The following is a 72,089-nucleotide window of genomic DNA, read 5'->3' on the forward strand; positions in this document are numbered from 1 at the left end:
AGCATACAAGAGGTAATACTTGAAAATAAGTTACTTATCAAAATGAATATATAGGGTTTTAAAGAAAATTTTAAAGTAGCTTTAAAAATTTGAACTTGACACCTTAAAATTTAGATTGCTTCTTGATAATGAAATATAAATATTTTAAAAATAAAAACATACTATTGTCACTAAAGTTAGAAAAATACTAAAACCCTCCCTTGTGAAAATTGAATTGAAGGAATTCATAAATAATGTAATTGAGGAGTTTCATCATCTCCTTTTTTAATGAGATGAAATCTTATTTTTGCTAAATGTTGACTTTCAAAACTAGAGTACAGTTGTCCTCCCTTATCAAAAGTTTCATTTTCTGCAATTTCAGTTACCCCCAGTCAACTGTGATCAGAAAAAACAACACTATATTGCACCTTGGGCCATTACTAAGTAAATAAGAGTTATTTGAACACAAGCACTGCAATACTGTGACAGCAGAATAGCAATGCGGGGGGGCACAGAACAGGACAGCATGAGATTGCGTCATGCTACTCAGAATGGTGTGGAATTTAACACTTATGAGTTGTTTATTTCTGGAATTTTCTACTTATATCACAATGCCTACATTATTCACCTCATTTCATCTCATTACTTGGGCATTTTATCTTCTGATATCATCACAAGATGGGCGAGTACAGTACAATAAGATATTTTGAGAGGGAGAGAGAGACCACGTTTATACAACTTTTATTGTAGTATGCTGCTATAAAAATTATTCAATTTTATTATTACTTATCATTGCTAATCTCTTCCTGTGTGTCTTACTGATAAATTAACTTGACGATAGGCATGTATGTGTAGGAAAAAACATGGTGTATAAATAGAGTTTTTACTATCCACGATTTTAGACATCCACTGGGGGTCTTGGAATGTATCACCTGAGAATAAGGGAGGATTACTGTAGTTTTCTAGCTCCATTACATAAAAAATAACTGTAAGAAAATAATGATTCAAATCACTTATTCTGAGCATGACACCGATGACATTACTACAACTGTGAGATTTTAAAAGAGTATAAAACCTATGTATCACTTGAAAAGAGACCCTTTCGTGACCTCAGATATCCTTTATCTTATCTAAACCTTCTGTGAAGATTGATAGCTCATATATAATATCCTCTTTCCTGGCAATTATCAGAGATGCAATTTAAATTTCCCCCAAGAGAGTAACAATGCCATCTCCAAAATCATCTTGGGAGAAATATGGCAGCAATGCCAGCTTTCTTATCTCTAGGACCATTTAAAGCCTAAATGAGAAAATTTGTAACTTAAAATAGCTTGTTTCTAACACACAAACTCGCTGACAACAGCTAAACTCCTTAATTAAGTTATGTTATAATCTTGGCACAATATGTGAAGAAAGCCATTCCTAAGAAAGAACGATTAATATAATTCTCCACATATTTAATTTCGGATAATAACCAGGTGGTTCAGAACTTCTTTGTAGAATTGATTTGTAGGAGATGCATTAAAACTATTCTGATCATTAAAACTCCACCCACATGCGATCTTGCCCAGCTCATTTATTTAATCATGCAAGTAAAGGAAAAATTGTACAGGATTATCCTCAACAAGATCATTAGTGTAGAGGTGGCAAATCCTCATAGAAATGTCCATCTTCACAAAAGCAAAAACAACAACAACAACAACAACAAAAACCAATGACTTGCTTGCCTGATAGGTTGTTCACTGTAATTCTTTTATCCCTCACACTCACTCCCAGTATCATTTTTGGTGTCTTTCTTTGTTGCGTTATTCTTGCAGACTATTTTCCTTCTTCTCTCCCTAAAATCATTTATTTCTGAATTATAGGCAATGAATACTTGTAGTCATTCTGCATACAGGTGACTCCTTCCATTCTTTGAAGATTTAAGTTTTTTTATTAGTTCTTCCAACACTACGTCTTAGTAATTTTGTTACCTACAGTGTATATTATCCTCCTATTACCCGTAACTCCCAGTTCTCTCCGCTCTGCTCACTTCCTCTTCCCATGATCTTGTTCTCCACCCTACTTTATCCTTTCACGTCTATGCTCATGCCCTGGATCTTGTTATTATAAACAAAAATAACCTCTTCATAATCTCAATTTCATGCATACTTCTCTTTAATGCTTACATCTATCTTCAGCTCCTTCCCTTTAGTATTGCAACTCCATCAATTCTTCATACTTACTAGTATCTAGAATCCATTAATCTAACTACAATTTACCATATCTCAACACACTCACATTATTATTTTCTTCTGCTCCAGCTTCGCGGCTATATTTTATCAATAAAATTATTCCCTTGCATACACTCTCAACTCTCTTGCTACTCTTTTATATTTTGTACTCACTCGGCAAAATCCCTTCCCTGGTTAAATTCAACTCTCTGCCTGCTCTGATACTATAGACATATAGCTAAATATGGCTACACAGAGAATAATACACATCCATGCTCTTTGCATTTGAAATTATTGACTGCTAACATCGAATACACAAACTGTAGATTTGCATGGCAATCAGAGTACATTTCCCACATCTGCTAATGTTCTTTATTCATGCTTGGTAACGCTGCTACTGTTTTACTAAGAAAAATCCATTAGAATAGAACATCTACAAGTTTCCACGATCACTACTTATGTATATTCAATCATCTTTCGTTTTACAATGCATGAAACACCTATGTCTCTAGGTAAAACCATGTGCATTAAATCTCTTCCTTTCTTGTGTTTTAAAAAAGATGACCTTCAGCATTTCCTATCACTTCTATTAACTGGCACTCCAACTCAGGCCACAAGCATTTCTCACCAAAATTTATCAAAATTATTAATAAATTATTTAATAAGTTATTAAAATTTATTAAAGTGACCTTTAAATTTGTCCCTCTTCGCCCATGCTTGTTCCTTACGATTTAAGTCAGATCATGTTACCCTTATTCTTCAAACCCTCCCATGGCCCACGGTGTAGGAGAACAGACAGATTCTTATGAGGGTATTCAGAGTTTACTTGATTTTGCCTTCCTTATTTTCTCTGACCATATCTCCCCAGTATTTCCTCCCAGCACACTGAACTCCTTGCTATTTCTTGAACACTCTGGACAAGTTTTGGCCTCAGGGTTTAGCACTTGCTTCTCATCTTGCCTTGAAATAATAATAAATTTGTCCAACTTTTGATCTTTGGTCAGTGTCCATTTATAATGGACATATAATAAGGAGGCTTTTTATTACTTCACTTTTCTCCATAGAATTTATCAGAAATTATCAACATCTGATATGTTATTTTATTATGCCCCTTTGTTTTGTTTATTTTCTGTCTCCATCCACTAGAATACAAGTGTCAGTGGAAATATTTTTGCTGTTTATTTCACCAATGAATGCTTCTAAAATAATGCCTGACACATGGTCAGCATTCAGTAAATAGACACAGAATCAATGAATGAGTGACCTTCACTGAAAATCAAGGCTTGATTAAAATTTTCATAGCTCTCCAACAACAAGAAAAGTGTGACATATTCATATGCCACACATTTTCATTGTTCCTAAGGGCATATCAGAACACATTAAAATTTCCCTTAAAAACTACTCTTTTTGATTTTATCTATAATGACATTCCAAACCAGATGTTTAATCAGAATATTATAATGACTTCAGTATTCTTGTCATAAGTTATTTTGAAGGAATATCAACTTGAAGAAATTACAGTTTTAATCAAAGATCACACTTAAAAAAAGTTTCCACGTATTTTAAAGTAAAATCTTGGTCCCTAAGTTTTCTCCATCAATATTTCTGTCTTTACATTTAACTGTATGCTATGTAGGACACAAGAAAGTGGGAATCTAGGATTAAGATGGAGAGACATTATCACTAAGTGTGTGTTATATTTTGATTTATAAGAAATGTGCCTCCGTTTCATATCTCCTTTTGAAAAAGATCACTTTTTAAACAAATATCTATTTACATATTGTATACATACTCAAACTGGATTTGAACATTTGGTTTATCAACAGTTAATGGCCTGGCTATCCTATCTTTTGGTTCAAGAATAGAGCAGTTTTTACATTACTTGACAGTTCAATATTCTCAGGGTCTGGCTTCTTCTTTTAAGTCTTCTTTCTTTTATAGTACAAATAATCCTCACTTCCACCAGGATATTTTCATCTCACACTCAGACTAACACATGTAACCTGGATTGACTTCTTTACCATGGATCATGAATGAAATTGTGGTTGCCTGCTATTGGCATACAGTTACGTACTAAAATCATTTGGAATAGGTAATGAAATTCAACCTTCTTTCAATGCCAAGTGATTTGTATGTAGGCTCAGCAACAGGACACATCTTTTTCAAAGTGAAAGATAAAAATAATAGATAAACAAAATTATAATAAATAATTTTTTGCAAATATGTCCTCTTGTTCTAAGCAAGATACGACATAATCAGATTTAAAATTTTTTAAAACCAGACGGGGACGATTTTGTAAATGATGACTCTGTTACTCTGACCATAGTAACAAAGGGAAACAAAAAGAAGCAAAGTCCTTTATTTTAATTGGAAGTGGACATAACGGGTTGGAGAACAACAGTCATTAAAACATATTTCTGTTGTGTTTTTCTTTATTGCAGCGGCTTGAATTCTATATTTTCAAGGAAGTCTTGCAGGTATAGCTCTGAATGTAATTTTGGTTCTGCCAGTCAGTCACACTCCCATGACATTTGCATAGTTAATGCAGTATCGTGGCTTGCTTTTGCCATTTCTTTTGTGTCTGGTACAAGAGACCATCATGAGGGAGTCTGGTTTTCTGTGGCAGCATCAGCCGATATGTCAATGTACAGTCACTTGCTCCATGAATATTAGTAAGAATTGTGTAGGGCATCCATTTATTCAGTTTATAAACATAGATAATTGGTACTTCCTGGAAATAGAACAGAATAAGTGGAAAAACGCTTTAATGTCATCTTAGGAAAACATAGTTCAAAAATTTTATTTTTTTAAATTTTGTGGGTACATAGTATGTAAATTTCTCAATCTGTAGGTGGCAAGAGCTCATGGCATATCAGAATTCATTACTAAAAAGTTAGTAACATTTTAGTGGATACTTGAAGTTATCCTCTCTATACTCATTACTCCCTTTCCCCTTACTCCTACTCTGTTTTCTGAGTCATATAGTTTGAGTGAGATTGCCCCTATTCTCAGTTCATCCTCTAGTTCTAGTATAAACATGACGGCTGCTTAGTTCTGGACCTCCTTTCTCTGCTTCTGAAAGTAATATAAAGAAACAAGGAGAATAGGGGAGAAGCACAAACTCCAAGGAAATATCCAATCTTCAAATTACTTCTAAGTATGGAGCAAGAGAAAAATCCACAAACTTCACATTATTCTAGGTATGGCCTAGAGTCCTCGAAAGTAAAAAACTGTCAGGTTTTTTTTTTCTTGCATGTTCTACCCTTTTGACCCCTCTACAGCTCTAATTGAACATATAATCGATGGCTTAATATTATTTTACAGGTTTCTGAAGCCTCATTATTTTTTCCTTAATGTTTCTATTTGTTCTTTAAATTGTTTCCTATATACAAATATATATGTGTGTATATGTATTGTTTTCCTTTTTTATAGGCTACTTACTATATTTTAAATCATCTCTAATCTTTGGCGAAGCCCATAACACAAGCCTTTCATTTCAATTATTATTTTCATCTCTAAAATTTTTATTCGGTACATTTTATAATCTGCTGAGTTTCTCTGTTTAATCATTATGAGTGAACTTTTTAAATCATAAAACATATTTATGATAGCTACTTGAAAGTCTGTGTCCAATAATTAAAACATTTAGTACATCTCAGTTCTATTTCTTGCCATTTTTCTTGAATATGGGTTTTATTTTTCTGTTTCTTTCCATATTTAATGATATTTGACAGTTTACCAAACTTCATCAATCTTATCTTGTGCAAGCTCAGGATTATGTTATATTCCTGTGAAGAGGTTTGTTTTAGCACAGTAATTTGACTAGACACAGATTCCAAACTGCCTCCTTGGCTGTGGCAACAGCTGAAATCTTTATTTATTTCAACTTAATTCACTGCCTCTAAAGTCCCTTTCAATTTGGCATATTCCCTCTACATTTCTGACTATTCTTCAAGCCCCCAAAACTCTCCTCTGTCACCTAAGACACTAATACTGTAACTTCTGTACTGGGCTGCATGAGAATTTTGAACAGTCCTTGGGGAAAAGAAATAAATTAGAAATCTCACCTTTCAAAGATAGACAGTTTCTGTCGTGATCTTTTTAAAATTACCTTCAAATGTATTTTAATAGTTTATATGGCTTCTATAATTGTTATCTGTAAGAAGGGTTATCCCTGCTTCCCAATAGCTTATCTGTCATTACAGGAAGCCAAAATCTGAGCAATAATATTTTTAAGACTAGGGAAAATTATCTCCTAATGAAAATCTTTTTAAAATTACTGATATATACACACAAAAATTATAACAAAATATTTGAGAACAAAGAGCAAGTATGTCTGTCACATCATTACATATAAATAAGCTTATTTCCTTTATAAAATAAATTTTTTTTTTTGAGATGGAGTCTCACTCTGTCGACCAGGCTGGAGTGCAGTGGCATAATCTCAGCTCACTGCAAGCTCCGCCTCCCGGGTTCATGCCATTCTCCTGCCTCAGCCTCTCCGAGTAGCTGGGACTACAGGCGCCCGCCACCACGCCCAGCTAATTTTTTGTATTTTTTAGTAGAGACGGGGTTTCACCGTGGTCTCGATCTCCTGACCTCTGATCCGCCCCCCTCGGCCTCCCAAAGTGCTGGGATTACAAGCGTGAGCCACCACGCCCGGCCAAAATGAAAATTTTAAGGCACTATAATAAACTAAAACCCAGTCAGATGCTATATTTATGAGACATAGGTAAAATAAAGATTTCAAATGACTAAAATGAAATGGGCAAGTGAAAAATTTTACTAGGCAAATGCAAACAAAAGATATCAAAGATCTATGATTTTAATATTACATAAGGTAGAATTCATACCAACAACGTTAAATGAGGTGAAGAGCCCATATTTTAGTGCAAACCATATCCAACAGCATATGAAAAAGATTATATATCATGATCAAGTGGGATGTATCCAAGAGATGCAAGGACTGGTCAGCATATACAAATTAAAAGTGATACATGGTATCAGCAGAATGAAGGGCAAGTACCATGTGATCATCTCAATAGATAAAATGCAGAACAGCATTTGATAAAATCCAACATTCATCAAGACAAAAACTCTCAATAAATTAGGTATAGAAGGAATATACCTATATATTGCATTCATGAATTAGAATTAATATAGTCCATACTACCCCAAACAATCTAAAGATTCAATACAATCCTTATCAAAATACCAATGACATTCTTCACAAAAATGGAAAAAAGAAGTCTAAAATTTGTACGGAACTACAAAAGACCCCAAATAGCAAAAGCAATCTGAAGCAAAAGAACAAAGCTGTATTCCTGACACTACCTGATTTCAAAATATACTACCAAGATTTAACCAAAAAGATTTAACCAAAGTAACATGGTAACTGGTATAAAAATAGACACATAGACCAATGAAACTGAATGGAGAACCTAGAAACAAATCTACATATTTGCAGCCAACTGATTTTCAACAAATGTGCCAAGAACATACATCAGGAAAAGGAAAGTGTTTTCAATAAATGATGCTGGTAAAATGAGATATCTGTATGCAAATCAGGATAAAAGCTTAACTGTAAGACCCCAAACTTTAAAACTTCTAGTAGAAAACATAAAGGAAATGCTTTAAGACATTAGTCTGGGTAAAGATTTTATGATTAAGACTTTAAAAACACAGGCAATCGAAATAAAAGTAGACAGATGAAATTGTATCAAATTAAGAAGCTTCTGAACATCAAATGAAACAACCAACAGAATGAATAAACAACCTGCAGAATGAGATAAAATAATTGCAAGCTATTCATTCTACAAGGGTTTAATATTCAGAATATACAAGGAACTCAAACAACTCAACAGGAAAACAAACAAAAAACCTCCAATTAATAAATGGGAAAATGTTCTGAACAGACACTTCTCAAAAGAAGACATACAAATGGCCAACACATGCATAAAAATATGCTCAACATCACTAATCATCATGGAAATCCAAAAAAAAAGACAGCAAGATATTCTCTCATTCCAGTTAGAATGGCTTCTATCAAAAAGACATAATAAAAAATGTTGGGAGGATGTGAAGAAGAGGAAATCCTTATGGACTGTTGTTAGGAATTTACATTAGTTCAGCCATTATGGAAAACAATATGGAAGTTCCTCAAAAAACAAAAATAGAACTACTATATGATTCAGCAACTTCACTACTGGGTATATATTGAAAGGAATGGAAATCAGTATCTCAAAGAAATATCTACACTCTCATGTTTATTGCAGCACTACTCATAAGAGTCAAAATGTGGAGTCTAAGTATCCATCAATGAATAAATGAAGGAAATGTGGCATATATACACAATGGAATATTATTCAGCCATAAAAAAGAATAAAATCCAGTTGTTTGTGGAAATACAGATGAATCTGAAGACTATCATGTTAAGTGAAATGATCCAGGTATGGAAATACAAATACCAAATGTTCTCATTCACATGTAGATGCTAAAACAGTGGATCTCATAGAAGTAGAAAGTAAAAAGATAATTATTTGAGGCAGGGAAGAATGTGGAAGAGGAGAAGATAGGGAGATTCTGGTTCACAAACACAAAAATCACAACTACAGAGGAGGACTAATCTCTAATGTCCTATAGCACCAGAGTATGACTATAATTAATGATAATTTATTGTATATTTTCAAATAGCTAGAAGACAGGACTTTGAGTGTTCCCAACACAAAGAAATAATAAATGCTTGAGGTGATGCATGGGCTTATTTCACTGATTATTACACATGGCATACGTGTATTGAAATATCACACTGTACTCCACAAATATATATAATTTTATGTAAATTAAAATTGTAAATCATATATCATGTCAGCTTCAAGCATCTAAAAATTTAAACATTCAGAAATCAAAGAGGTAACTTTCACTTGTATGTTAAAAAACTTAAATCATGAAAATAAAAATTAAAGTTGCTGAATTTTATAAAAGTAGCAGTTAAAAAATTACATTTAAATTTTGGGTAGAGCAGAACTAGGTTCAGAAGAAAATATATATTTTAGTTAAGTCATCATATGAATGAAAAAGCACAAAAGACAAATTAAACATCATCTGACTCAGTTAAAAAAACATAGATGAATCATAGAATAATTTGATTAGTAAAGGAAAAGCATATATCTGAATTAGAAAAAAAAACTTTCAGAAATAATAAATAGATTAACAAGTTGATTTTTAGGAATAAAAAAATCAACAAAAAAGACCAGCTAGGCATTTAAAAAGGACAAGAACAACTATTCAAAATAATAAATGAAAATAGACTAATAACAGAAACAAAAGAGTTTAATCAAGTAAGAAAATTTAGCCTAAATGGAATAATATCAACAAAAAAAGTAGTAATAACTACAGAAAAAACACAATGTTAGGCAGGCTTATCACAAAAAAATGCAAATTGCAAAGATCAGAAATTAAGAGATAGTATTACTATAGAACTATAGACATTAAAAAGATAATAGGAAAATTTATAAACAACTTGATGTCATACACTTAATCATTTCAGTGAAATTGAGAAATTTCTTAAAAGTCACAAATTATCAAAGCTCAATCAAGAGTAAATAGAAATCTGATTATTTCCATACTTGCAAATTATGAAAGCTCAAGCAAGAATAAATAGAAACTTGACTAGATCCATATGTATTAAAGAAATTGAAGATGCCAGTTTAAACCTTCCAACAAAGAAAATTCCAGGGCCAAATTTCTTCACCATGGAATTTTAGCCATCACTAAAGGAAGAAACACTACCAAGTCTAAACAAACTCTTCCAGAAAACAGAAAAGGAAAAAATACTCCCCAGTTAATTTTATGGGGCCAGCATTACCATGTTCCTTGCTTAATTACACTTCTTTACAATTTTCTGGTTATGAGTTGAACAATCAATATTTTCTTGCAGTTTTCTACATGATGTTAATGTGCTACCAGATTGGGAACCACTGGCGTGGAACAAGCAGGCCCATATCAGGATGTAACACAGTATGGCTTTCATGGACAGAATCTTGTAATATGTATTTAAAAAAAAGGTTCTTATTTCTCAACCCAATTTTAGGAATTTAACAAAAGAAATTGAAAAAAAAAACACAAAACATTGAAATGTAAGTAAAGAGGATTCCTCATATTCTTTATAATCATAGCAATTTGATAAAAACCAAAGTTTTCTTTAATTTTACATTGTTCCAGTAATCTGTGGTACATTCAGGGAGTTAAGTACTAGTTGTCCTTTAAAATGATTATTTGAATTCTTATGTAGTAATAAAGAAAAGTTCTTATAACATACTTCTCAATTAAAAAAACAAGTAACTGACCAGAACAGAAAATTGGATTTTATATTTTAGAAAGTGGTAGGGACATAATTGATTTATGTTGATTTAAATTTAACTTAATAATTTTTAATTTTCTCTATTTAATATCTTTTTCATAAAATAATCATGTGTTTCGTGCCATTAGACTAATTACATAAAATCAAGAAGGATCATAATGGCTACAGTGTGTGGAAACCAATTATCATGAAATTTAGGTGATCTAGGCAAGGGCTGTGGATAGCAGTGTGGTAGAGAGAAATGACAATATTCAAAAGACATTAAGAAGGTATACTAAAAGAGATCTGACTATCTCAAAGTGAATATAGATTAAATTTTATTATCTCTTAGATTGTCTTTAAGAGCTAAAGAGCTATAAATATATTTGCCTCATCTAATTCCAGACGCTTAAAAAGGAGAGGCAGAAATTATCATTTTCTAGCAATTTAAACCTAAGAAGTTAAAGGTGTATTATGTCTGAATTATTTGTGTCAGTTTTTTAATTAAAAAGAAATTAAATTCTACATTTAAGTTTCATTTTATTAATTCAGTCTCATTCAATTCACAACTTTTAGATATTTTATACTTCACACAATTTAAGGGAGACAAAAATAAACAAGATATAATCTTTGTGTTTGAGCCAAATTCTTCAGTAGAGCAGTAAAGTCAGATCATTCTGGCATCAAATGATCTGACTTTTTAATCGGAAGGGAAATTTTAATGCAACAATTGAGATAATTAATCTATTTTTCTCCCCAAAAGTCTAAACCAGCACGTTGTAGCATAAAATAGCAGTGTTGTGGGTCCTCAAATATTCAATTGGCAGCTGCATTGCTATAGGAAAGCAAAGCTTGTAATAGAAATATTCATGTTTCCAGGTTATTTTAAGTTGTGTACATGGTTAGACCTCCAGGTGAGTTCACAGGAAACCAGGGGTGGATAGGGTCTCATTATTATGACTTTAGTAAATGACTAGAGACTCAATTAAGAGCTGCTTTTTCATCCACTGATATCCACTGTGTGTATATAGCATTCTCCGGCATCAGCTATTCAGTCTTATCCCAGTACTTTTTCTTCAAATGTAAACTATTCCAGTATGCTAATGTTTGAGAGAATATTATATATTTTGAATACGTTGAAATTCAAATATAGAACTCAAATGTGATATAATCAAAATATAGAATTCAGTATGCATAGAAATATCTTGAAATATGAAGTTGGAAATGATTTAAGCTTCTTTTGAGTATGTGTATATATGTTTTAAGTCCATAAATATTGGGAATCAAGTTGCAGAGAAATCTCGTTCTAACTTAAGAAGAGTATCAATTCAATAAAGTTGTATTATTTTACCTAATCATTCTGAATATTTCTGGAAAATGGTTTTTAGAAGATGTTGCTTCTACATTGTCTTCTAAAGTCATAACTAACACAATTTTAGTTCCATTTCCACACTGATAATCTATAAGATTGTTTTTTTCCTAACTGCCATGATTTTGTATTAATTGTAATTTTCAGCTGAGTTTCAATAAACAGTGATATTACAGCAAAAGGAAATAAAACCTGGGAACGAATTATTGCTATTGCCTTTAATTTTCATATATAAATATTTTAGTTGTTTGAACAGATTTTGCTTAAAAGTGTGCACATTTGTGTTAGATGAAATATTGAGAAGGAACTTGAATAAACATAATACATGTTTGAGAAGCCTCAATTGTGGTTAGTAGCCTATAGATAATAAAAAATATGGAATGAAAACGTATTAGGAACAATGTAAGAAGTCATACTTCTATTCTTGTTTTTGAATGAGTCATTTTTTAATGAATGTCATAGATGTAGTCATTGACAAGTATGTAGATTATATCATGTCACACAAAGAAATTTCAAAGCTGCACTAAGTTCATTGTCAGGAGGTGCTTTAAATTCTTGCCTGAATCTAATTTATAGATACATCCTTGTGGCTTTCACTCCACTAGAAAAGGTCACTCATGCAAATGAGACCAGAAAATATATAAACTCAGATTCTATGAAAGGTTGAAGAGATTTATAAATTTTAATTCACTCTCCTGTGTTCTATTTCTGTCAGCAGCTAGAAACATTTTAAAGATACATAAAATAATCCCTTAAATTCTAAACTGTACCAGGTATCCCATGTAACAAATCACCTTCAAATTTTAATCTTTTGTCTTTTACATAGACAGAAATCAGAATTTATTGATCTGCTAGTCTTTTTCAAAGGGAAGAATGACTGTATCATGTTTTCTTTCTTTCTTTACATAGTTAAATACAATAACTTTTCTATAGAAGCATATCAACTTTAAAAAGTAAAGATAATACATTAAAATGTTTTTCTAGACAAATGACAAGATTAAAGTCACCTTAGTACATATTTTAGGCATCGAATTCATTCTCATTGTAATCCTGGTTATCAAATCCAATGAACTCAAATACTTCATTCCATTGACAACATATACGTTGATCAGAATGAGGGTGAAAACATTTCACTTACTGTTCAAAGACTTATTTGTTGTGTAATATGGTAGTACAGATAATTAATCCACAGAATCTCAAAATACGTATTAGAATATTAGAGACACATTCCTATCATTTTTAAAAAGACAAATGCAAGAGAGACTGAGGGATCCATCAGAACCAATACCATGTACCACATTCATCAACCCAGTGTTTCCAAAGTAATCCATTATCATCTGGATCCAAAAAAATCACAGTGTGCTCTCCACACAGTAAAATTTTAATCAGGCTGGTGTTCATATATTTTTAATAAAATTGAGACCATCTAAGATTTACTTTTCTTATATTGTATACATTTACTGCCACAGGAATGCAAGTTTTATTTTACAAAACTGGATAAAATTTCATTAAAATTTTGGTTTAAAAAAAGATATGCATTCTTGTTGAAATTTCTTTATGTAATTCCTCTTTTGAGCTCCAAACATCAAACAGAATATGAGTCACCATTTGAACGTGGACCAGTCACACATTCAGTCTATGTATTGTATTTTCATCTGACATACACAACTTATTAATGTACACAGAAGCATTTTGGCCTTCATTAAAAGCTTGAGTGTGCTTTAGGAAATATGTCCCAGGGTATGGATGAAGTGTTATCATTCAAACAGCAGTAAATGTATTCACTCAACAAGTATTTATTGTTGTGAGTCCTACTTTAGGTCTCCATTTTTCCCCATTCTTAAAGCAGAATGTATTAGATTGATTCAGGGAAAAATGAAACAAAGCACTCATTGATATGTATAGTGTCTACTTAATTGTGAAGCACTAGTGACTTTGTAAACTTTTCTGTGGATTTACCTATGAGTACCCATTGGTCTTTGTTTGTTTAATTGTCAAGTTGGGCAGATAAATTTTTAAAAATTGGCCTTATATAAGGACTTGCAACAGATTTAGCCTTCCCAAAAGGAAAAAGGGAATAAGGCTCAAGGTGGAAGTGTCCAAATCAGATAAAGAAAGTAAGAGGAGAAACCTCCTGACATCTAAGGCTAATATGGGGCTGATGTTGGCCGTGTGAAAGAGGGCTTGGGAGTAGCAAATAGCTGTCAAAAAGAAATGCTTCCCAACCTTTTTATAGCAAGGCTGTAACAGCACAAGTTACTATTTCTGAGGCAGATTGAAGTAAATGGATATGATGTTACTTTAGGAGTTAGCAGTCCATGGTTCCCTGCTCTCCCAGGCCCTTTCCTGGTTTCTTATACCAATAATTATTCTAATACTTGTAAATTCATATCTAATTCCTTTACAAGTATTAGTCTAATACTTGTAAATATTTGGGAGTATCCTTTTAAAAAATATATGTATACCTACACACACACACACATAAATTTTGAAATGTTAAAACTCATTGCAGTGTCTCCAAACTGATTTTCACAATCATGAATGGATTGCACGATTTAAAAGCTTTAAGAGTGATGCCCGCTGTATGTTAAGTAGTCTAAAATAATTTATGCATTTTTCCTGCATAATCAACAAAAAGTCTTTTTCAAACCATGTGTTTGTTGGTTTGTGTCTACATCCCATGTGTCTGCATTTTCACTAAGTGGGACCAAATAAGAATCAGATTAAATATATGTTTTATAGAGAGTACTATTTATGAAACAGACTTATAGTGCTGAAATTTATGTAAATTAGATCCCAAATGAATGAGTGAAGTTTAGAATACTTCTCAATTTTAAAGCCATTGAGTATTCATATAGAAAACAATGAATCTATCAAGCCTACTTTATCCTTATGTCAATCAGGGCATATTTTTCCATAGTTCAAATTTCTATGGCTTCAAAAATGGAGGAATAAGATATGATGCTTTCTGAAGCTCATACTCATATTAAGCTCTTTCTTCTTAGGAAATAAACTTTTTAAAGAAAAATAATATTTGCATTCATATGAAGCCACCAGAATTCTTAAGTTTCATACATTTTTCTACTAAACTTATTGTCTGCTCTCTACTTTAACCTTCCTAAAATTATATTTAACAAAACTGCAATATCACAGGGGTATACTTTTCAGTGGCCAATATTTAGAAGTAGACATAAACTTTGAAAATATGTATGTATGTCTATGTATATATCTATACACTTTTTTATTAATTTTTGAGAAGACTTAGTCTCATTATATTCTTTTCATTTGAATCATCAGTGACTTTTAAAATACCTGACATAAAGAATGTACTATGTCATCACCTTTCAATTTTAATTATTTAACTCTGGCAGAGTGTCAATGAAGAGATATTTTTTCTTGTGCCCCTTCTTTCCAACTTCTCAACTTTAAGAGTAAGGCCCTGACTACAGGAAGGAGCTTAAGCACTTGTTAACTGGCACAAAGTGTAATATTTAATGTAGGATTTGACATTCTTTGAGAAATTCTGTCAGAAATTATGAAAAAGAAATTGAATACCAAGTCCTCTTGTATTTCAGGCACTGACCGCAGGACCACTGATCTGGAAAATTAGCATCTGGCCAAGGATGATAAGGCCTACAATAACACAAGGAGTAGTTGGAAAATAGAATTCAAGAAATTCAAGCAATTTTTCCCAATATGAATATCAGGACTGCATGCTAAATTTGTAAATGATATACCTGCATATGCACTCAGATATTTTCAGTTAGATTGTGCTTCAAAGCATTTCTATCTAGATAAACCAACATCTAGATTTAGAAGAGTGAATAGATGGCAGGAGAGATGCAGAGATCAGCTTAATGAAAGGTGTGCTTCAAAGCATTTCTATCTAGATAAACCAACATCTAGATTTAGAAGAGTGAATAGATGGCAGGAGAGATGCAGAGATCAGCTTAATGAAAGGAGAATCAGAATTCCTCTTCACTTCTATTAGATTTTTAAAATAAAAGTTAATAACACCTTTTTATTAAAATGGCAACAGATTATTTTTATTCTATCCTAAATTGTCTGTATTTGTGGAAAGGAAGATAAATTTGGTTAATGTTCCAGATGTCCAAAGATTTTCTAGATATGATTGAAAAGGGCTGGAGCATTTAGATTGAGTTATTAGAGTTCAGTTGGAAGGTGATGTATTCTTAAGAGTTGATTAGACAGAATAAATTTATGTTTAGGTGTTACTAGAATCTGTCATGATTAGTCATGGTCCTGAAATGTCTTCCATTCACTAACAGGCAGAGAAATTCCGTCTAGTTCTATCTAGGTCTGAATCTTGATATGCCACTACTAAAACATAATTCGCGAAATTTGTTTTCTACAGGGACTTGGCAATGTTAACTCCTAACTATGCATTTGCAATTAATTTAGGATGATAAGGCCAATCATTGGGATATGGAGGAGGTAATGACTATTGCTATAGACTGAATAGTAAAATTGTAAAATGTGTGGCTACTAAGTATTCCACAATATTTCTCCTATGGGCAGTACAGACAGTGAAGGCCAGGATCATTTTCCTTGTCAATTACAAGCTGTGGCTGTGACCATGAATTGATATTTCATTCTTCATCAGATTCAACTGTAGTTAAGTAAATTCACTAAGTATTTTATTTTCTTATCTCATTAGTAGCTTTTCATGCCTGAAACCAAACACTGAATGCTTTTATTTACAGATGCACATACATTTGTAAATCATGTGGTATGCACGTAGCCAGTCTAGCCCTGCCATATTGGTTGATAAAAGTTCAGATTAGAAGAAAAGGCTAGTTTAGTAATTCAGAGACTTGGACTCTAATCTCTGTTTGGTCCACCCTGTCAAGTTGCATAACTTTGAACATGCTCCTACTTCTCTCAGGTCAAGTTAACTCATCAATAAAACAAAGAAGTTAATGTAGATTTCTCAGGTTCTCCTTAAGTAACACTATTTCTTCACTTCAAGACTGTCTCTGACCTGACTCGTATTTTGTGTTTCTCCAGGTGGTGACAAAGATAAAGAACTGGAGAAAGGGAAAAGCAGTCCAGGATCTTCAGGTGAGTGAGCTCTGGATGAAGATCAGCAGCTGGTTTGAAGGTCAAGCTTCGGCTATAGAAGTGACATTATCTTCACTATCTCAGAATCTAATCCACAATAACATGTTCAAGCAGAAGAGAACTATTAAAAAGAAAAAAAAAAGCAGGTCCGGGCACATGGTAAGTAAAGGACACTGCAAGCACTCAGGGAATATTTGGCAAGCTCACATTTGCGAGGTGCACATGGACCTGAGGATTGGGGAACGAATCCTGAATGGTTTTCTTCATCTTCTATTTGCTGTGCCTTAGTGACCAAAAGACTTTTCATTTGGAGCAGTTATCCCGAAAATCAGTGCAACATGAAACATTAAGCTAGTCTGTCATCTATCTGTCTGATCTCATTGCTACATTACTACAAAATCTCTGCTTCAACCAGAAAAAACAGACACTTATCTCCCCATCTGCCCTAGTCCTTTTTTCTTATAGTTTATCATAAGCAAGTTTTGTTATCTCCAGCAAGCTTTTCCCAACTTAACCTCTCTCTGAAATTGCTATTTTATTTTGCTTTAAATATTCTAAGTATTATGCATTGTCTACTATTCTATCATACATTTGCTTTTTGCTTGAAATTATTATTGAACAATTTTATGAATAAAGAAAATTAAGTCCAGTCTCATCAACAAGGTGGCAAACTTACTGAAGTCCAAACTATATAAACTATGGCTTTTGAGTACACAGCAGATCGAAGTATATGATGGCAAATACAGTCCTATTAGAAAAAAAAAATAACGACTTTCTTTTTCACATTTTCACAAGTGATAACATATCTCTTAAAAGCTCAAATTTAACACCCCAAATGGTAAATACTAATGCTGAAAATCTCTGACCAGAAACAAAACTTTTTTCACTTTAAAATTCACTAATATTTTCTTTTAAATCTCATTTAGGAAAATGTGTACCAGCTTTTTGTCAAATTCTAGTTTCTGTGATTTATCTGCTGTTGTAAAGATGTTGGTTTTAGCATCTTAATAATAAAAAAGTACTCCATCTAAAAATGCATCAACATACACATCCTTATTTTTCATTTTCTTATTGTTTTATATGTCTACCTTCATTCACATGGGGCACACTAAATGAATCTGATCTGATCTCATGGTTGCTTATGAAATAAAAACAACTGCCATTAGTCTTCTGAATTTCTTCTGTTTTTTTGTCTGTTTTCCAGTTAAATTAAACAAATACGTGGTGAGAAAAAGTTCTGAGGGTGAATTAACAAGATAAATAAGACAGTGTCGATTCCCCGTTAGGAATTTATAATTCAGTATGTTGACCATTGAACTAGAAAATCTCTATGTCAATATCTAGAATTCCTAACAGGATCTGAGGTGACTCCAAACAATATAACCTGATAACAATGAACATGATGTGGGCATAAAGTGATTAGGTGAGCTGAAAATTACATCTTCTTCATATTTGATCCAACTTTATTTTGAGGTAATATCATTTTATCTATTATTCCTTAAAATAACATGATAAAAAAATTCTTGTTTCATAAGTTTTCTTTAATATATTTTATACTGTGTTTGATTAAATTTTATTCTTGCTGGAGTAATGCGTGCTCACAGTCAAAATAATTAAATAAGATTATAACAAAAAATAGTAGTTTCCAGGGCCAATTATTCTTTCAAATCTTATAAATATTTCTTTTTATATTTAGCTGTGCATTTTAAAGTAATATTCTTATAGCATTATTTCTTGATTTATCAATTTTAAGTATTATATAGAGAAAAACCATTAGCTTTTAAAAACCCATCTTCCCACTTAGCCGCTACTCATTTTTTCCAATATAGTTTATATCACAATTTTTAATTTAATAATAATGTTTAATGTATAACTACATAAATATTGTTCACTTTTGAACCAATTAATATGACTTACCTTTCTTGTTCAACTTGTTTTTACCTGGAGTTAATAACTGACATTCCTTTTGTTTGGTAACAACTTACATAACTACAGCATAGTACAATATCAAAAGCAGGAAATTGACATTGATATAACCCCCAGACCTTATTCAGATTTCCCATTTTACATGTACTCATGTGTATGTGTATGTGTGTGTAGTTCTGTGCAATTTTATCTTAAGTCTAGACTTGTAACTACAATCAAGATTCAGAACTGTCCCAGCTCCACAAAGTTATGCCTTATGCTACAGCTGTAGCCTCACCATTTCCTCTCTGCTCCTTCAGCCCTAACCCGTGCCAACCCTAATCTGCTTTCCATATCTATAAGATCCCAAGAATGTTCAAATTAATTTTTAAAAGCTTTTGGTTGTTATATTTTTATTTATTTATTTATTTATTTATTTATTTATTTTTTTATTATACTTTAGGGTTTTAGGGTACATGTGCACAATGTGCAGGTTTGTTACATATGTATCCATGTGCCATGTTGATTTCCTGCACCCATTAACTCGTCATTTAGCATTAGATGTATCTCCTAATGCTGTCCCTCCCCCCTCCCCCCACCCCACAACAGTCCCCGGAGCGTGATGTTCCCCTTCCTGTGTCCATGAGTTCTCATTGTTCAATTCCCACCTATGAGTGAGAACATGCGGTGTTTGGTTTTTTGTCCTTGCGATTCCTCAGGGATCTAGAACTAGAAATACCATTTGACCCAGCCATCCCATTACTGGGTATATACCCAAAGGACTATAAATCATGCTGCTATAAAGACACATGCACACGTATGTTTATTGCGGCACTATTCACAATAGCAAAGAGTTGGAACCAACCCAAATGTCCAACAACGATAGACTGGATTAAGAAAATGTGGCACATATACACCATGGAATACTATGCAGCTATATTTTTATTTTTAAGGGATTTCTTTGTTTACTGTTAACTTTTCGTAGCATTTTGTTCTCATATTATGCAAAAATATCTTCGGTTATCTCAGAATAAAGGAAAATAATGATAGATGTTGATTTTAGAAGTTTCCTTCTGCTACATTTATCTGATGCTTCTAAGCCCTCTTCCTTTTTAAAATTTGTTTTCAATTTTCTTTTCATAAAATTTAAGAGTGATACACTAGAAAGCAAATTGTTGAACGTGTAGGCCTGTCTGTTAATCTTTCCTTTGAAGGGACCCAAATATTAATATCTGGATTTCTTTTAAACCTGAGGTCCTCAACCCCTGGGCGGCAGAGTGGTACCGCTCTGGTCGAGGCCTGTTAGCAACCCTGCTGCACAGCAGGAGGTGAGCCTTGAGCTAGCCAGCATTACCATCTGAGCTCTGCCTCCTTTCAGATCAGCAGTGGCAATAGATTCTCATAGGAACATGAACCCTATTGTGAACTGCATGTGAGGGATCCAAGTTGTGTGCTCCTTGTGATAATTTAGTGCCTGATGACATGATATCAAAGAGTTTCATCTCAAAACTATCCCCTGCTCCACCTTGTCTGGCCGTGGAAAAGATTTTCTTCCAAAAAGGATGGGGACTGCTGTTTTAAACAACCTGATCCCCTATTAACAACATGTATCCAAATCAGGCCATATGATTTAAAACCTATTTGCAACATAATCCCTTTCATTACCTATCTAGGCAAAACCTTAACTATCAGAAACTTTAGATTCTGCCATCTTTAATGGGGAATTTAATTGTGCCAGTAGAGTTCTGGTGCTTTTGTCCCTTACTACAGCACATGGATGCCAACATTGCCTTTGCTAGCTGGCACCCAGAAGCCTGTTGACTTAAATGACATTTATTTACCAAATTCTCAGCCCAATCTTGCCTTCAAATACACCAGTGGCGTAGTCTCATTTGGAGTCCACAGAGACACGAAAACAAAACCCATCTCTTCTGCAGTGGATATCCACTTGAAAAGAATATCTAATCACCTGGTGACAATGAACTCACATTCTACATGACATCACCGTGGCCCAGGGGTTCACCACTGGATGTGACATCGCTCCCTGTGACTTCACCTAGCACCCCGAAATCCCTGTCTCTGCAACTCCCACGGGCTGCCTCTCCTAAGGTGCTGACAAATTGGGCATGAGACGTTTACTGCTTTTCTTCCTTTGATATTAGGAATTCTATTATGTTTCCTGAGATTGCTGTCTGCTTAGCCTGTGATCCTTGTACACTCCTTGCTCTCTCCCAAAACATACACCGCTACACATTCATGCCTAAAAGGAAATCGGGTACAGGATACTAAAATCTGTGCCATTCTAAAAATGAATGGAGATGATTATTTTCCCCAGAAGGCATCTTCCTCTTATCAGTCAATCAATTCCTTGACCATCTGAAGAGAGAATTACTCACTCCCCAGTGCCTTCTTCTTTGATTACCTCACCTTTCTACCAAGGCCCACTGCCTCGTGTCTCCATTCATGACTGCTACAACCACTCCTTCCCCTTGGTTACACACAAATGACACTAATCTTAACATATCCTTTACTAAACTAAGTTCAAACCCTCCAGCAACAAAACTGCTAGAGTTGGCCACCATCTTGACCAGAAAAATATATCAAAATTACATATATGCACACATAATACCACCGAGATATTATTAGAGACCTCAAAAATTTCACCCTTTCTGGGTTAATGACATAAAAATGGGAAGCTTAGTTACAAGCCAGCATACAAGGACTCCTTGTACTTCTACTTGTGTTCTTTCTTTTTACTTTCATGCTGAAATATTTTCTAGACTCTTTAGGGCATCTTGTGCCCTACTCTCTGACCTTCTCTACTATTCATGTCATTCAAATGTCTCAAATAATAGAGCTCAAAACTGATGTTGAAACATCAAAATATCAATTGTATATAGTTTTTTAAATAGTGTCTTGATCCAGTTTGCATGCCCTGGATAGAGGCTGTTCAGTTCCCTTCCTGAGCAGCCAATTAAGTCCACTCCTCCAATCACCTATTTATCAGGCTTTCACACTCGGGGGCACTAGACATCAGCCCTGATCACCCCAGGACCAGGTAACAGACAACCAGAACCAGCCCTTATGCCCCAGAGCCTGCTGACATTATTCCAAACTGGCCAATCGTAAGGCTGCTTACCCTGCGTGGCCTGCTCCTTCCTGTAGAAACCACAATAAAGAATCTGGACCGTAGTCTGCTGCTCTCCTTCTGCCTCATGGCCAAGCTTGGTGATTCCTAGTATGACCTTCCTTTTTTTGGGATATAAGAGTATAACAAATTATCTTTTCAATGGCAGTTGTCTCTTCATCTATTGGCTTTATTCTACCTAAATAAAAATAAAACCTATTAAAGCAGAATTTGGCTAATTCACATCATTTCCTGACATTTCATCACAGTCTTCTATCCTGAAGGCACCAGTTGAAAGGTGGCTAGCAACTTGATATATTAAAAATATTCTCTTTATTCAGGTTATGAACAGAGGTATATGATGATTTTTGCCTAAAAAAACACATAGCAGTTCAGGAAAATTAGAAATTGTCAATAAGCAAGATCTTTCATGTTTCTGAAAAGTTCAATAAGTAACAACACACCTATGAGTCCAGAAGGAAAAAAATCACTGAAATAAATGCATTTTTGTTTATGATGCAGGAATATATATATAGTCATTTTACTTCCCATTTTAAATTACTATCCAGTCAAGTCTTCTACACTGATACTATCAGTTTTCATTTTTAAAAAAGAGAGAGAATACTTTCACACTTAAGGACATGCAGTTCTGATGTTTACAAAATAATTTATTCTGTACATTTCTTGTTACAACTGTTAAAAGATTTGTTTCTGCTTTGAGTCATTTCTTCCTTTTTCTCCAAAGTTATACATGAGGCAGAAGGTGGTGGGGGGAAGGAGTAGGTGAGGGAGGATTATTTCTAATGGAATTACTAACATCTGACTGAAAGTTAACATTCGGTCATGTGCCACATAATGACATTTTGGTCAATGATGAACCACACATAGAGTGGTGGTTCTGTCAGATTATAATGGAGCTGAAAAATTCCTATCATTTAGTGACTAGTCGTCATAAGGTACAATGCATTACATATGTGCTTCTGGTGACACTGGTGCAAACAAATCTACCGCACCGCCAGTAGTATAAATTTAGCATATACAATATATGAGCTACATAATATTTAACAATAACAAATTACTATATTACTGGTCTGTGTATTTACTATAGTATACTTTTTAATCATTATTTTTAAAGTGTACTTCTACTTACATGTAAACAAACAAACAAAACAAAACCAGTTAACTGTAAAACAACCTCAGGCAGGTCCTTCAGGAGGTATTCTAGAAGAAGGCATTGTAGTCATAGGAGGCCACAGCTCCATGTATATTACTGCCCCTGAAGACCTCTCAGTGGAACAAGATGTGGAGGTGGGTGACAGTGATATTGATCATCCTGAACCTGTGTAGGCCTAGGCTAATGTGTGTGCTTGTGTTTTAATTTTTAACAAAACATTTTAAAAGTAAAGCAAAAAATTGTAAAACTAGAAAAAAATTATAGAATGAGAAAATAAAGCAATTATTTTTGTACATATGTACAACGTGTTTGTGTTTTTAGAATAAAAATTCAAAATTAAAGTTTATAAAATAAAATAGCTACAATAAGCTAAAGTTATTGAAGAAAAAAGATTTTTAATAAATCTAGTGTAGCAGAAGTAAACAGTGTTTATAAAGTCTACAGTAGTGTACACAAATGTCCGAGGCCTTCACATTCAACCACCACTCACTGATTAATTCACCCAGAGCAACTTCTAGTCCTGCAAGCTCTATTCATGGTAAATGTTTTATACAGATATACCATTTTTATTTTTTATACTGTATTTTCACTTTATTTTTTCTATCTTTAAATACACAAATATTTCACATTGTATTACAATTGCCCAGTAATCTGCTGTACAGGTGTTTAGCCTAGGAGCAATATGTTCTACCATATAGCCCAGGTATGTAGAAGGCTATACCATCTAGGTTTGTGTAAATACACTTTATGATATATGCACAATAATGAAATCACCTAAAAGCACATTGCTCAGGACTTATTCCCACTATTAAGCGATGCATGACTGTACTTTAGAATTATTGGATAAATAGTGAATATTGATAGCAATATTTTGATTTCAACATCCTAATGAAATCTTGAGGCAAATAAATATGAGGTGCTAAATTCAACTACCATTGCATATTTTGCAAGCATCAGGACAGCTCTGATGGTTCTGGTATAAATCAAAAAAAGTTTTGTGTGGCTCAGGAGGGATTAATACACTCAGAATTACTTTAATCCTTTAGGTCAAGGTAATTGTTATACCAGCTACATATGAACATTCTGGGAAAATAATTTCCCAGCTTTTTATGAATCTGTAAATGATCCTTGTGGTGTTTGGAGAACAATGTAAAACTGAATTGAAATAACTAATAAAAATTATGTTTAAAGTTCAATGACCCCCCCGCCCACACCCACCCAAATGATTTAATTTATCTGCTGCAAGTTACACTAACAACTGCCTTTGTGCCCTGAGAGCTCTGAAAGAATCATAAGGTAACTATGGAGATGGAGCCTTCTCTATTACACATAAGTTGAGGCCCCTTTTTCCATACATAAATTAGTTTTAACTCATAGGTTAATATTTTAACCAAAAATTTTTAGCTCAAAAGAAGATTACCACCCCTTCTTCTCACTGGATCATGTTTCTACAAATCACCTCCCATTGTCCTGTTTTGTTTTGTTTTGTTTTTCCTACCAGAGTGTGTTTCCATTTCCCATTCTTCTAGATGGCTGTCGTTCAACACACTCACTTCAGTTCTCTTTTGTGGAATTTTCTAACACAGTATTGCACACTGCTTAGTGGCTTAACAGTGGAATTATATCAATGGAACAGGCACAGTCTTTACTCAGTATTTACTAAGACTATTTTTGAATGCTCAGTTCATGAATCTGTTACCAAGCACATTCAATCTTTCCAGGTATGGCTATTTTGCAAACCCCCCTTCTTTTTCCTCTTTTGTATTTTTTACTGCTTAACATAACGTTATTTTGATATTTTCTTCCACTGTTCTTATTCTATTGTATGCTTTTCTCTGTTATTATAATATTACTACTCACATAATCCACAAAACAAATGGAACATTCCAAGCTATGGTAGAGTTGGCCAAAAACATGAAAATGTTTTAGGTGTCACTAATATAAAATGAACCTGTTATTGACTGAGAACAAATTAATGTTCAAATAATTGTTCATATATATTATTTTGGTAATGTATATCTGAGGTATAAGAAACCCATTGAATTTATATATGCAAATATTTGAACATAGATAAATATTTCTGTAGAAAAGTTTATATTGTTTTCCTTAGAGTCTCAAGCTATTTTTGATTCCAAAAAGGTTTAAATTCCCTATCAAGTTAGTAAACAAAGAAAATGACAGATGATTTCCAAGAGCTCTTTAGGTAAGGAATAAAGTCATTAAAAATAGAATCTCTTTCATGAGCAAACATTCCACAGTAATAGATGACATGATTTTTGAACTCCCTGATATTTTGAACTTAGAGATCTTACTGAATAACTTTTAGAACTTTTCTGGGAGTAAAACCTTTTCTTAATAAGCAAAATAGTCTTATCTGTTTGTATGGCAAAAGATTGGTGGAGTTATGTGAGTATTTGAGGGACTTTAAATAGCCAGAATATCTAAGGCAAATAATTTAGGTTTTATAAAATGATCTTGGATTTCTACTACCATTAATGGCTAATTAGGTCATTCAGATCAAATCTTTCATTCAGGACAATTAGTAAGTCTGGAGTGGAAAAAAAGTTGATGAAATAATTAATATTTTCTCATCCAGGAGACAGAAGAGGAGAGAAGCCCAGGAATCTGAGCTACTGAAAGGAGCTTGTGCCACATAAGGATGAGAAGAAAGGTTTCACAGGTGCAAGATGACAACCGTGGACTTCAGTCTGGGAACAAAGAAGAACATAAGCAGACCAGCTTCCCTGAGGCTGCTGCTCAGGGTATAGTATCTAAATCTCTGAAACTGAGATACTACTTCAATCTGTAAAGGATTCCAGAGTGCCTGTCTCTATAGACCCTTAGCAGAAGCAAATGAAAAATCACCTCAGGAAGAAGATGATCTCTTCCTGTGTCTCTCAGGGCCAGATTAGAGTGAGGTGAGATTGGCAGTCACCTCAGGTGTAAAATTTAAGAGGAAAGGAGAATGCCAAAAAAGCCCTAATCAAGTGATCAGAAACTCATGTTATGGACAGAATGTTTGTGTCCCCTGAAAATTCACATCTTGAATCCTAACTGCCAATGTGATGGCATTAGAAGGTGGGGCCTTGGGGAGGTGATTAGGTCTTCTGGGTGGAAGCCTTATGAATGCAATTAGTGTCCTTACAAAAGAGGCCTCAGAGAGCAAGCTTGCTCCTTCTGCCATGTGAAGACATAAGGAAAAGACAGCTATCTACGAATCAGAAAGTAGGCTTCACATGGTTTGAATCTGTGCCCCTACCCAAATCTCATGTTGAATTGTAATCCCCAATGCTGGAAGTAGGGCCTGGTAGGAGGTGATTGGATCACAGGGTGGGTAGGGGGAAGAAATTCTCATGAATGGATTAGCACCATCCCCTCAGTGCTGTTCTCATGACAGTGACTGGGTGAGTTATTGTGAGATCTGGTTGTTTAAAAGTGTGTAGCCCCTCCTCTCTCTCTTCCTCCGCCTCCAGCCATCCTAAGAGCCTGCTTCCCCTTTGCCGTCCACCACTATTATAAGTTTCTAGAGGCCAACCCTGAAGGAGAAGCCTGCAGATGCTTCCTGCACACCCTGCAAAATTGTGAGCCAATTAGACCTCTTTATAAATTACCCAGTCTCAGGTATTTATTTATAGCATTGCATGATGGGACTAATACAGTGTTCTGACCAGATTGTCTAGTGCCTTCATCTTGAATGCCCCAGTTTCTAGAATGTCTGAGAAATAAATATTTGTTTTCTAAGCCACTCAAACTGTTATTTTTGTACAGCAGCCTGAATTAAGACAACTTAGTACTTAAAGACATGTTAGTTTAATTTAATATTTTTTAAATCAAAATCAATTTTGAATTATATATAATGAACAAAATATCCAAGTTTTTTAAAAGGCTGGTTCTGATGGGTCCAGAATTAGGGTGGGAGAAGTGAGTTGAGTCATGCAAGTACAAGGTCAGATTTTGTCTTTATTTTAAAAGTTGATATTACATCTGAGTACCCGTTACATGTCAAATTTCTTTTTGCTGAGAAGAAATGGACATGTAACGATTAAATGAACAAATGCATGTAACTTTCTTAGCACAGTACTGGCACACAAATAAAAACTCAGTATGTAATGGCTTTTTTAACTGTTACAATACTGATTTCAGAAATACAGATTTCAGCCTAAATTGTCTGACATTCAGTGTGCCGGTGATCAGCTCTTAACACCAAAAAGCAAAGCTCTGATTTGCAGTGTTTACTTGTAGTGTCAAGTAGACACTAGCAGAAGCCATGTTAGGTCAGCAAGGGCTTTGGTACACATATTCTTGGTTAAAGAACATTGGCAATTTAACTGTAGGTACCTGTAACTTGTAACAGTAAACAGCCAATTTCTACTTCTGTGTTTTTCACAGAGCCTAGTGCAGGGTAAAACTAAGTTTCTGCATAATACATATTTGTATGTTCTTCATTTGTGCCTTTAATTTAAACATACTTTCATAAGCTTATTAGTGCTCTATAATGTGGATAAAAGCAATTTAAAAGAGAAAAACTTTCAGGACTGAGATTATTACATGGTTTGAGTTACCAGAATAACTCAGCCGAAAATAATGCAGTTATGGTTCTTAAAAAAATGTATTTGAGGATTACAAAACTCAAGGTGCCATAAAATTTTAGTAGGTTGTTGATGAGAAAAACAATAAAAAATACAGGAATAATCATTCAATGTGCCTTTCATTTAGTGACATGAGTTATGATAGCTTCTATAGCAATAATACCTTTGCATTTGCACTTACCTAGAACCACATTTTAATAAACAAGGTAGGAAATGAGCCATTTCATAGAAAAGAAGTAAAATTAATTCTGAACCCCACTCAAACATAGATGCAACCGTTTGTATCAAAATGTGTATGTAAACATGACTTCTGATGAATTATGGAGTTTTCTACAACAATTGTATTGGAATGATTTCCTGCATGAACAAAGGTTACCTGTGTTAGCTTACCACTTAGTCTTTAGATGTCAGCCTTACATAATTTAAATTTAGAAGCTTTCAGCACGATTTAAAGTAACAGTAGTCCCTCCTTATCCACAGAGGATATAGTCCAAGACATCCAGGGGATGGCTGAAACCACAGATAGAACCAAACCTTACATATTCTATGTTTTTTACTATACATAAATGCCTATGATAAAGTGCAATTTATTAACTGGGCACAGTGAGAGATTAACAACAATAACTAATAACAAAATAGAACAATTACAATAATATAACTGTAATAAAATTATTAGAATGTGGTCACTCTCTCAAAATATTGTACTGTAATATACTCACCCTTCTTGTCATACATGAGAGGATAAAAGTCTACATGATGAGATGACATGAGGTGAATGATGTTAGCACTGTGATGCAGCGTTAGGCCACTACTGACCTTCTGAAGATACATCAGAAGGAGGATCATCTACTTTGGGTGATCCTGGATCATAGAGCTGTGATGTCCATGTTCAGATGTCAGGAGCAGATGATGTTGATGACTAACATCATTAACATTGATAGTGTATACAATGAGTATATCTGGAAAAAGGGATGATTCATATCTTGAACAAGATGAAGTGAAATGGTACAATATTTTATTATGCTACTCAAGAGGGTCTGCAATTTAAAACTTATGAACTATTTGTTTCTAAAATTTTCCATTAAATATTTGCAGACCAAAGTTGACCCACAGTAACCTAAACTTGGAAAGCAAAGTGAGGATGTAGGAGGACTATTGCATTGTACTTTGGGCCAAATACCTTGCCAGAAATTTAAAACTAAACCTGAAGTGGTCTTTCTGTGTATAGTAAGATAAGAACACTTTAAATGGTTATTTGTCTTTCAGCAGCAAAACTATTTCATCCATTCATAGAATCTTCTGGGGCTACACAGAAAGCAAACCACTTTTTTTTTTTTTTTTTTTGAGACAGAGTTTCACTTTTGTTGCTCAAACTGGAGTTCAATGACATGACCTGGGCTCACTGCAACCTCTGCCTCCCTGGTTCAAGCGATTCTCCTGTCTCATTCTCCCGAGTAGCTGGGATTATAGGCATATGCCAACATGCCTGGCTAATTTTTGTATTTTTGGTAAGACAGGGTTGCATCATATTAGTTAGGCTGGTCTTGAACTCTTGACCTCGGGTGAGCTGCCCTCCTCGGCCTCCCAAAGTGCTGGGATTACAGGCGTGAGTCACTGTGCCCATCCAAAGGTGAACCACTCTTTAGGGAACGAGGTGAAGTGGAGAGACTTTGAGGAACCTGGGTCACTGCATTTTTCATACCAACTTGTTCACACATTCATTCATTCACCTATGAGTTCATTCACTTAGAATTGTATTGCATCTTCTATGTGATAGACATTATTTGTACTATTCTTGTTACAGAAAAGAAAGTAGCTGATTTCTGAAAGCTACAACCTAATAATATCTTATTTCTTTGATTTTGTATAAGGGAATTATAGTTTGTATGTCATTTAACCAAAGAGATGGTTGAAAATAAATGGAAATAATACAGACTAAACACTTAGAAAATATTAAAGTCCTACATGAATAAAAAGAAATGCCATTATTACAAGTTAAATGGCCTGAATTCTTTTGACTCTAAGTTCATGATCTTCTGTCACCACTTTTCACTTAACAAGACCATAAAATTGTACACAGTATGAAAACCACAAATATACTAGCTGGACAAAACAACATCTAAACAAGAATCACTTCTGGGAGCCGCTTAATATAATTATCAAATATTCTTTATTATTGAAACAAGATCTTTTAGTGACCTTGAAATGTGTATCTTTAATTTTTCTTTTATTTAGTTAAAAATCTTACTTTCTGGCAGGCATGGTGGCTCACAACTGTAATCCCAGCACTTTGAGAGACCAAGGCTGGGAGATAGCTTGAGGCCAGGGGTTCAAGACCAGCCTGGGCAAAATAGGGAGACCTCATCTCTACAAAAAATTAAAACATTAACCGGGTGTGGTGGCTCATGCCTGTAGTCCCAGCTACTTAGGATGCTGAGGTAGGAGGATTCCAGCCTTTTTGAGCCTGGGAAGTTGAGGTTGCAGTGAGCCGTGATCATGCCACTGCACTCCAGCCTGGATAACAGAGTGAGACCTTGTCTTAAAAACAAAAGGAAACAAACAAACAACAAACAAAAATCTTACTTTCTATATGAAGGTTTTCTTAAATTTTCTTCTTATAGGTAAACAATTGTTGCAGGATCTGGCCAGCAGCCCACAATGCAACAGAGCCCTTTCTTTGTTCCCAGGTGGATCAGCAGGTCTAGAAATAATAGACACACACAAAATAGTGAAAGCTGGGTCCAGGGGGTCACCACCTTCTGGTCCTGCAATGCTGCCAATGCACTGGATATACCAGCATTTATTATTAAGTTTAGTGAGGGTGAGGGTAGGTTAGTGAGGGATTTAGGGTCACTTGATTATGAGGTGAGATGGTCACATGGGGATGAAGTAATTCTTTAACATAACATCTGTATGCAGAAGTACAGTATACAGAGATAAGAATTTACAATATAGTGTGTGCATCAGTAATTTCTAGCAGAGCCTTAAAACAGAAACACAGTCTTTCCATAACCTATGATTAGCAAGATATCAATCAGCAGTGACAGTTGCAGCAAAAGCTGGTTACAAACAATCAATAGAAACAGGACATGAAGCTAGACAACTTGTTAGACCAGAGATTCTCAGAAGGGAGTATGCCTTAATCCTAAAGAGGCCTAGAAGAGCAGTGGCAAGATGAGGGCATTTATAACCCTATCTTATCCATATGAACAGGCGCCCCTCATGCATCCATTTATAGGCTCTCCACAAGGGTCTCATTCCACTCCCAGAGCTATGAACATCTACTTTTCTAGGATAGAAATCTTGGTGATGTGAAACCTCCCTGACTGCAAGTCCATTCATAGGCTCTCTGCAGGGGGAAGCACATCACACTCTATTGGCTCATTCTGGCCCAAACTGGCATTGTCTTTACACAATCCTACATGCAATTTTGTATTTACAATAATCAGGAGCATTTCATCTTTTATTCCGTAGCAATAGTTTCAGGGGGTCTCCCTACAAACAATCAATTATTCCTTAAAATCCATATTATTTCACCTGTTCATATTTTTATATCCTTATGTCATCATTGCTTTTTCCTCCGAGATGAATTATTGTTTGTTGAATTGTTTTAATGCTTACTGTTTTACTGCACTTTGAATGCCAAAATCTGTCTGATTCATTTATCTAATTTTCATAATGTAAAGGGCCCTACTCTTATAGATATTCAGAGAACAATAATTGTAATAAAAAAATACACAATCTTTAAAGCTGCAATTAGTCTTTTACAAAGGTAGAAATTTCTCTCATTATCATGAAAAATTACAAACAGAAAAATTAAAAAAATACAGTGAAGATATATTCACAAATCTTATCAACATTATTAACATTTTCCCAAATATAGTATCTCTTTTCTCTACACATACACAGACACAAATTTAAATATATATATATATTTTTTGAACTATTTAAAGTAAGTTAGAGACAGCATGCTACTTCACTCCTAAAAACTTTAGAATACAGGTCCTAGAATAAGGACATTTACACATATAGCAACAATATCCCTCTAACTTCTAATAAAATTGACAATAATTTCTTAATATCATCTATCATTCAAGTCATATTCAAATCCTCCCCATTTTCTCTAAATGTCATATTGCTATCTTTCAAAACCAGAAAGCAATAAAAATTGATGCATTGTTTTAAATTATGTATCTTTAATCTATTTTAAACATAGGCCTTCTACTTGCTTTTTCTTCATGATATTGGATTTTTTAGGAGATCAGGTCAGTTCTTATATAGAATGTATTGCATTCTGGATTTGGGTGATTGGTACTTTGTGGCATCATTTATGAGTTCCTTTCTTTCACATATTTCTAGTAAAGTGGAAATTGTACCTTCCTTTGTGATGAACTTCAAACTAAACATTTTTTTTTCCAGTAACACTACATAGGTGATCCTGTACACTTCGTATTTGATCAAGTCAGGTGTCACAAAGTATCACATCCCAATATCAGGTTGCACCATTATTATTAATGCTAACTTTGATCACTTAAGGTGAAAAACTCCTAAATGTGTTTATGGTGGAAGTATGCTTTTTCTTTTAAAAGTTATCATAAAACCCATGTGAACATACGGGTCCCCGATATCTTGCACCTAGAGATTTTAGTCTTCATTAATGATTCTTGCATAACAAATATTTCATTTATAATTCTCTCATTCCCTTTTCACTAGTGCTCTTGTGTATTTTTTTAAGCGCTTTCTCTTCCTCTGGGGTTAAACAAGAGTTCTACTAAAAAACCTAGGTTAAATGCTTAATCCTTTACATTTTTTTTTTTTTTTAGAAAGGGTTTGCTCCGTCACCCAGGTGGGAGTGTAGTGGTGTGAACACTGCTCACTGCAGCCTTGACTTTCCAGGGTTAAGTGATCCTCCCACCTCAGCCTCCCTAGCAGCTGGGACTACAGACTCACATCACCACGTCTGGCTAAGTTTTGTATTTTTTTGTAGAGAAGGGGTTTCACCATGTTGCCCACGCTGGTCTTAAACTTCTGGATTCAGGTGATCCACCCACCTTGGCCTCTCAAACTGCAGGGATCTCATTTCCTTACCTTTTTTGTTTGTTTTATTTTATTTTTCCATAAGTTATTGGGGTACAGGTGGTATTAGTTTACATGAATAAATTCTTCAGTGGTGATTTGTGAGATTTTCGTGCCCCATCACACAAGCAGTATACACTGCACCATATTCGTAGTATTTTATTCCTCCTCCCCCTCCCACTCTTCCCCCTAAGTCCCCAAGGTCCATTGTATCATTCTTCTTTTTTTTTTAGCCTGAGTCTCTCGCTCTGTTGCCCAGGCTGGAGTGCAGTGGTGCAATCTCAGCTCGCTGCAAGCTCCGCCTCCTGTGTTCACACCATTCTCCTGCCTCAGCCTCCCAGGTAGCTGAGACTACAGGCGCCTGCCACCATGCCTGGCTAATTTTTTTTATTTTTAGTAGAGACGGGGTTTCACTGTGTTAGCCAGGTTGGTCTCCATCTCCTGACCTTGTGATCCGCCCACCTCAGCTTCTCAAAGTGCTGGGATTACAGGTGTGAGCCACAGCGCCTGGCCACCATTGTGTCATTCTTATGCCTTTGTGTCCTCATAGCTTAGCTCCCACATATCAATGAGAACATATGATGTTTGGTTTTCCATTCCTGCATTACTTCACTTAGAATAATAGTCTCCAATCTCATCCAGGTCACTGCAAATGCTGTTAATTCATTCCTTTTTATGGCTGCATAGTATTCTATTGTATATTTATACTACAGTGTCTTTATCCATTCATTGATTGATGGGCATTTGGGTTTGTTCCGTGATTTTGCAATTGTGAATTGTGCTGCTGTAAACATGCTTGTGCAAGTATCTTTTTTGAATAATGACTTCTTTTCCTCTGGGTAGATATCCAGTAGTGGGATTGCTGGATCAAATGGTGCTTCTACTTTTAGTTCTTTAAGGAATCTATGCATTGTTTTCCATAGTGGCTGGACTAGTTTGCATTCCCATTAGCAGTGTAGAAGTGTTCCCTGTTTACTGCATCCATGGAAAAACTACTACTGTTTTTGATTTTTTGATTATGGCCATCCTTGCATGAGTGAGGTGGTATTGCATTGTGGTTTTGATTTTCATTTCCCTTATCATTAGTGATATTGAACATTTCTTCATATGTTTATTGTCCATTTGTATATCTTCTTTTGTGAATTGTCTATTCATGTCCTTAGCCCACTTTTTTTTTTTTTTGATGCAGAGTCTTGCTGTGTTGTCCAGGGTGGAGTGCAGTGGCACAATCTCAGCTCACTGTAACTTTTGCCTCACAGGTTCAAGCAATTCTCATGCCTCAGTCTCTCAGGTAGCTGGGATCACAGGCGCGTGCCACCATGCCATGGTATTTTTTGTATTTTTAGTAGAGATGGGGTTTCACCATGTTGGCCAGGCTGGTCTCGAACTCCTGACCTCAGGTGATCCGTCCACTTCAGCTTCCCAAACTTAGTCCAATGTTTGATGGAATTGTTAGTTTTTTTTTTTTTTTCTTACTGATTTGTTTGAGTTAGTTTTAGATTCTGGATATTAGTCCTTTGTCAGATGTATAGATTGAGAAGATTTTCTCCCACTCTGTGAGTTGTTCCTTTTGCATGCAAAAGCTCTTTAGTTTAATTAGTCATAGATGGCTTTTATTACATTAAGTTATATCCCTTCTATGCTGATTTTGCTGAGAGTTTTAATCATAAAGAGACGCTGGATTTTGTTGAATGCTTTTTGCATCGATTGAAATGACCATGTGATTTTTGTTTTTAATTCTGTTTATGTAGTGTATCACATTTATTGACTTGCATATGTTAAACCACCCCTGCATCCCTGGTATGAAACCCACTTGATCATGGTGGATTATCTTTTTGATATGTTGTTGGATTCAGTTAGCAAGTATTTTGTTAAGGATTTTAGCATCTATGTTCATCAAGGATATCGTTCTGTAGTTTTCCTTTTTGATTATGTCCTTTTCTGCTTTTGGTATTAGAGTGATGCTGGCTTCATAGAATAATTTAGGGAGGGTTCCTTCTTTTTCTATCTTGTGGAATAGTGTCAAAAGGATTGGTACCAATTCTTCTTTGAATGTCTGGTAAAATTCTTCTGTGAATCTGTCTGGTCCTGGACTTTTTTTTTTGGTAAATTTTAAATTACCATTTCAATCTCGCTGCTTGTTTTTGATCTGTTCAGGGTATCTAATTCTTCTTGATTTAGGCTAGTAGGGTTGTATTTTTGCAGGAATTTATCCATCTCTTCTAGGTTTTATAGTTTATGTGTGTAAAGTTGTTCATAGTAGCCTTGAATGATCTTTGGTATTTCAGTGGTGTCAGTTGTAATATGTCCTGTTTTGTTTCTTAATGAAGTTACTTGGATTTTCTCTCTTCTTCTCTTGGTTAATCTGGCTAATGGTCTATCAATTTTATTTATCTTTCCAAAGAACCAGGTTTTGTTTCATTTATCATTTAATTATCACATTTCTTCCTTGATTTCTGGCACAGAAAAATATTCTAAGTTTGACTTGCATTTTTTAAAATCTGCCCTAGTTCTGGAATCAACTATTATTCTAAGAAATACTGGTTCCTTTGATTAAGAAATTATATTTAGAAATTAATATCTGGCTACTAGTAATGCTCATTGGGGGTCTTATTACTTCTAAATTATTAAATCAGAAGCACAAATATATTCTTTAAAAATCATAAGTTCACATTAATATTTATAATTCCTTTTTTTTTTTGAGATGGAGTCCCACCCTGTCACCCAGGCTGGAGTGCAGTGGTGCAATCTCAGCTCACTGCAACCTCTGGCTCCTGGGTTCAAGTGATTCTCCTGTCTCAGCCTCCCGAGTAGCTGGGATTACAGGTGCCTGCCACCACGCCCAGCTAATTTTTGTATTTTTAGTAGAGATGAGGTTTCACCATGTTGGCCAGGCTGGTCTTGAACTCCTGACCTCGGATGATCTGCCTGCCTAGGCCTCCCAAAGTACTGGGATTAGAGGTGTGAGCCACTGCACCTGGCCTTAGAATTGTAATTCCACATTAGCCTTTGTACCTTCTTTGATTTTTTATTCTAATTTTTCTCTTACATCAAAATCTTATTTTCTAAAGATATTTTCACACATATGTTCTCACACATTTGTTCTTAGCGCTATCCTATATGTGAAATATTTTCAAAAGTAACAAACCTGCACATTGTGCACATGTACCCTAAAACCCTAAAGTATAATAAAAAAAAAAAATTACAATATCATGTATGAATTCTAACAAGAAAAATCCTGATTAAGTTTAAGAATTTTGTAGTCCTTTTTATGTTTATAATATGTTACATTAAATAGGTATAGTTATAATAATGTATCTTAGTTATCTGAAATATTTTTCTCCATAATAATTATAATAATATAATGCTCAGTTAGACTCGTTTGCTTCCATTTATTTTTAATTTCAGGGTTTGATAATTTTATATTTAAAAAATATGCAAAACTTACACAGTTTGAAAAACAAAAATATTTCTTAAAATGCTTTCCTCAAAGAGTACTCACTTTCAATGCTATTCTCTCCACTTTTTTCATGCCTTTCCCCATATCCATTTATTTTGATAATTTTCCAGTTAATGCTTCTTGTGTCCCTTTTGTAGGAATAAGCAAATATGGATACATAATTTGATCTCTCTACCTTTTACTGCAAAAGATAGCACTATGTAAATCACATTGCACCCAGCTTCAATTTCCCGAAAAACATATCTCCCAAAAGCCTTTCACAGAGGTTAACATCCAGTTCTACTGTCATCTCGTCTTCAAATGTAAATCATTTACATTTGTCTTTTACAATTCTGACTCTCATTATTTCCTGATATTCACATTTAATAATGAATTTTATCAGAAATGAGTAGTGAATTCTGCTTATTCAATGTGTATGGATATGATTTTTCTTCAGTAAACAAGAAAATATATTTAAAAATATATAATTATAATTATATAATGTTATATAATTAGGATTTTATATATTTCTGTATTTTATTATATCTTCTTCGCTAAATTAACAACAAAAAGAGCAAGCAAGCCAGAAGATTACATTCTTTTATAACTTGAAAGATTATGAACAATTTTTAATGTTTTTAATATTTATAAGAACAAGATTGTGAATTTTTAGAGACAAATAGCCATCCTTTATTATGTAGACTTTGATCCCCTACCATGCACTTTTTTTAATTTTTAATTTTTGTGGGTACATTGTAGGTGTGCATATTTATGAGGTACATGAGATGTTTTGATACAGGCATGCAATGTGAAATACTCACATCATGGAGAAGGGTATCCATTTTCTCAAGCATTTATTCATTGGGTTACAAACAATCCAGTTACAACCCTAGGTTGTCTTTCAGGGTTTTCATACTTTTGGGTTTTACATTTAAGTCTCTAATCTATCTTAAGTTAATTTTTGTATATGGTATAAGAAGAGGTCCAGTTACAATCTCCTGCATATAGCTAGCCAGTTGTCCCAGTACCACTTATTGAATAGGGAATCCTTTCCCCATCGATTGTTTTTGTCAGGTTTGTTGAAGGTCAGATAGTTGTAGGTGCCCAATTACAATCCAGTTACTCTTTTAGTCATTTTAAAATGTACGACTAAATTATTTTAGTTATTTTAAAATGTACAACTAAATTATTACAATAGTCACCCTATTGTACTATCAAATAGTAAGTCTTTTCATTCTTTCTTTTTGTTAACTTTTATTTTAAATTCAGGGGTACAAGTGTAGGTTTGTTACATAGGTAAACTTGTGTCATAGAGGTTTCTTTTACAGATTATTTCATAACCCAGGTATTAATCCTAGTACCCATTAGTTGTTTTTCCTGATTGTCTCCCTCTTTCCACCCTTTACCCTCTGAAAGGCCCCAGTGTGTGTCATTCCCCTCTATCTGTCCATGTGTTATCATTCAGCTCCCACTTGTAAGTGAGAACATGCAGTATTTGGTTTTCTGTTTCTGTGTTAGTTTTCTGAGAATAATGGGTTCCAGCTCTGTGTCTGCAAAGGACATGATGTCATTCTTTTTTATGGCTGCGTAGTATTCCATGAGGTATATGCACCATATTTTCTTTTATCCAGTCTGTCACTGATGGGCACTCAGCTTGATTCCATGTCTTTGCTATTGTGAATAGTGCTGCAACGAACATATGTGTGTATGTCTCTATAATAGAATGATTTATATTCCCATGGGTATATACCCAGTAATGGGATTGTTGAGCCAAATGGTATTTCTGTCTTTAGGTCTTTGAAGAACCACCACACTGTCTTCCACAATGGCTGAACGACTTTACACTCCCATCAACATTGTATAAGCATCCTTTTTCTCCACAGCCTCACCAGCATCTGTTATATCTTGACTTTTGAATAATACCCATTCTGACTAGCATGAGATGGTATCTCGTTGTGGTTTTGATTTGCATTTCTCTAATGATCAGTGAGGTTGTGCTTTTTTTCATAAGTTTGTTGGCCACATGTATGTCTTTTTTTGAGAAGTGTCTGTTCATGCCATTCACCCATGTTTTAATGGGGTTGTTTTTTTTTTTCTTGTAAATTTGTTTAAGTTCCTTGTGGATCATGGATATTAGACCTTTCTCAGATGGATAGGCTGCAAAAGTTTCCTCCCATTCTGTATGTTGTCTGTTCATGCTGTTGATAGTTTCTTTTGCTGTGCAGAAACTCCTTAATTTAATTAGATCCCATTTGGCAGTTTTTGCTTTTGTCGCAATTGCTGTTGTTTTCTTTGCCATGAAATCTTTGCCCGTGCCTATGTCCTGAATGGTATTGCCTAGGTTGTCTTCCAGGTTTTTATAGTTTTTGGTTTTACATTTAAGTCTTAATCTATCTTAAGTTTATATCTTGTATTCAGTGCAAGGAATGGGTTTAATTTCAATCTTTCACATATGGCTAGCCAGTTATCCCAGCACCATTTATTAAATAGAGAATGCTTTCCCCATTGCTTGTTCTTGTCAGGTTTGTCAAAGATCAGATAGTTGCAGGCGTGCTGTCTGATTTCTGGGCTCTCTATCTAGTTTCATTGGTCTATGTATCTGTTTTGGTATCAGAACCATGCTGTTTTGGTTACTGTAGCCCTGTAGTATAGCTTGAAGATGGGTAGCATGATGCTTCCAGCTTCGTTGTTTTTACTTAGGATTGCCTTCGCTATTCGGGCTCTTTTCTTTGGTTCCATATAAATTTTAAAATAGTTTTTTCTAGTTCTGTGAATAATATCAATGGTAGTTTCATAGGCATAGCATTGAATCTATAAATTTCTTTGGGCAGTATGGTCATTTTAACGATATTGAGTCTACCAATCCAGGAACATGGAATGTTTTTCCATTTGTTTGTGTCATCTCTGGTTTCTTTGAGCAATGGTTTGTAGCTTTCCTTGTAGAGATCTTTCACCTCCCTGGTTAGCTGTATTCATAGATATTTTTTGTTCCATGGATTTTGACAAATCTATAATAACACGTATCAAGCTTATATCATCATAAATAGTAGCTCCACAGCCCTAAAAACCTGTGTGCCATGAATTGACCCCACCCTTCACCCTACTCCCTAGTAACTGCTGTTTACTGTCTTCATAGTTGTGCTTTTTCTAGAATGTCATATAGTATGTAGCCTTTTCAGATTAGCTTGTTTTATTTAGTAATATGCATTTAAGTTTTCTCCATGTCTTTTCATGACTTGATGGCTGATTTCTTTTTAGTTTTGAAAAATACTGCTTTGTCTGATGTACCAGTTTATTTATCCATTCACCTACTGAAGGACATCTTGGTAGCTTTCAAGTTGTGGCATTTGTGAATTATGCTGCTATACACATACACGTATGTGCCGGTTTTTGTGTGAACATAAGGTTTTAATTTAAGGTGAATCCCAGGGGTGACAATTGTTAAACTGTATAGTTAGAGTTTGTTTAGTTTTATAAGAAACTGCCAAACTATTTAAAGTGGCTGTATCATTGCATTTCCACCAGCCATTAATGAGAATTTCTGTTACTCCACATCTACTCCAGCATTTGGAGTAAATGGAGTAGATTGGGAGTGTTGTCAGTGTCTTGGATTTGGACTTTATAGTAGGTGTGTAGTGGTTATCAAGATTTGTGATTTTGATATGCAAAGTCATCTCTAATCAGATTTCTTTAATTTTTTTCCAATGATGAATGCACCCTTGTTATCTTGTTCATTTGTTCTATAATTTTTATTTATTAAGAACCCAGGGCCGGGTGTGGTGGCTCACGCTTGTAATCCCAGCACTTCGGGAGGCCGAGGTGGGTGGATCACAAGGTCAGGAGATCGAGACCATTCTGGCTAACACGGTGAAACCCCGTATCTACTAAAAATACAAAAAATTATCCGGGCGTCATGGTGGGTGCTTGTAGTCCCAGCTACTCGGGAGGCTGAGGCAGGAGAATGGCATGAACCCGGGAGGTGGAGCTTGCAGTGAGCCGAGATCCCACCACTGCACTCCAGCCTGGGCGACAGAGTGAGACTCTGTCTCAAAAAAAAAAAAAAAAAAAAAAAAAAGAACCCAGGCATTTATTTTGTTGTTTTTGTCACAATCCAGGTTTTTAAAATTATTAATCCATTTTTTCTAACTTATCAATATCTGCTTTTTTTTCTATATTAGATCATTCCATTTTCCTTTTACTTTGAATTTTTTCCATCTTTTTAAAGTTTAAGATTAATTCAGTTATTTTTATATCTTATTGATATTTAAATAAATATTAGAGTGCAAGGATTTTCTCTAATCACTTAATTATATTCCATATATTGTATTGAGCCCTACAGATTTGTTAAATTATATTTTCATTATGTTGTTTATTACATAACATACATCTTGTTTTGTATTTCCTCTTAGATTCAAGAGTTGCTTAACAGAGGATTTTAAGAATTTCTCTGGACTAATTTTTATTGTTGTTATTTTGATTTCTATTTATTTATAGCTTTATTGCATTGTGACTAATGTATCATTTCTATTTCATGCAATTTGAAGTTATTTTTTGTGAATCGCTATACCATCATTTTTGGTTAATGTTTTAGATACACCAGAATCATTCTTTTGTATTCTAACTTTTTTTATGTGTTTATGTGAACTATTTTAGACTAAAAAGGTATATTAAGGCAAGGAGTGATGGCTTACACCTGTAATCCTAGCACTTTGGGAGGCCAAGGTGGGTGGATCACTGGAGCTCATGAGTTTGAGTCCAACCTGAGCAACATGGTGAAACCCTATCTCTACAAAAAATACAAAAATTAGCCAGGCATGATGGCCTGCACCTGTAGTTCTAGCTACTAGGGATACTAAGGTGAGAGGATGCCTTTAGCCTGGGAGGTGGAGGTTGCAGTCAGCCAAGAGCCACTGCACTCCAGCCTGGGCAATAGAGCCCCACCTTGTCTCAGAAAAAAAAATTTATATATATATAAAGTTTGCCTAATATAATCCTGTTTTTGTTTGCAGTTTCTACTTTGTTAAAGTTGCTATTATGTTATTTGAAGCACACATATTAATACGTATTGTACCTTCATTGTGAAGCGGCCCTTCAGCATTATGAAGTGTCATTCATTTCACTCTTAATCCTTTTGTTCTTAATTTGACCTTGTCAGACATTGAGATCCAAATGTCTACTTTATTTTGTCTGTATTTGCCTCCTTCCAATATCTATCTTATATTTTTAGACTTTCTGAATCACGTTGTTCTAAGGGTATCTTTTTCACATAGCACATAGTACTATTTTGCTTTCTGAACCAATCGGAAAACATTTTTCTTTACAAAGGAACTTAAAGTTAAGCCCATTTGAATTTACTAATATATTTGATTTGCTCAGTTTCAGCTCTGTCATATTATGTTCTACTTACTGTGTTTTCCACTATGTGACCTGTTTTCATTGTTTTAAAAATATTGGATTACTTCTAGTATTTGGAAAGTCTTGTGTTTGTTTTCTAGTTTGTTTCTACCTATTATGTTAATATCTAATACCCTTTTCCTTGTTTAGACTTTTACCGATGCTTTGTCAGCTTTAAATAGTTTTGTTTGACTTCTACCTATTATCTATGTGGCATTAAGTGAGGTTTCTATTATTTGCTTTCTTTTGTTCCCATTTTTTTGGTCCTGTTTCTTTTTGTACTTTATCAGAGCACATAACATTTACATACAATTTTTCATTATTACCCTACTTTTGTTTTAGTTTTAAATCTGCAATATTAAATTAGTTTTTTGCTGATGCCTCATTAGTCAATGTTTCTTGAGTTCTTCATTCATTTTATAGACTTTATATTTGAAGAAAATCTTGGTTGGGCACAAAATTCTTATTTCTTAAGAATTTTGTTCCATTGTTTTCTGCTTTCAATGTGATGTGATTATCAAGAAGTCAAGTGCTGAAATGATTTTTTTCCTTTATTAGTAATTAGGACTTTTTTGCTCGAAGAACCAGAGGATTTTGTCTTCTTTATTATTAGCACTTGTTTCTGTTCAGGTAAGTTTTGAGTTGACCATTCTGCTCATTTTTCCTAAGTATATGGCAAATGTGTAAATTCAGGTCATCTTTCATTTTGAGGAGGTTTCCTTGGATTATTCTTTTAAAGATTAGTCCTGCTCCAGTTGTAGTTGTCAATCTTTCTTATCACTTTTGTTTCCTTCCTATTTTATGCCTTCTTTATTCAGTTGAATTTTCTTGGCTCCTTCTCTCTGGTTCTTATTATATTCTGGCCTTCCCTGTACTCCCTTGTGTATCTTATAATTTAGTTTTCTTATCTGAGAAGATTTTATCTTTTACTTTATTTCCTCAGTTCAAATTCAATTTCACATTTGCCTGGCATTTATCCATTTTTATGTTGAGATTTTGGATTTCTAGTTTCTGGTGCTTTTAAATCTGAAATTATATTTAATTTTTATTTTAATGTACATTTTAATTTTCTTCTATTTTACTACCTTTTCAAAGGGCTTTACAAAAAGACTTTTTAAAAATGACCTGTTCAGGGTCGGGCATGGTGGCTCATGCCTGTAATCCCAGAACTTTGGGAGGCTGAGGCGGGTGGATTACCTGAGGTCAGGAACTCAAGACCAGCCTGACCAATGTGGTGAAACCCCTTCTCTACTAAAAATACAAAAATTAGCTGGACGCGTTGTCATGCCCCTGTAGTCCCAGCTACTCGGGAGGCTGAGAAAGGAGAATCACTTGAACACGGGAGGCAGAGTCACTGCACACCAGCCTGGACAACAGAGAGAGACCCCGTTTCAAAAAAAGAAAGAAAAGAAAAGAAAAAGAAAAATGATCTGCTCAAAAGATCCGTTTCATCTTTCCTAGTTTCTTCTCATAACTTTATATACATCTGACGTTTTTTGTTGGTTCACGTTTATATGCATTGGATTTACCTGGACCCACAATATATAGGTGACACAATGAGGCTGAATGGATGAAGGGGTTTGAATATTATACCCAGTATTCTAGTAAAAAAAAAAAAAAAAAAGAAGTCTTTTTTCATTGGTATAGTGGAGTAGCTTCTTTAATAAATGGAGAATTTTTGCTCTGGTTTCCTGAGATATTTTGACATACTTTTTAGATTTTCCTGTTTATCTTAACCACCAACCATCTCAGATTTATCTTCCTCTTTTAGGGTGCCTCCTTCTCTTAACAAGGCTAGCACCCCTCATGCCAAGCAATTGCTAAGACCCTTTCTTCCATCTTCCATCTAGCCGGTGCACTAATGCACCAGATCTCGGACTTGTTTCCAGTACTCCCACTTCATTTGGGTTTCTGTTCTTCTGTGGATTAGTCCACAGGGACCCTGCTTCCCCCTCCCATGCAACTTTTGTTTGAGTCTTTGTTCTGACGTAGACTCTGGGGACTACTGCAGTGGTCTTGTATGTTATGCATACTTACACGTAAATTTTATCTTGTATTATTATCTCACTCTTAATTATGCTGTAGGCAGGGTTTGGGGTAATTTTAATTCCTTTTCTTTTTCGGCAACCTGTTTTTATTCTACATGCTGTGATAACTCTGAACAAATATAATTGTTATGTTTATTTTTATTTAATGCCGTCAAGAAATGTTATTAATAAGAATAAAACCTATTGTAAATGTTTTTCAATCCTTCCAGACAAGAACCCTCATTAGATCGAAAGGCAGTAGCTAAATCATAGGAAAATTTCCAGTGGTCAATATATTTAGAAAAATTTGTTGAAATGATCATTTTACTTCTATGGGCCTGTTTGGAAGTCCCAATATTGATTCAGAAAATACCACTTATGAGAAAATTATGTATCAGTCAACACAGTGGTAATTATAGCTTTAGGACTTAATTGAATTTAGTAATCAGTGCTCTCTCTAATATAATCTACTATTAAAAGTCAATTTATTTTTTATTTATTATACTCTCTCTTACAGTCTGAGAAATAGCAAATTTTTTGTGTGCACACACACAAACACAAATACACACACTCATATATTTCAAAAGAGATTTTTTTCGTGGGCTCACAATATATCAATCTCTATTGCGTTTGGAGACATTGACATTCACAATTTCAGTGAACACTAGAATAGAAAATACCAATTAATGCAATAGGCAGTATGATAACTGTGGCTTGTCATCAGGGAATATCAAACCATCTCCCGCAAGTAAAAAATCTACTTTCTTTTCACATCATGATGTTTTATTACTTTTTAGAAGCCTCCCAGTTTCACAAATGTGAAGGCAGTAATGAATCACCAGTGGAGTTTATAGTGAAAAGGCGAGCCTTTTATCTATGCAGTCAGATTTTCATGCATGCCGTATGCTTATTATTCACCTCAAGACAAGTAGGCAAAGAAATGAAAATAAATTTAAAAAGGAAACATGAAATTATTAACTAAGAAACATGTTCCTGTTACATTATATCATTTAATGAGATCTAGCACAACAAGGAACATTTCTTTGCACATGTAATTAGTAGGCAGCCAAATTAAATCCACAGTACATTGTACCAATATACTAATGCACACAAAATAAAACCACTGACTCAAGAATAATATAACATTTTCTCACAGTTTTGAAATACGTCTAGAGCTTTTGTTTCAATGGGATTAATTTCATCTCTACTCATGACTATGACCAAACCAAGATACAACAAGATCTTTTAAGGACAATGAAGTCAAATAAGAGATACATCCATCCAGTACCTTATTAAGTAAAATACCAAATGTATTCGTCTATTCTCACACTGCTATAAAGATACTGTCTGAGACTGGGTAATTTATGAAGAAACAAGGTTTAATTGACTCACAGTTCTGCTTCACTGGGGAGGCCTCAGAAAACTTACAATCATGGTGGAGGGGGAAGCAGGCACCTTCTCAAGGTGGCAGGAGTGAAAGGGCAGGGAAAAATGCTGCTTTTAAAACCATCAGATCTTGTGAGAACTCCCTCACTATCATGAGAACAGCATGGGGGAGACCATCCCCATGATCCAATCACCTCCCACCAGGTCCCTCCCTCAACATATGGGGATTATAATTCGAGATGCAATTAGGGTGGGGACACAGAGCCAAACCATAGTCACCAAGGAATAACACCAATGATGTTTTTCTGTTATGTTTCATTTTGAAGGAATAATTGCTTATAAAATCAAGCTAAATATATGCCTCTTATGTTTCTGTCACTCTTCTGGGCTTTACAGAGGACAAGAAGAAATTTAGTTCAAAGTCTTTTTCCTCACGGGTACTAAAACCAGTTAAAGAGGAAAAGACATATAATTTTAAAGGTTATATTTAAAACAGATAGATTATTATATATCATGTTCAGTATGTTCCATACTCAGTGTTAAATATGTCACAGATAAAAGGATTATTGGAATTATCAGAAATATTAAATTTCAGGAGCTATTAGAAATAATGAGATTCAAAGGAATAAAATACTGAGAGGAGTTAGTGTTCATAGTGATTAAGTGCCTGACCTTGGGTCATATCCCAGATTGAGGTTTTAGTGCTGCTAGATTATGGATGATAAGTTAAGTGATGACTCAGTGAAAAGAACTGAAGAGTTATCAGTATAAGCTGGCTAAGTGGGTAAAGCTGGTAAAATGGAGCAGTTTGTTTAATAAAAGCAGAATTTTTTCTCTGTAAGGTTTTGACACTACCTTCTTCAATTTTTTTTTTCTTTAACCACAAACCATCTCAGAGCTACATTCCCTTTCTAAGGTGAAGTAAGGGATGACAAGTGAGATAATTATGGCTGATGAGGGCAGGAGCTTCTCTTTCAGTATATTACCAGTTGGATAATTTCCAGTGAAAACCAAAATGGAACCATATTGGCATGTGGTTGATACAGAATTTGAAAAAGCAATCTGAATTTCTGATATTGTCAATATAAAAGGCAGTGAAAAAGAAATGGAATGGAAAAGTAAAATATAGATCAAATACAAAAGTCATGTGGAAATGTAGAAAAAGATGTAAGGATTTCTAGAGAGTTGTAATAGACAACGTCTGATGTAAATTAACATTGAGTGTTTACTACTACCTTAAATAAATTACCATAACAAACTTTTGAGTCAAAAAATTCAGACAAAGATTAAAATAATAATAATAATAAGTAATAATTTTCCTAAAGTCATGAAACCAAAAGGATTAAAACTAGATTTGAATTCAGCCCATCTATTCCAGCACCTGAATTTTTGGATTTAAACCCTATACCATCTTTGGTTTCAGGATTGATCTGCAAGAACAACCAGATGTCTCCAGGTGACTCTTATCCTGTTATACGGGTCAGTTCCTGGAGACTCCCTACCATGCATATTATGATCAATATGTGTCATATGTCTTACCTATTTTCAGCTGAGCAAGTAGCAGTACTCATCTGGAAACAACAGTATGGAAAGAGCTAACTTTTAAATGGCGTAGCTGGGCAGTTAGTTCCTCCTGTGGTTAGTTGCTGCAGCTGCTGCTTTCTTATTTGTATTCTTTTCTGTTTCAGAACATTTTTTTCTGTTTTTACATTTGATGTAGTATTTTCTTTTTAAGGAAGTCAAACCAAACAATTTTAAAAACTTTAATAATTGGCATTAGTCTTCAATATTACTATGAAATTGTTTAAAATTCTGACATTTATGTTTTCTTTGGGGCTATGCTATCAAGTTGAAAACACAGGAACATATCAAGATCTAGCTCTTAAGGGAAATATTGCAGTAGAATACATAACGCTTCTTCTGCATAAGCCATTAGAAGAAGAAATTTATTTCAATAATGGGTAACAAAAAATTAAACCACCTCACTTCTGTTTTCTGTCACACAATACTAAATACTAAATAGATATGAAATACTAGAAACTGAATAATTTAAGGAACACACTTGTCAAAACAGCAAATAGAACCTGAATAGATTGTAAAGAGTTGATGACATGTTTATCAATTTTCAGATTATTTTCTATAGGCAACTTTGCTGGAGACTGTTACAGAAAGAAGTCAGTTAAACGTAAGCCTGTCCTCAACAATCTAAACATTACACAGAGACATTGTTTTTTAAAACTAGTGCCCACTCACTCTGTACTCCCTTCACAATCCCTTGCTCCATTATGATTTAATTAGCATGGATGTTATTTCATTTTATTTTAATTTTATTGTTTGTAACTACAGGTGGTTCTATTGAGCAGCCAAGGTTGACAACCAGTGTATTCATTAGCTAAGGCAGCCATATCAAAGTACTATAGGGTGGGTGTCTTAAACAACAGAATTTTTTTTTTTTTTTCTTTTCAGAATTGTTGAGACTAGAGTCTGAGATCCAGGTGTTGGCAGGGTTGGCTTCTTTCGAAGCCTCTCCCTGGCTTACAGATGATGACCTTCTGCCTGTGTCCTCACATGACCCTCCTTCTGTGTATCTGTGTCCTAATCTTCTAATCTTCTCTTCTTATGAGGAGACAAGTCATATTGCATTAGAATCCTCCCTAAAGACCTCATTTTACCTCTTTAAAGACCCATCTCCAAATACAGTCACATTCTGAGGTAGTGAAGTTAGGACTTCAACATAGGCATTTGGAAGGAACACAATTCGGCCCATAATAACCACTGATTTAGAAAGCAATCAGTTAGCAATGGATAATATCCAACTAAAACTTTTAAAACTACAAAGTCATTCTGTTAACCAAATTAATAAATCTTAGTTACCTAAGATTAATTAATAAATCTAATTACTTAAATTAGAAAAAAAAATCACTGTAAATGACTGCGATGATATTTCTGGATCCTCTATCATAAGTTGAATCAGAGGACTGTGTACAGAACAAAAATGTGGTTTAGAAACTCATGGTATGAAATTCTCTTTCTCCTTTGTGTAATTGACTAATAATTTTCTGTCTCTAAAGCTAACATTTCCTCAAATCTACAGCAGTAGATTAGAAGCTTGAAATAAAGCTTTATGAAAGTGGTAATTTGAATAGCAAAAAGAGTGATTAAGATGCTTTTCATCCACAGAAACCAACTGACTTATACCTGAAGTACAGTCATGAAACACTGAGCTGCTACTAACTTACCACACATGATTAGTTATATAGTAAGGCTGGATTAATCAGGGCATTATCAACATAGCCTCACATGTTAATCAACAGGGACTATTTTTAAAATTCAATTTCCCAGACAATTAAAAAATGAAAATGGTAGGCGATCCAGGTGTAAGTATATTTTGAAGCGATTATATGTACATCCAAGTTTGAGAAATACTAACTTAGATACTAATAGAGAGTTCTTGAGCATAGGCACACTTAAGTTATTGATGGTTTTAAGCCTGTAAGTTGCTGTTGGTCAGAGAGTTGCTCTGAGGCAATCAACCACAATGAGCTCTTCTAATGATAACAAAAATAGATAGCCAACTGGCTGAAATTTTGAAAAGAAGAGGCGATACTGAAATTTGCCATTTCAAGTATAAACTTTATAGGTGACAAATTGCGTGAAAGTAACAAACACTGAAAATTGCTAACAAATTCTAAGTTAAAAGTAACCCCTTCCTATCAGCAATCTTAACCTCCAGAGCAAACACAGTATTTAAAAAAAAAAAAAAAAAAAAATTATACTTGAGTTTATTTCCAAAATTTTTGCAGTTTTTTTACTTAGTACCAAAATACTTAACAACTTTCTCTATGTACAGCTTTTAGACAATGCCAGAAATTCTGAGTATGTCCATTAAAAAATGACTATAGTTAGATGTTTTATTTAATATTATTATTATTTATTATTATTGTCTAAAAATGAACAATATAGACATTAAGAATTAAAGCAAAATAAGCAGTTGCCATTGTTTCCATATATATTATCTCCATCTTAAATACTTTAAAATTTTAAAATATATTTATATATTATATATTATATATATTTATATAACTTTAAATACACACATACACATTCACACACACATATATATGGAAAGAAAGAGAAAGAAAGAGAGAGAGAATATTTCCCCTAGTCTGACCTGACTTTTCATTTCCTTAATGGTATATTTGAGGGAATAAAAGTTTTATTTTTGTTTTTTATTTTAATGAAATTCAAATTATCAAATTTCCTTTTATGGTATGTACTCGTTTGTGCAAGAATTATTTGTCTAGCTCAAATTCATAAAGATTTTCTCCTATATTTTCTTCTAGAATTGTTTTAGTTTAAGCTTTTTATATTTAGGTCTATTTTATGTTGAAGTTTGCATATAGTGTCAGGTGAAGAGCAATGTTCATTTTTTTTTCTTCCCTGTATTTGATTGCTAGTTGTTTCTGCACCCTTTTTGAAAAGAAAATCCTTTCCTCAATAAATTAACTTGACATTGTTGTTAAAAATCAATTTACCGTATAATGTGGTTCTATTTCTGAACTTTGATTAATTTCTATTGATATATGTGTTTATCTTCATATCCATTACCACACTGTCTTAATTATCGTAGCTTTAAAACAATTTTGGAAATCAGGAGGTATTCGTTCTCCAAGCATGTTTTCTTCCTAATTGTTTTGGCTATTTTAGGTCCTTTGTAATTCCATATAATTTTAAAAATCAGTTTATGGATGCCTACAAAAACAGCCTGCTTATATTTTTTCTAAAAGATGAAAATTAGGAAAAAAGCATTTGCATTGTTATTAAGGAGAACTGCAAAACGTTTGAGATTTTATTCTGCTTACATGCTAATGTTAGCCTGCTACATTTTCATAAAAACTAGCAGAGACATGGGGCTCTTGGGTTAGAGACCAAATATTATTACATCAGTAGTAATGACCAACACATCATTATACTGTTCCCCGGAGCCAAAATTCTCAGTTTCCATCTTCCCCTCCAGAGACAGATATTATTTTTCTCACCCTGTAATGTAAACAAACATGCACCAGGGAGAGACATTTTTATTTTCTAAGACTGTCTGATATACAAACATACTTGAAAATGCATTTTAGATTAAATTAGCAATGAATGCCTTTGATAATGTGCAGAAATAACAGACCCATGGAGAATTGCCTCCCAAAAACTATGGCCATGGAAATATTTACCAAGGTGGGACAAAATATTTTTTTCTGGATGTTATATATGCCTCTTTACAAACTATTATTAGAAATACTGCTCTGTACCATGATAGCTCACAATATTAAGGGTAATCAGAATCATATCTTTTGTTATACCAGTTTCTCAAAGTCATGTGACCTTTTATTCCTATTTGGAAAATGACTTTTTAGACAGTTTTTAAAAACGTATTTTGCCAACAAGTTTCTTTGCCTTTGTGTTTTCTGTTGAGAAAAGATGAATATACCTTTTTATAGGCTTCAACACAGGGTGGTAAAGTGATGGTTAGAAAGATTTCAACAAAGGCTGGGCGCGGTGGCTCACGCTTGTAATCCCAGCACTTTGGGAGGCCGAGGCAGGCGGATCACGAGGTCAGCAGATCGAGACCATGGTGAAACCCCGTCTCTACTAAAAATACAAAACATTAGCCGGGCGTGGTGGCGGGCGCATGTAGTCCCAGCTACTCAGAGAGGCTGAGGCAGGAGAATGGCATGAACCCGGGAGGCAGAGGTTGCAGTGAGCCGAGATTGCGCCACTGCACTCCAGCCTGGGGGACAGAGCGAGACTCCGTCTCAAAAAAAAAAAAAAAAAAAAAAAAAAGAAAGATTTCAACAAACACTATTAAGCGATATAAGTTTCCTTTAATATCTATGCCAAGATGGAGGCACTGGATATTTAGAGCTGCGAAATTTTCCTATAAAATCATGCAACTGATACTGATGCCACTCATCCAAACCTGGTTAGGCACAAGAAACTTGCATCCACTCTTTTGTTCTCATGACACCTTTTTATTGTTCTAGTGTCTCTGAAGGTAAGCCTGGCAATTTACAAAGGTTGCCACTAGGACAAAACACATAGATATTCAAGTAATTTCTTTAGATAGAGTGTGAAAACAATTATTTCATGTGTGAGAATGTCTTTATGTTGCTCTTGCACTTGATTAATACTCTGGATGGTCATATAAATTTCTGTTTTCTCCTTTAGATCTTCCTTGATTAATTGGATTTGTTCTTTACATTGCGTTTACCTTTCTGTGTTTCCATCATGTTCTGTCCTCTGGGACATTTCTTGGACTTTATCTCTGAACTCTTCTTTTATTATTATTTTTTAAAATTCAGCACTAATGTCTTCAGTTACTAAGAATTCCTTCACGTTCTCTTTTTTTTAATTGTCAAATTTTATTTTTGTTTTCTGGATGCATATTCCTTTTGTTTCTCTCTGAGGCAGGGTGTTAGTGAGAGGTGACAGTGTGCTGGCAGTCCTCACAGCCCTCGCTCGCTCTCAGCGCCTCCTCTGCCTGGGCTCCCACTTTGGCAGCACTTGAAGAGCCCTTCAGCCCACCACTGCACTGTGGGAGCCCCTTTCTGGGCTGGCCAAGGCCGGAGCCAGCTCCCTCAGCTTGAAGGGAGGTGTGGAGGGAGAGGCACGATCGGAAACTGGGGCTGCATGCGGCTCTTGCAGGCCAGCTGGTGTTCCAGGTGGGCGTGGGCTTGGTGGGCCCCACACTCGGAGCAGCCGCCAGGCCCTGCTGGTCCCGGAGCAATGAGGGGCTTAGCACCCAGGCCAGTGGCTGTGGAGGGTGTACTGGGTCCCCCAGCAGTGCCCGCCCACCGGCACTGCGCTCGATTTCTCACTGGGCCTTAGCTGCCTTCCCGCGGCGCAGGGCTTGGGAACTGTAGCCCGCCATGCCTGAGTCTCCCACCCCCTCCGTGGGCTCCTGTGCCGCCGGTGCCTCCCCGACGAGCGCCGCCCCCTGCTCTATGGTGCCCAGTCCCATCGATCACCCAAGGGCTGAGGAGTGCGGGCGCATGGCATGGGACTGGCAGGCAGCTCCCCCTGCAGCCCCGATGCGGGATCCACTGGGTGAAGCCACCTGGGCTCCTGAGTCTGGTGGGGACTTGGAGAAACTTTGTGTCTAGCTAGGGGATTGTAAATACACCAATCAACACTCTGTATCTAGCTCAAGGTTTGTAAACACACCAATCAGCACCCTGTGTCTAGCTCAGGGTTTGTGAATGCACCAATCAACACTCTGTATCTAGCTACTCTGGTGGGAACTTGGAGAACCTTTGTGTCTAGCTCAGGGATTGTAAATGCACCAATCAGCGCGCTGTCAAAACAGACCACTCAGCTCTACCAATCAGCAGGATGTGGGTGGGGCCAGATAAGAGAATAAAAGCAGTCTGCCGGAGCCAGCAGTGGCAACCTGCTTGGGTCTCCTTCCACATTGAGGAAGCTTTGTTCTTTCCCTCTTTGCAATAAATTCTGCTGCTGCTCACTCTTTGGGTCCACACTGCCTTTATGAGCTGTAACACTCACCGCGAAGTTCTGCAGCTTCACTCCTGAAGCCAGAGAGACCATGAACCCGTTGTGAGGAATGAACAACTCCAGAAGCACAGCCTTAAGAGTTGTAACACTCACCGGGAAGATCTGCAGCTTCACTCCTGAGTCAGCGAGACCATGAACCCACCAGAAGGAAGAAACTCCGAACACATCCGAACATCAGAAGGAACAAACTCTGGACAACTGTCTTTAAGAACCATAACACTCACTGCGAGGGTCCGCGGCTTCATTCTTGAAGTCAGTGAGACCAAGGACCCACCAATTCCGGACACATTAGGTTGAATGGAAAGTTGAGAAAAGAGGATCTTTATCCTTATTTTCGAAATATGAGGAATGCTATTTTAGGATAAATTTAGGATTTTCCATGTTTAGGTAGTAGAAGAGTTTGAGTTTAAATCCGCAGAGAATCACGGTATATATAGCTATCTTGGAAGGTTTTCTGAATCCCTTTGTACCTGATGAAGAAGCAGAAAGGTTTGCCAGTGATCTTGACTAGAAAGCCTGAAAGTTTTCTTGCTAGGTACAAAGTGACTTTGGAGCTACTTCATGTAGGGCAAACAGTTTAGGCTACAAATTAAAAAGTAGACATTCATGGTGTTCCTACCAAAAAATTTAACCTGAACATAGTCATGTAGAAACATCAGACAAACCCAGAGTGAAAGACATTTTATGAAATAAATCCTCTATATTTTAAAAATATCAATGTCACGAAAGACAAAGAAGGACTAAGGAACTGGTCCATATTAAAGGATACTTAAAAAGACTTAGTAGTAAATGTGATGTCCTGAACTAGATTGTTTTTCCTTTTGTTATAAAGAACACTTAGGGAAATTTCACAAAATTGTAATAAGGCCGTTGCATTAAACAAGAATATTATACCAATCTGAATTAACTGATTTTGATGATCTTATTTTGGGTATGTAAGAGAGTATCCTTGATTTTAAGAAATATACACTGCAGTATTTTGGGTAAAGGGAAATAATGTGTGCACCTTACTGTGAAATAATTCAGAAAAGTAATGATATCCTTCCCTCTACACACACAGAGGAAACAATAAAGCAAATGTGTTAAAATATTAACTTTTGGAAAATCTAAGGGTAAATATATAGGAATTTTGGTGTAATTCTTGCAACTTTTCTATACATCTGGAATTATTTCAAAACCAAAAATCAATAGGGAACCAATTCGATGACTGATGTCAGAAAAATCTTTGAAGACTGTGAGAAGCAAATCAATAGAGGGGATCTAAGGACTTGACTGAGCCAAGTGAGTAGAGGCCACAAGTTCACCAACCACCACTTCAGCAGGGAGTGGGTGAGTGCAACATGACCAAGTGGATAGAGCACCTGCTTCACAGTCCAGGAAAAAGAACAGAATGAGCACAAGATCCCACAAGTTAATAAATCCTTGTCTCGTTATACCTAGAAATTCCTCAGATACTATTTGTGAGACCATAAATGAGAAAATGTGAAACTGGAATAGATTTAGCATGAGTTTGAAGGTCATAATCTTAAACTAAAAAGAGGTTATTAACATACTAACATCTAAATTCTAATCACCCAGCAATGTTTTCCCAACGAGTGGAAAGAATTTGAAGAATATTGTCTTAGGTATAGCAAACAAAAAAGTTGGCAGGGCACAGTAGCTCATGCCCATTATCCCAGCACTTTGGGAGGCCAAGGTGGGAGGATCCCTTGAGGCCAGGACTTCAAGACCAGCCTGGACAGCATAGCAAGTTCCCGTCAGTGCAAAAACGTTTTAAAAATTTATGTGTGGTGGTGTGTGCCTCTAGTCCTACCTACTTGGGAGGCTGATGCAGGAGGATTATTTGAGCCCAGGAGATTGAGGCTGCACGGAGCTATCTTGGCACTGACTGCACTCCAACCTAGGTGATAGATTGAGGCTCTGCCTCAAAACAATAACCACAACCAAAAATGAAAGAAAAAGAAAGCAGTCACAATTTCTTTGCACATCAGTGTATAGTTTAAAATGTGTATCCCACTCTACAAACTAAAATATCTTCTTCTGTTCCTGAATCACAGTTTCACCTTGGGTCAATGCCTTTGTTTTTTACTTGGACTTTGCATTTTATGCTATTTGTGTTCCTCAAATGCCTGCTGATTTTGGTTGATCATTCATATTTAAAAACAAATTTGCTACGTAGGTCAAGAGTATAATAAAGTTGCAGTTATGTAGGATGAATAAATCTAGAGATTTATAGCATATAAGGATTACAGTTAATAATACAATATTGCATATTGATAATTTTCCAGGAGAGTTTATTTTAGGTGCTCTTACCAACACACACACACATATATATAATATAATCATTCAACTATGTATAGTTAAATGATTATTGCAGTAAATTAGCATATCCATTATTTCAATTAGTTACCTCTTTATATATATGTATCTTTATATATCTATAAACCCTCTTTATATATACATATATAGACATGCTAATTTATCATAATAATCATTTAACTATGTATAATGTGTATCATAACATACATTACATTATATATTAACTATATATGTGTATAGTATGATATATATAGTTAAATTATTATAGTATATCAAGTAATCATATTGTATACCTTAAATATATAATACAAATTTTAAAATATTAATAAGAAAACAAATTCATTTGTTTGCTCATTTAGATAGCTGATGTGGGTCTTGTTTTATATCATGAAAATTCCTGGGAGGTCACGTTGTAAGCTTTGTGAATAGAAATTGGGGTGTGTTGAGAGATAGCCTTTGTTTTCGAGTAAATAATCAGGTAGCTGGTCAGCAAGGAGCATAGTCCTCCAAATGCTAAAATGAGTAGAGATTTATTCTGGGCACCAATACAACCCTCCTCATCTCAGTGGCACAAATTCTTATACAGCACATAAACAGAATTAAAAACAAAAATCATGTAATCATTTCAATAGATACAGAAAAAGCACTTGACAAAATCCAGAATCCTTTTATGATTGAAACACTCAGCAAAATTGGCATAGAAGGGACATATATTAAGGTAATAAAAAACCATCTATGACAAACTCATAGCCAACATTATACAGAACAGGGAAAAGTTGAAGGCCTCCTGACCAGATACATGTGTCATGGCCTCTGCTTTGCATCAGATAGTATTTCAGGTGTTTGGAATACCCAGATGAATAGGACTTATTCTTTGATTTATTTTCAAAAGGAAACATAAATGTAAATAAACTAATTAAATACAATGGGACTGGTTCTAAAATATAGTAAAAAGAAATGCATGTTTCCCTGTGGAAATACAGAGGCAGAGAGTCTAACTCACCTTATATGGTGAGGCAGCTTGACCCTGCGTGACATGTCAATCATGTTCTGACTATGCATAGTGTTTCAGCAGATGAGAAGACAAAGAGGAGGTGGTAAATCACTTAAGGAAGTATGCTCTCTAAGACTTACTATAAAGCTACATTAATCAAGACAGTGTGGTATTGGTGAAAGATTAGACAAATAGATCAATGGAACAGAATAAAGAGCCCAGAAATAGACTCACATAAATATAGTCAACTGATCCCTGACAAAGGAGCAAAGGCAATACAGTGGAAAAAAGATACTCTTTCAACAAATAATACTGGAACAAATGGACAACCACATGCAAAATAAAATTGAATCTAGACCTAGGTCTTACACCCTTCACAAAAGAACAGCAAATACAAAAGCCTTGAAAACACAGCACAACTTATGTGTTTGAAGAAAAAGAAAGAAACAGGACAACCAAGGGGAATTAAGTCATAGAGGTAACTCGGTCTCATATAACATAGGACATTACAAATACTTTGACATTCTCTCTCAGTAAGAGAAAAGAGTTTAGAGCCGAAAAAAAGAGTATAATTGGATTTGAGACAAATAAGATAACTCTCAATGTTAATTATATAGGACGTGGCACAAGGGGTGGTGGGTAGAAGCTAATGACAGGAAAAGAAACACCAATTAGCTGGTTCCCATAATAATACAGAAGCAAGAGGATAGTGGAGTGGTCCAGAGAGGTTGACATGAAAATGTTAAGAAATGGTTAGGATCTGGATGTATTTTGAAAACACAGCCAACAAGATTTTCTGATTTAATGTGGAGTATTAGAGAAAGAAAGGAGCCAAGGACAACACCAGAGTTTTGAGTAAAGCAACTAGAGCAATGGAGCTCTCATTTACTGAGTTGAGAAAGTTGAAGAGAAAAATAGAGTGATTTTTGAGGGAAGTCACTTACCAGAAGCTGATTCCTAGCCATGTTAAATTAGAAGTATTTATTTGACATCTAAGTGGGGATGCAAAATAGGCAGACTATATGAACCTGAAGTTCAGAGATTTTTGTGCTAGAGAAGAAATCGAGACTCTACGAAGAACTCAAACAAATTTACAAGAAAAAAACAACCCCATCAAAAAGTGGGCAAAGGATATAAACAGACACTTCTCAAAAGAAGACATTTATGCAGCCAACAGACATATGAAAAAATGCTCATCATCACTGGCCATCAGAGAAATGCAAATCAAAACCACAATGAGTACCATCTCACACCAATTAGAATGGTGATCATTAAAAACTCAGGAAACAACAGGTGCTGGAGAGGATGTGGAGAAATATGAACACTTTTACACTGTTGGTGGGACTGTAAACTAGTTCAACCATTGTGGAAGACAGTGTGGTGATTCCTCGGGGATCTAGAACCTGAAGTACCATTTGACCCAGCCATCCCATTACTGGGCATATACCCAGAGGATTATAAATCATGCTGCTATACATGCACACCTATGTTTACTGCGGCACTATTCACAATAGCAAAGACTTGGAACCAACCCAAATGTCCAACAATGATAGACTGGATTAAGAAAATGGGGCACAGATACACCATGGAATACTATGCAGCCATAAAAAATGATGAGTTCATGTCCTTTGTAGGGACATGGATGAAACTGGAAACCATCATTCTCAGTAAACTATCGCAAGGACAAAAAACCAAACACTGCGTGTTCTCACTCATAGGTGGGATAGCATTAGGAGATATACCTAACGTTAAATGATGAGTTAATGGGTGCAGCACACCAACAGGGCACATGTATACATATGTAACAAACCTGCAGTTTAGAGACTTTTGCAATTGCATGGGCTGCATACCCATGAGAATAGGCGTGCCATCCAAAGAATGGGACAAGGACTGCCATATTTTATGAGAAATAGAAATCATCAGAAGAGAACTTTTATAATCTCCTGCCACCACACCACCATTCTGACCTGCCTCTACACCTATATCCTCAAATTCCCACCTACTTTGAGGAACAGTCCATACTCCTGTGTATGCTTTAGCCTTTCACATCTATAGAAATCTCTCCTCTTTCAACTATTCAAGGTATTACATTTCTCCTTTTTCTTTCCCACATCCTCTCTACTAGATCATTCTAGTAGATTTTTTCTGCTTTTAAAACAAGAGACCCTGTATTTTTATTTTGCAGCAAGTCTTACAAATTATGTGGTCAGTTCTGAAATAGCAAGCAAATCATCATCTGAGAATGAGGATGGAAGGAGGAGATTTTGGAAGTTTAAGAAAAGAACAACCGTGAAGCATTTATCTAGTTGAAGGGAAGCATGAATAAGAATAGCAAAATAAAATATGATTACTGGGCATCATTAAGGAACCATTTGATGCTAATGATAATGATTATAAAGAGTTGCCAGTCAGCATAATTGTGTGCTTTTTTCCAGACGTGTACATTTGTGCGGCTGCAGGCAGAGGGCAAGGAGGCTGAGTACATATGAAACAGAGCAAAATGATTATAATCATTGGCTATGGAATTTAATCTAAGTAAGGATGGAAGTGAGTAAGGGGCTGAGGAATATTGTCAAGTTGTAGAATAAGATATGTTTTGCATTCTGAAGGATTGTTGGAGCTGGGTTACTAGAGGGAGTGAGCCAGAAAAAGAAGTTGGAGGTGTGATGTTGAAATTATGGAGGGAGGTTGCAGTAGTCATTGATCATGACAAGTAGTAGGGTATGATCATGAGGATGTATAGCTGTGGTGGAGTAAAGGAGATCAAGTTGCTAAGAGATTTAAATCATGGAAGCATCTTTATGGACAGGGAAATCGCAAAGAGTTATGATAGGAGTGATATTGGAGAGAATAATAGTGAATCCAGTGCTAATGTCAAAGAAGAAGGAATAGTGACCCTAAGGGAGAGGTAGATGTCTGCCATAAAGAAACACGATGATAGATTAGTGACATAGAAACATGAGATTCAGATTAGAGAGGGTGGAGAGAAAAGTATCTGGAGGCAACAATAATGAGGAAAGTGGAGACAAATTCACCTCTAAAATGGATGGTAGGAGGCAGGTAGGGAAAAACCTATGATTATTTGATAAGATCACACAAGAAACAGACACAGTAGAAATCTGGTTTTAGGTTAGAGAAAAAAGGTGAAGACTGTTTACTGAAAATGGTAGGGATATAAAGGTTTATCTTCATAACTGACATGTAATTTCAGAGAGTCCAGTGAAAAGATTTTAGAAGATGATGAGCAGTGGGAGTTGAGGTCAGAAAAGGTAATGTACAGAATCTAAAGGAATCAAATTTCTAAGGGAAAAGAAATGATGTGGGAGAATAGGGCTTCTTATAGTAAGTAACCACACAAAAAAGAATACAGAGCATTAATACAATCATTCCTAAGAAAAATAGTGTTGGCAAAGTCGTGAGTGTTACAGATAGAGAGGAGTAGGGGTTAGCAACGTTCTCCTGCTCATGGAGGTTCAAGTTCTGTAGAGAAAAAGTCTTATTACTGGTTACCCTTCTAATGACAGTTGGAACATGTGTGGATTTATAAAGACCTGCTTACTGAGGGAAATGACAAGTAGTTTTGTTAAACAAGCATTAATTAAATGTGTGGGAGTGAAAGAAATTAAAATTTTGAAGGTAGAGCCACATTTTAAAGGAATTTAGATTTCAGCCCATGTATAAAGAGGAATTTTTGGTGGGCCTAGCCTGCAATAATAGAAAGAGACTGTGGTAAGAAAGAATTGATACTCAGTTATGCAATTTATTCGCTATAAGACGTTTGGCAATACACTTGTATATTTTCAGCTTTAATTTTCACATCTTAATAAAAAGCAACACTTGTTCATAGAATCAAATGAGATTACATAAAATATATCTATTATTTATTTTATATTTATTTAGCTTTGCAGAGACATTCTCATATTGATTTTATAATAGTAACTCTTAAAGAAGGTCACTACTCTAGACCAGACCAAAGAAGAAGAGAACTTATTCTAAGAGAAAACAAAGAAAGACCAATGAGGCAAATGGTGTTTAGGAAGTGAAGTCCCATTAACTAAACCTAAGTGTGGCCAGTTGGATCGTTAGTTTATTATAGAAGGCCAAGGTAAATTCAAAGGCTCTACTTCATGGTTTTGAAGAATCAAAGACGAGACATACATAAATATAAAGATTACTAGATTATTTGGGGCATTTTATTTTTTTATTTTTTAAATTTATTTTTAATTGACAAATAACAATTATATATATTTATGGAGTACATTGTGATGGTTTGATGTATGTTATCAACGTAGAATGATTAAATCAGACTAGGAAATATATCACCTCATGTATTTATCAGTTTTTGGTGAAAATATTTAAAATATATTCTTTTAGCAATTTTGAAATATACAATGAATTATTATTTATTTATAGTCACTATTCTGTGCCATAGACAGTAAGGCTTATTCCTCCTCTCTAACTGACATTTCCCTTTGATCAATATCTCCTATGTGCCCATCTTCTCTCCATTCTCCAGCATGTGGCAGTAATCATTATACTCTCTACTTCTACAAGTTCAACTTTTTTGCATTCCATATATAGGCTAGGTCACGCAGTATTTTTCTTTTTGTGCCCGGCTTAGCACAATCACTTAGCACAATGTGTTGCATGTGTATCCAAGTTGTGGCAAATGGTAGGATTCCCCCCCTTTTAAGGCTGAATAGTATTCAAAATTCAGTATATGTATACGCCACATTTTCTTTATCCATTCATCTGATGATGAACACATAGGTTGCTTTCATATCTTGGCTATTGTGAATAATGCTGCGATGAATATTGGAGTGTACGCATTTCTATCATATATTGATTTCAATTCCTTTCGGTATATACCCAGAAGATGAATTGCTGGATCATATGGTAATTCTGTCTTTAGTTTTCTGAGGAATCCTATATTGTTTTCTATAATGACTGTATTCATGTATATTCGCAATAACAGTGCACAAGTATTCCCTTTTCTCCATACCTCTACCAACATTTATCTTTTACCTTTTTCTTAATAGCCATTCTAACAGATGTGTGGTGGTGATATTGACTATGTTTTAATTTGCATTTTCCTGCTGATTATTGATGATAAGCATTTTTCACATATTTGTTGTCATGTGTCTTCTTTTGAGAAGTATCTATTAGATCCTTTGCCCATTTTTTGATTGGGTTGTTTTCTTGATATAAAGTTGTTTGAGTTTTTTTATGTATTTTGGATATTAGGCACTTATTAGATACACGGTTTGCAAATATTTTATCCAGTTTTGTGAATTGTCTCTTCATTCTACTAAGTGTTGTCTTGGCTATGCAGCAGCTTTCTAGTTTAATGCAATTCCATTTATTTATTTTTGCTTTGATTGTATATGCTTTTGGAGTTGTGTCCAAGAAATCTTTGCCTAGACCAACGTTATGGAGGATTTCCCCTGTATTTTCTTTAAGTGCCTTTAGTTTCAGGTCTTACATTTAAGTCTGTAATTCATTTTGAGTTGATTTTGTACATGGTGTGAGATAAAGACAAAATTTTATTTTTCTGCATGTGGATATCCAGTTTTTCCCCACAGCACTGAAAAGACTGTCTTTTCTCCATTGTATGTTCTTGGCACTTTTGTTTAAATCAATTGACTACATGTGTGGGTTTATTTTTCAGCTCCCTAGCCTGTTCCATTGGTCAATGTAATGTCTATTTTTATGCCAGTGCTGTATTGTTTAGGTTATTATAACTTCGTAATAGATTTTGAAGTCAGGCAGTGTGATGCCTCTGACTTTGTTCCTGTTGCCTAAGATTGCTTTAGCTATCCAGGGTACTTTGTGATTTCATATACATTTTATATATATTTTTTATTTCCATGAAAAATGACATTGAAATTTTGGTAGGGGTTGCACCACATCTGTAAATTATTTGGATAGAAGAGACATTTTAACAATATTAATACTTCCAATCCATGAACATGGGACTTCCCCATTTATTTGTGTCAACTGTGATTTATTTAATCGATGTTTTATACTTTTCTATATGTGGGTCTTTCACTTTCTTGGTTAAATTTACTCCTAGGTATTTTTTGTGTGTACATTCTTTTGAATGGGATTGATGAATTAATTTTTTTCAGATTGTTTTTTGTTAGTATAAGAAAATGCTGCTGATTTTTATATATTGATTTTGTACCTTGCAACTTTACTGAATTTGTTTATCAGTTCTTACAGTTTTTTTGGTGGAGTCTTTGATATTTTCAAAGATAAGATCAAGTCATCTGCAGAGACAATTTCACTTATTTGTTTCCTATTTGGATGCCTTTTATTTCTTCTTATTGCCTAGTTGTTCTGGCTAGGACTTCCAGGACTATGTTGAATAGATGTGGCAAGAGTCAGCATCTTTGTCTTGTTCCTGATCTTAAAGAAAATCTTTCAACATTTTACTTTTGAGTATGAGGCTGGTTGTGAACTTTTTATATATGGCCTTTATAGTATTGAGACATGTTTCTTCCATGCTTAATTTTTTGAGACCTTTTATCATAACAAATGTTGAACTTCACCAAATGCTTTCTTAACATCCACTGAAATGATTCTATGGTGTTTGTTCTTTATTCTGTTAATATTGTTTAACACATTTATCTATTTGCATAATAAATGTGATAAACCATATCACATTATCCATTATTTCACAGATGCAAGCATAGTGGGACATCCAACTTTATGGACAATAATCCCACTTGATCGTGGGGAATGATCCTTTAAATGTGCTGTTGAATTCAGTTTGCTAATATTGTGTTGAAGATTTTTGTATCTATGTACATCAGGGATATTGGCCTGCCATTTTAGTTTCTTGTACTGTCCTTATCTGGCTTTGATATACGAGTAATGCTTGACTCGTAAAAATAGTTTAAAAGTACTTCTTTTCCTTTAATTTTTGGAAGAGTTTGAGAAGGATTGATATTCTTCTTTAAATGTTCGGTAGAATTCTGCTATAAATCTATCTTGTTCTGGGCTTTTCTTTGATACGAGATTTTTAAAAAAATGTTGATTCAATCCGTACAAGTTGTTGGTCTGTTCATATTTTCTATTTCTTCTTGATTTAGTCTTGGTAAGTTGTACGTTTTTAGAATTTATCCATTTCTTCTATGTTAGCCAATTTGTTGGCATTGGGGCATTTTAGTTTAGGAGAGCTGTATAAAATCCAGGTAACAGGGTTCACTAAGAATACATTTTACAAAAGTGGACCACACTGAAGACAGAGATTTGAGAGCCATAGATTTCCAAACATGTGGAGAGAGGAAAAGTTTAGAGCATAATTAGGACATGGATTGTGAGAGTGAAATTAAGGGAAAAGTCCCATAGGTGTGAATACTGATAAACAAAGAAGTTAATGCGTTTGAGCAGCTACCAGCACTTTGCACAGAGGGTAAGGGTAACTGGGAGGAAACCTGTCAATCAAGCTGCAAATCTCAGAAGAATTTAGGCTCCAGAGGCCTAAATTTGGCTTATACTTGTTTTCATCACTCTCTGTATGCATCAACCATCATGTAAAAATTAGAGAGAGGGAGAGAGAGAGAGAGGTGAAGAGAGCAAGAGAGAGATCTCATTAATTTTCAGACACTTCAGAAAGAGACTAGGCCATCAAGTGACTCGAAGATAAGTGCAAGACCTTAGTCCAACCCTTCCCTAAATTCCCAAAAATTGCTTCAATTTCTTTTAGCATATGCCTCAAAGCTACTGCCCAGCTCATCTTTAACAAGATAGCATAATGTGGAGAAAAGAACAAAGTTTTCCAAACTTGATTTAATGCGTGGCTCTGCTCTGCAGCCTTAAATAGTTATTTAATTTCTCTGAGCCTGGTTTGTTGCATTTATAAAATGGAAATCAGTAATTTATAGATCTGCTATGATAACATAGTATTGCATATGTAAAGGATCTATATGGGTAAACAGAAGCACATATAGGCATATTCATAACCCACCTCCAAACTACACATCTTATAATTTTGAGAAAAGTTTAAGGAAGTTCTTCCTTACACTAAAGAGTAATTTTCAAGCACTGAAAATTTTACCTTTTGGAACAATCAGGATTAATTTTTGTCCTTCTTGTCTAAGTGAGTGGCAGAAGAAGGAAACTGAGAAAGGGGAGCAGAAGATTGTCTTGACATCAAAGGTGCTAAAGTAAGGACTATTTGGGGTATCTAATATGTGTGAAAGCCTGGTAACCCAATCCCAGATTAAGTCAAGTGCGTTTGAAAAGTTTCCCAACTGTGAAAGTTTCTCTAAGTAATTCTCTCAATAGGCTCACCTCAGGAAATTAACACACTCCAGGACCAATTGAAGTTCTTATCAATTAAGCTAATTGACACAGTAGGCTTAAACTATTTTCCAATGGTGAATATAAAGCATTTGTTCAACAAATGAATACCGCTTAAATCTTTTGAAAGCCTTCCCTAGTCAACTAGTTGAATGCAAAAGCTATATACATACATATAGATAAGCTTTAATAATACAAAAGTCATCCTTTAATTAAGCAGCCCTGTGTTGGGATCAGATAATTTATATTCAAGGAAACATAATTTTTTGTTTAAAATATTAAGAAAATCAGTGTTCTGGTGAAATTCTTTTCAGCCTTGTAAAAATCAGTTTTATTATTTTTATTACAACCAAAAAGTAATATGAAATAATCATACTATTTTAGCTTTGCATTCAAATTGGAAAATAATTATTATATTTTAAAATGATGTTCTCTTCATTTCCTTGTTATTCTCTTTTGCCAAACTTAAGGTTCTGCTGATACTAAATTAAAAAAATAAATTAAACAGAATGGAGAATATAAAAGTTATTTTTAAAATTTTAATTATTTTTAAAGTAGAGTTAATTATTATAACCTTTGAAGCTACCTTAATGACTTTCCTTTGGTCTCTTATTGAGAAGTCTATGCTTTCTATAAAATGTATCCTTAATACCTATAAAACATATTTTTACCTCCTATAAAGTGGATTTTTATCTCATTTCTCATTTTGCTACTATACTGTCTGCCTGACCTTGGAACATTTATTTAACCTCTTTATATCTCAGTTTTTTTGTTAGGAAAATGGACCTAATAATATTGCCTATTTGAGAGAGTTGTTGTGCAAATTAAAAACAGGAAAATGTTGTAAAAGTTTTAGTGTATTTGCTGGTACTAGTGAGCACTCAATAAATGTGAACTATTGTTGGCAAAGCATGGGTTAAAAGGAGAAAAGGAGGAGAGTTCTAAGTTAAAGGAATATTATAAGCCAATAACACAGCAGCAGAGCTTAGCCAGGTGTGGTAAAGGGCAGGATGTTGTTGGGCTAGAATAAATACTAATTTCACAGCAGAATGAAATTAAAGACTGAGAATAATAGCTGTTAATGGCTAATGGGGATTTTGTAAAGCCAAACTGAAAGTCAACATTTTGAGCTTTATTTAGAGAATGGTAGTGAACTTTTGTTTGTTTTATTGTTCAATTTTAATACTCAAAAGTGAAATGATCAAGTAAATCTTTCAAGAAGATTTACCTGGAGCGATCAGTATATGTGAAATTTATATGTGTATCCAAAATTTCCTGACTAGAGACCAGTAAAGAAATTATTTTAAGAGTATGGAAATTGGTTAATGGTGTTTATTAGGCAAGATAAGTAGATGCCTTTAAAAGTAATGTATTGTGTTGTTCCCCTAACCTGAATTTTCAGTAAGTGGAAATCAAAGTGTAAAGTCAACTAATGACTTACTCAGTCACACCACTAAGTCTGTCAGCTCTAGGCCTAGAACCTAATATTCATGTTCCCAGGCCCATGCTATTTCCATAACACCAAACTATCTCAATTCAACAGGTATGTATTGAACATATGCTATGAGGTACTCTGATGTTTGCCTCAGGCCATATAAAGAGAAGACTTGAGTTGTAAAAATAGTATGGCCTATACCATTATGCTTTCAATGTGGAGTATTTGAAGATGTCACAAGAAGTTACTTCACAGATGTGGAAAGAGTTAATTACTTCTAGTGACACCATTTCCAGAAACTTAAGGTGTGCAGCTGTATTACTGCCTGTCAACCAAAACATTTTTCCAAAAAAATGTACTCAATTTCTGAGCTATGTCAGATTATTAGTTATTGCATTAACTTGGTCATTGAATGGTAAGTCCTGGCTTGGCCATACTTTCCACTGAACAGAATACAAAACAAAATGAATGAAAATGGACTGTTTCTTTGATGTCAGAAAACAAATTTGACAATCTTTTTTTTCTGGGTATCAAACAAAACAAAAGAAAGGCACTAATCTCTTGATTTTGAAATTTTTCTTTGAACTCTTTTGAACATACCATTACAATTCCTATCTCAGCAATCAAAGTGCCTGCCAGAAGGCAGAGCTTCCTGGGGTCGTGTGTGTGTGTATGCACACATGAGGAAGTCATTCTGCCTTTCTATATGTAATTTCTGTATTTGATTATCTATTTTTGAAATAACTCACAAAGAATAAAAGTAACCACACTACTCAAAGTAGCTGTTTCCCAAACTGTTCATTACCCTTACACTAAGAGATAAGAAGCTTGATCCAAAATGTTATTTAATGCATTGCTATCTTCATCAATAGAATCTTGCTACCAAGAACCTGTCAGATACGTGAAACAGAATGCTCAGTGCCGTTGTGAATTCTGATTAAGCTCTTTATATTGACACAAGCCCCATAACAAGGAGTTTATTGTTAGCACAATTTGTGGATCACAGTTGAAAGAGCACTGACATAGAAAAATATTTCCAGTAGCAATTTAACTTTTTATTGTATTGAAAAATCACTGTACGATCAACTGTCTTCACAAACTTTCAAGTGTACAGCACAGGGTTGTTATCTATAAGCACAGTGTTGTCTCTAGAACTTTTTCATCTTTCATAACTGGAACTCTATGTCTATTGAACAGCAACTCACCATTTTCCCCTCTCACTAGCTCCTGGAAACCACCATTCTACTTTGTGTTTCTATGTTTGACTAGGTGAGATACCTTGTATAAGAGAATCAAGCAGTATTTATCCTTCTGTGGTTGGCTTATTTCAATTAGCATGATGTCCTCAAGGTTCATCTATACTGTATGACAATCTAAATGTCCATTGATGGAAGAACGGTGTATTAGTCCATTCTCACATTGCTATAAAGAACTACCTGAGACTGGGTAATTTATTAAAAAAAAGGGTGGGCTCACAGTTTTGCAGGATGTACAGGAAGCATGGCTGGGGAGGTCTCAGGAAACTTGTAGTTATGGTGAAGGTGAAGTGGAAAGAGTTAGATCTTACATGACTGGAGCAGGAAGAAGAGAGGAAAGGGGGAGATGCTACCCACTTTGAAGCAACTAGATCTCATGAAAACTCATTCACTATCATGACAACAGCAAGGGGGAAATTCACCCCCCGTAATCCAGTCACCTCCTACCAGACCCCTCCTCTAACACTGGGGATTACAATTCGACATGAGATTTGGGCAGGGGCATATAGTCAAACCATATCAAATGTGTAAAGAAAATGTGGTATATACATACAGTGAAATAGTATTCAGCCACAAAAATAAGAAAATCCTGTTACATGTGACAATTTAAATTAAAACTGCCAATGACTGCTATAATTATTGTTTTAATTTAACATAGGCTAACTCTGTATTCATATAAAAGAAACTGCCATGGCCCATTGACATTGGCCTTATAAGCAATTTAATGAAAGCAGTTCTTGTGCTAATAGTTACAGAATGATCACTTCTAACAGTTTGCTCTAGATCTACCTCAAAAACCTTCACAATGATCTTGAGCTCTGCAGATTTTCACATCTCTTGTACTAGCTTTTTTAAAAGTCTCTATTCTGAGTCACAGTTTTTACAAATTCACAGGAAGTTGGAAAATTGTACAGTTAAGCTCCATGTACTTATCACCCAATTTCTCCAAGTGATTATATCTTACATAACCATAATATAATATCAAAACAAAAAATTGGCAATGGTTCAATGAGTGTGTATACGTCTACATCATGTTACTGCATATGTGGATTTGTGGAAACATCACCACAATGAAGATAGATGTATTCCATTACCTCAAAGATTTTTCCTTCAGAGTCACATCTACCCTCCCCACTCTCCATTCCTAATCCCAAGTAATCAATTAGTTATCCATCTCTAAAATTTTTTCATTAAAAAAGTTATATAAATGGAATCATAAAACATGTAACATTTTGATATTAGCTTTTTAAAACTGTTTTCTCAGGGTTCATCCAAGTTGTTGCATGTATCAGTAGTTCCTCTTCATTGCTGAGTAGTATTCTATGGTATGGATGTAACACAATTTATTTAACCATTCAGCTGTTGAAAGATATTTTGATTGTTTCTAGTTTAAGGTAAATACAAATAAAGCTTCAACGAACATTTTTGTACAGGTTTTTGTGTGGAGTTATTTCTCTGGGAAAAATGCCTAGGGGAACTGTTGCTGAGTCATATGGTAAATGTGTGTTTACTTTGTAAAGAAATGGCCAAACTATTTTCCAGGATGGCTGAACCATTTTATATTTCCACAGAAATGTGTAAGGTATACAGTTTCTCCACATTCTCACCAGCTTTTGGTATTATCACTTTTACTTTAGCTGTTTTAATAAGTGTATAGTGAAAGCTCATTGTGGCCTTAAGTTACATTTCCTTAATAGCTAGTGATGTTGATCATCTTTTCATGTGCTCATTTGCCATCTATATGTTCTTTTTGGTGAAATCTTCATGTATTGTGCTTGGGTTATTTTTATTGTTGTCTCTTGAGAGTTTTTATACATTCTAGATATAGGTTGTTTGTCAGGTATGTGGTTTGCAAATACTTTTTCCCAGTCTGTAGGTTTGTCTTTTCATCCACTTAGCAGTTTATTTTATTTCATTTTATTATCAGTAGATGCAGAGACAGGTCCTTTTATAGAACTATAGTATTTAATTTTGTTGAAGTCCATTTGTTGATTTTTTTGCTTTTAGGAATTGTACTTTTGGTATCATGTTAAACTCTTTACCGAGTCCTAAAGTCACAAACATTTTCTCCTAAAAGTTTTATAGTTTTATATTTTACAATTGAATTTATAAAATACTTTGTTAACTTTTGTGTAAGGTATGAGGTTTAAGTCAAAGTATATATTTTTCCCTATGGAGCTACAATTGCTCTATCACTATTTGCTAAAAAGATGATCCTTTGTCTATTGGATTGTTTTTTAATTTTTTTTCAAAATGAGTTGGCTATACTTATGTGAGGCTATTTCTGGTTTCTGTATTATCTATTCCGTTCCATTGATCTGTACATTTATTCTTCTACCAATATGATGCAGTACAGATTACTGTTGCTATATATAAGACTTGGAATTTTGTTTTTAACTTTTATTTTAGGCTCAGGGGTACATGTGCAGGTTTGTTATATAGGTTAACTGCATGTCATAGGGGTTTGGTGTACAGATTATTTCATCGCCCAGGTAAAAAGCATAGTTCCTGATAGATATTTTTTCTGATCATTGATCTCTTGCCTCTCTCTACCCTCTAGTAGGCCCCAGTGTCTTTTTTTCTCCTCTTTGTATCCATGTATTCTCATCATTTAACTCTCACTTATAAGTGAGAACATGTTGTATTTGGTTTTCTGTTCCTGTGTTAATTTGCTTAGAATAATAACCCCCAGCTCTATCCATGTTGCTGCAGAGGACATGATCTTGTTCTTTTCTATGGCTGTGCAGTATTCCATAGTGAATATGTGCCACATTTTCTTCATCCAGCTTACCACTGGTGGACATTTAGGATGATTCCATATCTTTGCCATTGTGAGTAGTGCTGCAGCAAAAATATGTGTACATGTATCTTTATGGCAGAATGATTTCTATTCCTTTGGGTATATACCCAGTAATGGCTTTGAGGGGTTGAATGGTAATTCTGTTTTCTTTGAGAAATTGCCACACCAATTTCCACCGTGGCTGAGCTAATTTACATTCCCATTAGCAGGTATCAGCATTCCCTTTTCTCTGCAACCTGGTCTGTATGTTATTTTTTGACTTTTTAATAATAGCCATTCTGACTGGTGTGAGACAGTATCTCATTGTGGTTTGGATATGCATTTCTCTAGTGATTAGTTTATGTTGAGTACTTCTTTCACATGCTTGTTTGTCACATGCATGTCTTCTTTTGAAATGTTCTGCTCATGTCCTTTGCCCACTTTTTGATAGGGTTGTGTGTTTTTTGCTTGTAAATTTGTTTAAGTTCCATATAGATTCTGGATATTAGACCTTTATCAGATGCATAGTTTGTGAATATTTCCTCCCATTCTGTACATTATCTGTTTATTCTGTTGATAATTTCTTTTGCTGTTCAGAAGCCTTTAGACTTATTAGGTCTCATTTGTCAATTTTTGTTTTCTTTGCAATTGTTTTTGGTATCTTCATCATGAAATCTTTGCAAGTCTTATGTACAGAATGGCATTTCCTAGGTTATCTTCCAGAGTTTTTATAGTTTTATGTGTTACATTTAACTCTTCAATCCATCTTGAGTTGGTTTTGTATATGGTATAAGGAAGGGGTCCAGTTTCAATCATCTGCATATGGTTAGCCAGTTATTCCAGCACCATTTATGGAATAGAATCCTTTAGCCATTGCTTGTTTTCATCAGTTTTGTTGAAGATCAAATAATTGTAGGTGTGAAGCATCATTTCTGGGCTCTCTATACTGTTTCATTGGTCTGTGTGTCTTTTTTTGTACCAGTAACGCACTGTTTTGGTTGCTGTAGCCTTGTAGCATAGTTTGAAGTTGGGTAGTGTGATGTTTCCAGCTTTCTTCCATTTGCTTAGCATTGACTTGGCTATTCGGGTTTTTTTTGTTGTTGTTGTTCCATATGAATTTTAAAATAGTTTTCTCTAATTCTATGAAGAATGTCATTGGTAGTTTGAAAGAAATAGCATCAAATCTATAAATTTGACAATATTAATTCTTTCTATCCATTATCATGGAATGTTTTCCCATTTGTTTGTCATTTCTGATTTCTGTAAGCAGTGTTTTATAATTCTCACTGTAGAGATTTTTCACCTCCCTGGTTAGCTATATACCTGGGTATTTTTTGTGGCAATTGTTGTATGTCTGATTTGGCTCTCAGCTTGGATGTTGTCGGTATATAGGAATGCTACCAAGTTTTGTACATTGATTCTGTATTCTGAAATTTTGCTGAGGTTGTTAATCAGATCAAAGAGCTTTTGGGTGGGCAGAGACTGAGACTCCTATCCAGTTCATTCTGTGAGGTCAGCATCAACCTGATACCAAAACCTGGCAAAGACACAACAACAACAAAAAGAAAATTCAGGCCAATATCCATGATGAATATAGATGCAAAAATCCTTGACGAAATATTAGCAAACTGAATCTAGCAGAACATCACAAAGCTAATCCACCATGATCGTGTAGGTTTTATCCCTGGGATGCAAGTTTGGTTCAAAATATGCCAATCAATAAATACGATTCATTACATAAACAGAACTACCGAACAAAAACCATATGATTATCTCAATAGATGCAGAAAAGGCTTTTGATCAAATTCAACATCCCTTCATGTTAAAAATACTCAATAAACTAGGCACTGAAGATACATACTTCAAAACAGTAAGAGCTATCTATTGCAAACTCACAGTGAACAGCATACTGAATGGCCGAAATCTGGACACATTCCCCTTGAAATCTAGAACGAGACAAGGATGCCCTCCTTTACCACCCCCATTCAGAATAGTACTGGAAGTTCTGGCCAGAGCAATCAGGCAGAAGAAAGAAAGAAAAGGCATCCAAATAGAAAGAGAAAATGTCAAACTATCTCTGTTTGCAGATGACATGATTCTGAGACTTGGAATTTTGTAGACTGATTTCGCCCATTTTATTCTTCTATTTAAAAATTGCTTTAGCTATTTTAGACCCTTTGTCTTTTCATGTAAACTTTTTAATAACATTTCTATATCTACACAAAATATTGCTGGAATTTTGATAAGAATTACATTAATGTACAGGAAAATTACATCTTTCCTAGGTAGAGTCTTCCAATCCATGGACATGGCATTTTTCTTGATTAAGAATTTCGTT

This window comes from Symphalangus syndactylus, chromosome 2 (genome assembly GCF_028878055.3).
Source record: "Symphalangus syndactylus isolate Jambi chromosome 2, NHGRI_mSymSyn1-v2.1_pri, whole genome shotgun sequence".
NCBI lineage: Eukaryota > Metazoa > Chordata > Mammalia > Primates > Hylobatidae > Symphalangus > Symphalangus syndactylus.